The sequence below is a fragment of the Haematobia irritans genome, chromosome 2 (genome assembly GCF_050003625.1).
Source record: "Haematobia irritans isolate KBUSLIRL chromosome 2, ASM5000362v1, whole genome shotgun sequence".
NCBI classification, from domain to species: Eukaryota; Metazoa; Arthropoda; class Insecta; order Diptera; family Muscidae; genus Haematobia; species Haematobia irritans.
The window spans coordinates 164005903-164077991 of record NC_134398.1 but is presented as its reverse complement, the minus strand read 5'-3'; the positions used below and the strand labels follow the sequence as shown (position 1 = coordinate 164077991).

The 72089-nt window shown below is 34.1% G+C and overlaps 1 protein-coding gene across 1 annotated transcript; it reads right to left on the bottom strand.

Annotated features, from left to right (window-relative positions):
• Positions 1-14064: 14064 nt before the first annotated feature.
• LOC142225146 (uncharacterized) lies at positions 14065-69056 on the bottom strand. Its single transcript, XM_075294924.1, has 5 exons — positions 69015-69056; positions 64154-64295; positions 61395-61527; positions 43896-45071; positions 14065-14188 (listed from the first exon to the last, which is right to left on the bottom strand). Exons 1-5 carry the CDS (start codon positions 69054-69056, stop codon positions 14065-14067), a joined length of 1617 nt encoding a protein of 538 aa, XP_075151039.1.
• Between the last annotated feature and the right edge of the window lie 3033 nt (positions 69057-72089).

Genomic DNA, 72089 nt, shown 5'->3' with positions numbered 1-72089 from the left:
ATATGGACCAATTTTTGCATAGTTAGTAGAGACCGTAGAATAACACCACGTACCAAATTTCAACCGGATCGGAAGAAATTTGCTTCTCTAAGAGGCTCCGCAAGTCAAATCTGGGGGAAGGTTTATTTGGGGGCTATACGTAAAAGTTGTCCAATATGGCCCATTTGCTATACTGTCCGACCTACATCAATAACAACTACACTGAAAAAAATATTGTCGTGAGGTCAAAGATTTCATGTCTTTAAAATACGAATACAAATTTTGCTTAGCATCCCAGCAAAAACTCTCATTACCCGGTAATCTTGTAGGTAAGCCTATATAAAAATTAATAACCACTTATTAATTGGCATCGCTTCGGATTACATTTACATACGCATGTCCTAGGAGGAAAGTACTTCTCCCCAGGCATACTTTCGGCCATAAAATAAGTAGTGCATTTAAAGCATATAATCACCTAATATGTAATGACTTATTCGTAGATACACCAAAGCTTGCAAAATAGCCACTTATTGTCTCAGGCAACCAAATCTCGAAAATATTGATTTCTATCGCCGATTACAATGGATCAAAATATGGCGAGTGGTGCTGTAATAGGAGAACTACTTGAATAGAAACGAATATTGTATAAATAAAGAAAAAGTCTAATAAATAATCTAAATAAGATTACACTCAAATTAATTTCACACTTAAAATAGAAATAAATGTACGTTGTGTAAGGGAGTTGGATTCGTGAATTACGTTATAATATATCCAATAGCCAATTCACATAAGGTTCGAAATCTACTAAAACTGGATTTTAAGTCTCTTTTTTATAAGGCAAATGGCATTTGAAATTTAGTTTATGCGCATTTTGGAAGTGTAATGTCAATGAGGTATAAGAAAGCATTTATTTAAAACATAATATGATAATGTCATTAAACACAATTATTATGAAATCTTTGTGATAAAAAATTCTTAACGGAAAAATCTTCAGAATTACCGTTACATTACATATTCTTTTTGATTTTTTTATGTAAGTGCTCGATTATGTGAATAATTATATAAACTACAACTGCCTAAAAATTTGAGAATAACAATTCGAAAATTACCGAGAAGTATTTATTTTTGTCATTACAAGTTAGTCATTATAACTCGCCGCAATGTAATGCAACGTGTAATGACAGCTTTACTCCTGGTAATGTCAATTGTAATGAGATGTGGTTACCTAGTTTTTGCTGGGATAGAAGACACATTTCTCTAAAATAAACTTATTTTCCTTGTCCAAAAGTCGATAAAATTTTCAATTAAATCGTATTGTCCTTATAATTAAGTGATTTGCCTTAAAAATGGGTATCTTAACATGAAAGAAAACATTTATAGGCTAAGGTCAACTTGACTTTAATAATTCAGAAAAATTCTTTAAATTTAATGAAATTGTCTTTAAATTTGTTGTCTTTTTGCATCTTGACTACAAAGCAAAAAATCGTTCAAATATACACTAATAGAAAAAGTTTCGTTATATTAACGAAATGTGTCATTAAAAGTGAGCCAATGAAACAAATTCGTTAATATAACGAAATTTTTCGTTATTATGACGATTTTTTTGTTAATTAACGTTTCATTTCGTACTATTAACGAATATTTTCATTATATTAATGAAAATGTTTCGTTATATCAATGAAAAATTCTCGTTGGCTCAATTTTAATGAAATTTTCTTTGTGTGTAGGATATGTTTTTCAAAATTCTATTTTAAAGAAGTTTTTTACTTCAAACATAGAATAATTTCTATTGGAAGTCGAGTCCTAATTTGGAAAATAAAGTTGCCGTTAGCTCGCTTTTAAAGGACTTTGATAGCATATGAAGAAAAAAAGCTGAGAAAGCGAAAAATTAAAATTTGCTTCCTAGAAGCAAGTACACAAAACCTAAATTTAAAAGAGAATAGTGTCTTAAAAGTATCCTTACTTGTATTCTCTGCTTCTTTGGCTCGGAATCAATACCAAATTTTTTAAAGTAAAGACAAAATCTTTGGAACCGAGTATGCTTTTTTTTAGTGTACTTATGCCAAGTTTCAAGTCGATAGATCGACTCAGAATTTCACCACGACCCAAAATATATATACTTGATGGGGTTTTAGAACAATATTTCGATGTGTTACAAAAGGAATGACAAAATCCTATTGTGGAGGTTATAATTAACCCAAATTAATTTTTAGGATTGTTTTTCGTTTTCAGGTGGGGTCTTTTTTCGCTGTCTGTGATTTGGCAATGGGGACAATTATACACACGTTTGTTCCAATTAGTATTGAATCGCATCGGAATTATATTGTGCGTGTTGGGCTTTAGGTCGGAATTTAGACTTTCTCCTATGGGCAGAGTCCAAACTGGGCTAATGAGATTTCCAAAACAATCAAATTCAGTAACACATATTTACTTTTTTCCATAAAGCTTCTTTTTGTTTCCATAATTTTCCTTTTTACACGGTCCTTTAGTTAAAAAGTGAAAATGAGCCCTAATTTTAGTGTGGGGTCGATTTTCAGGCTTCTGTTACTTTTTGTTGGGGCTCATTTTCATGGAACTAATATTCATTATGAAACGTCGACCCTTCTTTGTGGTCCTGTTTCATTTGGGATTTGAGACTCAGTTTCCCGGGGCCCATTTTAATACTGTCCAGTAACACATATTTAAAGTTTTCTTAAAACTTCATATACTTTTCCATCAGTTCGGGTTCATTTTCATTATACTTTGAAGGTGAAAATGAGCCCTAATTTTAATGTAGGGTCGATGCTTCAGGCTTCAATTACTTTTTGTTGGGTCTCATAGCGTCGTCCCACATTTATGGCCCTGATTCATTTGGGTTTAGAGGCCCATTTCCATACCGCCGCTAACATCACGTACCAAATTTCACACATATCGGACGAAATTTACTTCTCCATGAGGATCCGCAAGTCAAATCTAGGGGTCGGTTTATATGAGGACTACATCTGAAAGTGGTCCGATTTGGACCGTTTGTAATATCATTGAACATTGGAGAGAAGTTCACCAATGTGGTATCACAATGGACTGAATAGTCTAAGTGAGCCTGATACATCGGGCTGCTACCTAACCTAACCTAACCTAATATCACACTGGATAGTTTATTTCGTTGGGAAGTTAGCGCGATTTCAACAGTCGGACGGACAGACATCGATAGATCGGTTCCGGAAGTCAAATCTATGTATCGGTTTATATGGGGGCTATATCTGAAAGTGGTCCGATGTTAGCGCAATTTCAACAAATGGACATTGATGGATCGACTCAGAATTTCAGAATTTTTTTGTTTGTAAAATTTTTGAATTTTTGTCGAAATCTTTGCTCCTTTTTGTGATTCATCAACAACAAAAAAGCTCTCTCTGAATTTTTATTTTTACTTCCGGTGAAACAGTATTTTTTATTTCTTTGAATAATCCTAGGAAATTAACTAATTTACTCTGGCCTCCGCCAGTTGTCATTGTAATGCAAAAATATAGGGAATATTTATTTAAAGACTTTTTTCACAATTTACATTAAATTCAAAAAGAGTGACAATTGAGACGAATTCCGTGCTAATACAAAGAAAAAACACACATCTCATTTTATTGTCGCTCGCGTCCTTATGCCGTCCCTAGAAAGTGTGATTTCTGTCAGTTTGGCTAAGCATCGTTGAACATATGGTGTTGCAAATGAAATGACAGAACAAAATAAATTTGCAATTTGTTAATGTCACACTGAACATCATACACAATGATTGCGACGCAGCGGCAGCGATAATGCGAACACTTACATAGCCGAGCATGATGAGGAGGATGGGTGTGAAAAAATATTTTTTGCCTACCCTACATTGGCGACAATAAAATTATACTCGAAATCGAGGAGTATTTGTCCCTAAAGAAGAAAAACAAAAACGAGACACCAGAGTTAATGGAATTAAATAAAACAAAAATACACAAAATTTTTGGGAACACAAAATGGGAAAATGACACCACAAAAAAAAATAAAAATAATAATAACAAAAGCGGAATATCGTACACAAATCTCGACAAATTGAATTACATAGGATTTTTTTACTCATATTTTTTCCTGTTGCATTGGGAAACTTATGCAGACAGCTTTACCAGCACCATGATGTGGTTTATTTAACATTTTTGTTGGGCCGCTATATTTCTTTACTCTCCAGTGTTTTCCTTATTGCTATGCGACTCATTTTCATTTTTATGAAAATATTTTCTTATATTTCTGTCCGTCCGTGCGTCTATCTCTTATTCAACTTTGGATATTATTTTTGGCCACAGAGATCTTGTTAAACTTAAAGGCTGGGCAAATTCCAAAAACAAAAATTTTTTTTTTGCCAACAAAAAGATTTTCGTGTTCCTTTTAATAGCGTTGACAACGCGGGCGACATTAAACACATGTTCTGCTTAAGGCGAATTTTCGCCTTTTCAACGTTAGTGACAATGATTGAAGTAAAGCTTGATGGTCGGGAGGCGGGAGGGTTGTGATTGGGGTAGGAATTTGCAAATTAGCCGGGCAACAATATGCTAGTGTTCTGGCTCTGCCTTTGGATTCCTCGAAGAATCTTGATGAACCTCTTAATAACTTTCGAAATGTGGGGGGCATAAAGTTTCTGCTAATTATTGCAGCAAATGTTGCATGAAACAGTGACGCCGCTGCCACAATCAGATTCGGAATATTTATGGTGTGAACTATGAATGACACTTTTTGTTTAAAATCCAGTCTCGCCATCAGTGAAACAACACTTTCAATATGTGTTGATGATGGTGGAACGACATTTGTGGAACATTTAGATTTTCCCTTGAAAGGAAGACAGTAGTATTAAATTTAATGAGAAATATTGAAGTTTTATATTTCGCATGGTTGAAGTTAGTTGGTGGTGTTGTTTCTACAATATTTAAATTTCCTCTTGCTTTAAAAGGCACATACATTAATGTTGGTTTGTCTAATAAGTTTACAAAGATATATTTGAATAAAAACAAGTATATACAGCAGTAAGTTCGGCCGGGCCGAATCTTAAATACCCACCACCATGAATTAAATATAATAGTTTACTTCGAAAACTCTTCGTCGTAGCGGGTTTCTTGATAATATATAGAATTTTAGGGGGTTTGATGACAAATTGTCTCCCAAGCAAATCAGTTCAACCAGATTCTGATGAAGTCTAGATCAGATTCTGGATTTATGAGAACCAATTTTGTTTGAGTTTTAGAGCAGTCATGAACATATCGTGCAATTAGTTTGCTCTAAACGAAAATACTTTCTACGAAAGGGAATTTCGTTTGTCTAAAATTTCATTCCGGCGGAAAATATTTTTCCTTTGGGTGTAGTTAAGTTAAGTTAAGAAGTTAAATCAGTCTATTTCGATGACTCACCAAACGGACCGGTAAAAATAAATGCGATACAGATTTTTGAGGGTCTAAAATTCCAGTATATTTAAATTTTTGTGCAAATCGGATAAAAACTACGGTTTCTAGAAGCCCAAAGAGTTAAATCTGGAGATCGGCCTATGTGGAGGCTATACTAAAACATGGGTCGACACACACCATATTCGGATTCCAGAAGTCCTAGAAATAAATACGCGATTTAGATCTATATGGGGGCTATACCAAAACATGGACCAATACTCACCACCTCTTAATGTTCTTCAAATACCTCTAGAATTCCATTTTCAGACGAATTGGGTGAAAACTTCGAATTCTAGAAGCCCAAGAAGTAAAATCGGGAGATCAGTCTATATAAGGGCTATACCAAAACATGAACTGATACGGACCATTATCGACACACCTCTTTATAGTCCTAAAAAAAACTCTATGTTATATACATTCTTGGTCGTAGTAAAATTCTGAGTCGATCTAAGCATGTCCGTCCGTACGTCTGTTGAAATCACGCTAACTTCCGAACGAAACAAGCTATCGACTTGAAACTTGGCACAAGTAGTTGTTATTGATGTAGGTTGGATGGTATTGCAAATGGGCCATATTGGACCACTTTTACGTATGCCCCCATATAAAGCAAACTTCATCCGATCCGGTTCAAATTTGGTGCATAGTGTTAGTATATGGTCTCTAACAATCATGGAAAAATTGATCCAAATCGGGTCATAATTATATATAGCCCCCATATAAACCGATCCCCAGATTTAGCTTGCCTAGCCTCTAAGAGAAGCAAATTTCATCCGATTCGGCTGAAATTGGGTACATGGTGTAAGTATATGGTCTCTAACAACCACGCAAAAATTGGTGCACATCGGTCCATAATTAAATACAGCCCCCATATAAACCGATCCCCAGATTTGACCTCCGGAGCCTCGTAGATGAGAAAAATTCATCCGATTCGGTTGGAATTTGGTACATGGTGTTAGTATATGGTCCCTAACAACCATGCAGGAATTTGTCCATATCGGTCCATAATTATATATAGCCCCCATATAAACCGATCCACAAATTTGACCTCCGGAGCCCCTTGGAAGAGCAAAATTCTCCCGATCCGGTTGAAATTTGGTACGTGGTGTTAGTATATGGTCTCTAACACCCATGCAAAAATTGTTCCATATTGGTCAATAATTCTATGTAGCCCCCAATTAAACCGATCATCAGATTTCACCTGCGGAGCTCTTGGAGGAGCAAAATTCATCCGATCCGGTTGAAATTTTGCTACGTTGTGAAATTTGGTATATTGCGCTAGTATATTGCCGCTAACAACCATGCCAAACTTGGTCCATATCGGTGTATAGTTATATATAGCCGATTCCCAAATAAAATCTACCAACATGGAGCCACCGTGGTGCAATGGTTAGAATGCCCGCCTTGCATACACAAGGTCGTGGGTTCGATTCCTGCTACGACCGAACACCAAAAAGTTTTTCAGCGGTGGATTATCCCACCTCAGTAATGCTGGTGACATTTCTGAGGGTTTCAAAGCTTCTCTAAGTGGTTTCACTGCAATGTGGAACGCCGTTCGGACTCGGCTATAAAAAGGAGGTCCCTTGTCATTGAGCTTAACATGGAATCGGGCAGCACTCAGTGATAAGAGAGAAGTTCACCAATGTGGTATCACAATGGATTGAATAGTCTAAGTGAGCCTGAAACATCGGGCTGCCACATAACCTAACCTAACATGGATTAACTTACAATTGTGAAGACGGTGTTAAGAAGTTTTAAGATACCTTGTGACGGTCTAATGGGTGTGACCATATGGTCACTCTAGTACAGCCCTGGTAAAAGACGTTTTCTTTAAATCAAAATAGTTCTTCTTTACTTGAACGAAAATTTTCCTTATTACAAAGACATACAACTTTAACGGAGGGACGCAAATTTCCAAGATTTGTGTCTTTATTGAAAAAAAGAAAAATTAAAGCAAAGATTATAAACTTTCTTCTAATTAAAACTTCATTACTTTAAAGTAATTAGTCCTTAATATTGTGAAAATTTCGTAACTTAAATTTAAGTTGCATAATCTTTTAATTTAGGTCAATAAAATTTAAAGCAAAGATTATAAACTTTCTTCTAATTAAAACTTCATTACTTTAAAGTAATTAGTCCTTAATATTGTGAAAATTTCGTAACTTAAATTTAATTTGCATAATCTTTTAATTTAGGTCAATATTTTTTCAGTGTATGTGTGACGTATTTTTTCTTTAATCTAAAGTCCCAATATCTCAATTGAATATTATTATTTCGTTAAATCAAAAGTTTTTTTCTTTACTTAAAGGGCAATTTGCCTTACTTAAGAAGAAATGCGACTTAATTGGAGGAAGGCAAAAGAAAAAAATTGTGAAACAAAGATTATAAACTTTCTTTTGTTTAAAAATGTATTCAGTACTGACCTTGACTTCCCGGCCAGTGTCTTCTCAGATCCCGTGTAACGAAGATCCTGAAGATCTTGCTTGGTTTAATTTGGGGCTATCCACTCACAGTTTTTTTGCCCACGTGTTGCTCAGTGTCGTGTGAGATGTTGAGCAGTATTTTGAAGGCGTTTTCCTTATTTTCATCTTGGAGCTCGTGAGGCACAAATGTCCGAGTTTTTGAGTAGAATCAATTCGTTGAACTAACATACAATGTAAAATATAACATGCCGTTGGCCACTTTTACCACAACCGAAGTTATTCGATTGTGAATGACAGTCTTTAGTATCAGTCCAGGTGGAGGGTACATAAGATTGAGCGTGGCCGAACTTTCGATCCTCCTTTTTATTTCATATTTTTATGTTTCACCTCAAAAGATCTTCTTGGGAAGTGAATATTAAATATATCTTTAGAAGAGAATTAAAAGAAATGACTAAGGATTTTTTATAGCCCCTGTGTATTCTATTATTTAAATATGTCACTTACTGAAGTTATGATCGATAATTATTATGTCATCCCCAGACGGTGAATTGCTTAATTTTTAGAAGAAATTATATCAAGAAATTATCTATTGCAGCTGAGTACATAATACTATAATTTACCAAAAAGATATCCTTTATAGATTATAAATTCGTCCCATTTCATGAAATGGGCACGGTGTAAAAAAACAATTAGAGACAAATAGTACAACCATTAAATTTAATTTCCAACTCATCCCAAAATGAGGACAACCCCTAATGAAAGGAAATTTTACTTGCATTGCGGTATTTGAACATATGCTCCATATTCTTTTTGCATAAATTTCAAAACTAACATGTCACACTAAGCCATTATCGTTGTTTTCAATTGCCATACCCATATATGTTACGTGGACACATTTGAATTTTTATGACAGTTTCGACACACTACGTCACCTTTGAGGTAACAAAAGCCGGCTAAGACAAAATGCTTGATACCGATATGAATCATGAAATAAATGTTACGCTAGTATCATTCTGACACTTTTGATGATGATGACGGTTTTCCTATGAAAACTCATAATTTGTTGACACTTGAACTACAGCGGGACAGAAATTATGAAATAGGCGCGTAAAGGCAATATAGGCGACGAAAATGCAAGGACGTAACATAAATATGAAATTTTAAAGCCTAGGATAATGCAAAATGGTTTTTATAAAATGAAATAAACACAGTATACCGTTCACCACTACTGCGGTATAGGGTATAATAAGTTTGTGCTGTTGTATGTAACGCAAAGAAGGAAAAGTCAGAGACCCATCGTTTAGTATACCGATCGTCATAGAATTGAATTCTGAGTCGATTTGGCTATGTCTGTCTGTCTGTCTGTCTGTCCGTCTGTCTGTTTATGTATTTTTGGGTGCAAAGTACAGATCGCAGTTTTAATCCGATCATCCTCAAATTTGGGATAGGGTAATTTTTCGGGACAAAGACAATCGCTATTGATTTTGGGAAAAATCGGTTCAGATTTAGATATAGCTGCCATATGTATTTATCACCGAACTTGTCATAATTGCCGTGTTTATCAACCGATTTCTTTCAAATTCCATACATTCGAATATTTTAAGAGTCTCGAAAAACTTCCAAAATAGCAACCAAATCGGTTCAGATATAGATATAGCTCCCCTATATAGGTTAGGTGGCAGCCCGATGTATCAGGCTCACTTAGACTATTTAGTCCATTGTGATACCACATTGGTGAACTTCCCTCTTATCACTGTGTGCTGCCCGATTCCATATTAAGCTCAATGACAAGGGACCTCCTTTTTATAGCCGAGTCCGAACGGCGTTCGACATTGCAGTGAAACCACATAGAGAAGCTTTGAAACCCTCAGAAATGTCACCAGCATTACTGAGGTAGGGTAATCCACCGCTGAAAAACTTTTGGTGTTCGGTCGAAGCAGGTATCGAACCCACGACCTTGTGTATGCAAGGCGGGCATGGTAACCATTGCGGTGACTCCCAAGAGACCATATACTTACACCACGTACTAAATTTCAGCCGTATCGGATGAAATTTGCTTCTCTTGGAGGTTCCGTATGCCAAATCTGGGGGATCGGTTTATATGTGGGCTATATATAATTATGGACCGATATGGACCAATTTTTGCATGGTTGCAGTGAGCCGGATCGGATGAAATTTGCTTCTCTTAGAGGCTCCGTAAGCCAAATCTGGGGATCGGTTTATATGGGGGCAATATATAATTATTGGCCAATATGGACCAATTTTTGCATGTCTGTTAGAGACCATATACTAACGCTATGTACCAAATTTCAGCAGGATCGGATGAAATTTGCTTCTCTTAGAGGCTCCGCAAGCCAAATCTGAGCGTGGTGGCTATACGTAAAAGTGGTCCGATATGACCCATTTGCAATACCATCCGATCTACATCAATAACAACTACTTGTGCCAAGTTTCAAGTCGATAGCTTATTTTGTTCGGAAGTTAGCGTGATTTCAACAGACGGACGGACATGCTTAGATCGACTCAGAATTTCACCACGACCCATAATATATATACTTTAGAGCAATATTTCGATGTGTTACAAATGGAATGACAAAGTTAATATACCCCCCATCCTATGGTGGAAGGTATAAAAAGATGCCTTTACTTTAAAGAAGCCGCATTTTTAGCTCCGAGGCAATACAAAAAGTCCTTACGGGAAGGTCAAAATCTTTGGATCCAAGTAAACTCTTTTTGAGCGTAGATATTTAATCTTTCTGTCTTTTATTTAACTTTCTTTTTATTTAACGACTACTCCAAATCGAGTAATTAGGAAATTTTAAGAAGGCTTAACATGCCTTAACATCGGCAGCTGTTACCACAACCAAAGTTATTCAATTGTGCACTGAAAAACATATATACGTAATATTAAAGATTATACAACCTAAATTTTAGGATGCGCAATTTACAAATTACTAAGGACAAATTTCTTTAAAATAATGAAATTTTAATTAAGATAAAATTTATAATCTATGCTTAAAAATATTTTTTTATTAAACTTAGGACACAAATTTTGGAAATTTGCATCGCTCGGTTAAAGTCGTATATCTTTGAACTAAAGTCAATTTTTCTTAAAATAAAGAAACAAATTTTTTATACCTTTCACCACTACAGGATATAATAAGTTTGTGCATTTGTATGCAACGCCAACAAATAGTGGTCGTAGACCCATCTTTTAGTATACCGATCGGCTTAGAATTAAATTCTGAGTCGATTTAGCGATGTCCGTCTGTCTGTCTGTCCGTCCGTCTGTCTGTATATGTAATTTTGTGCACAAAGTACAGCTCGCAATTTAAGTCCGATCGTCCTCAAATTTAGCACAGGGCCGTTTCGTAGGACAGAGACAATCGCTATTGGTTTTGGAAAAAATCGGTTCAGATTTGGATATAGCTGCTATATATATTTATCCCCGATTTGGCCATAGTTAGCGTGTTTATCAACCGATTTTCTTGAAATACCGTACATCCAAATATTTTATGAATCTCGAAAATCTTGCATAATATCAGCCAAATCGGTTCAGATTTAGATATAGCTCCCATATATATCTTTCGTCCGATTTAGACTCCTATGACCACAGAGGCCAAAGTTTACTACCGATCTTCGTGAAATTTTGCACAGAGGGTAGAATTGACATTCTACCAATGCTTGGTAAATTTGATTGAAATCGGTTCAAATTTAGATATAGCTCCCATATATATCTTTCGTCCAATTTGAACTTATATGGCCATAAAAGCCAGAGTTTTGCCATGATTTGCTTCAAATTTAGCACAAGGGGTATGTTTAATAGTATCGTTAAGTGTGTCAAATTTTGTTAAAAATCGGTTCAGATTTAGATATAGCTCATATATTTATCTTTCGCCCGATTTGAATTTATATGGTCTCAAAAGCCAAAAATTTTGCCCTGACTTACTTCAAATTTTGCACAAGCGGTACTTTTAACGATACTATTGTATGTGTCAAATATGGTCAAAATCAATTCAGATTTAGATATAGCTCCCATATATATATATATTTCGTCCGATTTGAACTAATATGGCCTCAAAATCCAGGGTTTTGTCGTGATTTGCTTCAAATTTCGCACAAGGAGTACGTTTAGTAGTATCGGTAATTTTGCCAATTTTGGTTGAAATCGGTTCAGATTTAGATATGGCTCCCATATATATCTTCCGTCCGATTTGCACTCATATGACCAGGGGGACCAAAGTTATACTCCCATTTACGTGAAATTTCGCATAGATAGCAGAATTATTATTCTAACTATACATGCCAAATTTAGTCAAAATCGGTTCAGATTATATATAGCTCCCATATATACGTACACCAGAGTTGGGGAAATATGGTAGACTGTTACACATTTTAGACCCATGGAAGTTTCCTCCAATTAGCTGGATAGCGTTAGCCGATTTAAATTTTAATTCTAGAGATTTTGTAGAAGTAAAAAACTTGTCTCCTTTATATAGCTTCCAGCAAATGTGAAGTAGTTGAGATGGTAACACAAATTTTGGCCTACATAGGGGTGAAGGGTATAATATAGTCGGCCCCGCCCGACTTTAGGCTTTACTTACTTGTTATGTAAAGAAGTCGTCCTTAATTAACTGAAATATTGAATCTTTAAATTCAAGATAAAAGCGCTTCAAATATAGGCTAGGACTTATTTTGAGGATTTAGCATCTTTGGTATAAAGTTTTTTGGAATTAAGAAAACATTTTGTACGTTGATATATCCGTTATAATTTGGATTTTTATAGTGTCATTTGTTTGTACGTGAATTGCAAAACATGAATAGTCGGATTCGGCTTCGTCAGAACATCAACATTTTGCTAAAAAGGTCCGTTCGATAGGGCTCTAGTGTGAACCCCTAAAGCATTATCCCTCTATTCTTAAGACATTCCAAACCACCAATTGTGCATCATTTAATAATAAATTATTCGTTAAATATCTCCAAATTCAAATGCAAACCGCATGCCAGAAAATACATATGTCCTCTGTCACATAGCCCTTAGATCCTCTCAAAAATATACGTTTATAGAATTATTTTCTATAAAAAACACCGGCACATAATTTTTCCTGACACTCAGCATGGTATCCTTCCATTTGATGACATTAATCCACAAACGAAACCACCTTTTTTAACAAATCTTCAAGAACAACGAAAATACTCACAGAATGCAACAAAAGTACAAAGCTGACATTCAGATGCACTGCACCTACTTAAGTAGAACACAAGGCTCAGCCACAAAATCCATAAGTGGTGGAAATTGAAATTAGTAACACCTTATGTTTCCGCAAGACGTCATGGTGGTTTGTCACACTGTCCCATCCTACCTATTCTCCTTGGCAATGAGTGAGTGAGTGACATCAAACGGCGAAACGTGTGCAATAGGATGCATCAACTAAAATGGCTTAAGAACCAGCGGCAAATACCACCGCCACGATTTGGAAGAAAGGCTAAGGCAGTCAAAGACATCGTTGACTGCAATTAAAACCGCAAGAACCAGAGAGAGAGAGAGAGGGAGAGAGAGAGAGAGAGAGTGCGTGTTTTACAAAATAATTAACCATGAAATTGGAAATGTTTAAAATGTGATGAAATTACCTAAGTGCAATGGGAAATAAGGATGTTCGTGTTTGGAATTAGAAGTTAAACATCTGCTAAGTTATTTTCCATGGTTGTAGGTTTATTGTTGAGAAAATTTTTTATTCTCTAAGAAGCTGATTATTTCCATAAGTTTTAGGGAAATATAAAAAAAATTAATGCACTAGTATACTATACGCGAAGGAATATGATCACCTCAAATATGTTTTAAGAGCAAATTGTTATTTTCCCACGATGAAGATGTAATATGTTTGGGACAATCATGTAATGTTCTCGAAAATTATGCATTTGATTTCGGGAACCATGTATAAGGTTGCCGTGAAAACAACATTTTTGCGACAAAAATGTTCCATGTCCAACGTCCAAAAATAACATTTTGCTCTCGCAACATGTTTTGGGTGATCGTATTCTTTTCTGTGTGTAGAGTATTAATTAGGTAAAATTGATCCAACTCGCTTAAAAATAATTTGCAAACATTTGCAAAAACATATCATGGTTACCCTATTTGCTACACGCAAAGGTTCATGGTCTCAAGCCGAGTTACAGCTGAACGCTATAAAAGTTTTTCGGCGCTGGTGTTTTCCCCCACTTTAGCCTTATTAACATTTCCCTATAGGAAGAGTGAGTTCTAGTGTCTCAAAGTCACCACTTTCGTCAACTATTATGGTGACATAGTCAACAAATGGTCTACACTGGCGTATAATGGGTAGATATTTTTGACAGCTGTAAAAAAAAATGTGAAAAAAAGAAATTTTAAAAGACTAGTGGAAAACCAATCGAATTTATATAAAACAAGCGAGGAAAGTCTAAAGTCGGGTGGGGCCGACTATATTATACCCTGCATCACTTTGTAGATCTAAATTTTCGATACCATATCATATCAGTCAAATGTGTTGGGAGCTATATATAAATGTTTGTCCCAAATACATACAATTAAATATAACTCGATCTGGACAGAATTTGATAGACTTCTACAAAATCTATAGACTCAAAATTTAAGTCGGCTAATGCACTAGGGTGGAACACAATATTAGTAAAAAAATATGGGAAACATTTAAATCTGAAGCAATTTTAAGGAAACTTCGCAAAATTTTATTTATGATTTATCGCTCGATATATATGTATTAGAAGTTTAGGAAAATTAGAGTAATTTTTACAACTTTTCGACTAAGCAGTGGCGAGTTTACAAGGAAAATGTTGGTATTTTGACCATTTTTGTTGAAATCAGAAAAACATATATATGGGAGCTATATCTAAATCTGAACCGATTTCAACAAAATTTGGCACGAATAGCAACAATGCTAACTCTACTCCGTCTGCAAAATTTCAACTAAATCGGTGTTAAAAATTGGCCTCTGTGGTCATACGAGTGTAAATCGGGCGAAAGCTATATATGGGAGATATATCTAAATATGAACCGATTTCAACCAAATTTGGCACGCATAGCTATAATGCTAATTCTATTCCCTGTGCAAAATTTCAACCCAATTGGGGTAAAACTCTGGCTTCTGGGACCGTATTTTTCCATATCGGGCGAAAGATATATATGGGAGCTATATCTAAATCTGAACCGATTTCAATAAAATTTGGCACACCTGACTATAGTACGAATTGTTCTTCTTGTGCAAAATTTTAAGAAAATAAGGGTAAAACTCTGGCTTCTGGGGCCATATAAGTCCATATCGGGCGAAATATATACATATATGAGAGCTATATCTAAATCTGAACAGAGTTCTTCCAAAATCAATAGGGATCTATTCTGAGCCAAAACACATACTTGTGCCAAATTTGAAGTCGATTGGACTAAAACTGCGACCTAGACTTTGATTACAAAAATGTGTTCACGGACAGACGGAGCCCACCCTGAGCATTTTTGCCAAAGACACCATGTGTCTATCTCGTCTCCTTCTGGGTGTTGCAAACATATGCACTAACTTATAATACCCTGTTCCACAGTGTTACACAGGGTATAAATAGAAAACATTTCTAAGAGAGGACAGATATAAAAAAAACCTCCCGATTTGGGTTCTTGGGCTTATAGAAATCGTAGTTTTTATCCAATTTGCCTGAACTGAAGGTATTTCAGGACCATAAAAAGGTATTCATAAAATTTTGAGTATCGGTCCACTTTTTATATAGCCCCCATATAAATCGATCTGTCGATTTTACTTCTTGGTCTTCTAGAAACCGTAGTTTTTATCCAATTAGCCTTAAATTGGAAATTTAGACGTATTTTATGACAATAAAAAGATGTGCCGAAAATGACGTGTATCGATCCATGTTTTGGTATAGCCCCCATATAGACCGATATCCCGATTTAACTCCTTGTGCTTCGAAACTGTAGTCTTTAACCGATTTGCTTGAAAATGTAAATATACAACAACCTGTGTTGGATTTAGTTTTTTCGGTCCATTTCGTAAGGCTCCATATAGACCGATTTTGCTTCTTGTGGGTATAGAAGGCACATTGATCATGAAAATTGTTTGAAACTGAATGTAAAATTTTCAGATTTTACTCTTCGTGATCATTTCAATAATGGGGGTACAATTTTCCGATTTTAAATTTCAAATCAAGACGTTATTTCACAAATTTCTTGCACACTTACAAGAGATGTTTATGATTCCTCTAAAACGCAAACAAAATGGTTCTTATAAATCCAGAATCTGATCTAGTCTTCTTTAAATTTCTCTTCGGGAAGCATACTGGTTGAACTCATCTGCATGGGAGAATATCTGTCATCAAACCCAATTAATTATATATATTATCAAGTAATCCGCTACGACGAAGAGTTTTTGAAGGAAACGACCCGGGTGAACTTACTTTTCTATATACCTGTTCAACATGTGTTACACCCATCTTTATACCCTCCACCATAGGATGGCGGTATATTAACTTTGTCATTGTTTGTAACACATCGAAATATTGCTCTAAGACCCCATAAAGTATATATATTCTGGGTCGTGGTGAAATTCTGAGTCGTTAGATCGATCATGTCCGTCCGTCCGTCTGTTGAAATCACGCTATCTTCCGAACGAAACAAGCTATCGACTTGAAACTTGGCACAAGTAGTTGTTATTGATGTAGGTCGGATGGTATTGCAAATGGGCCATATCGGTCTACTTTTATGTATAGTCCCCATATAAACGGACCCTCAAATTTGGCTTGCGGATCCTCATCCTCCGATCCAAATGAAATTTATTTCATGGCGTTAGTATATGTTCTCTAACAACCAGGCAAACATTGGTCCACATCGGTCCATAATTATATATAGCCCCCATATAAACCGATCCCCCTATTTGGCTTGCGGAGCCTCTAAGAGAAGCAAATTTCATCCGATCCGGCTGAAATTTGGTACACGGTGTAAGCATATGGTCTCTAACAACTACGCAAAAAGTAGTCCACATCGGTCAATAATTATATATAGCCCCCATATAAATCGATCCCCCGATTTGGCTTGCGGAGAAGCAAATTTCATCCCAACCGGCTGAAATTTGGTACATGGTGTTAGTATATGGTCCATAATTATACCACATCGGTCCATAATTATATATAGCCCCCATATAAACCGTTCACCAGATTTGACCTCCGGAGCCTCTTGGAAGACCAAAATTCATCTGACTCAGTTGAAATTTGGTACGCTGTGTTAATATATGACCTCAAACACCCATGCAAAAATTGGTCGAAATCGGTCCATAATTATATGGAGCCCCCATATAAACCGATCCCCAGATTTGAGCTCCGGAGCCCCTTGGAAGAGCAAAATGCATCCGATTCGGTTGAAATTTGGTACGTGATGTTAGTATATGGTATCCAACAACCATGCAGGAGTTGGTTGATATCAGTCCATAATTATATATGGCCCCCATATAAACCGATCCCGAGATTTGGTTTTGGAGCCTCTTGGAGGAGCAAATTTCGTCCGAGTCAGTTGAAATTTGGTACATTGTACTAGTATATGGCCGTTAACAACCATGCCTAACTAGGTCCATATCGGTCTATAGTTAGATAACATATAGCCCTCAGATAAATCGATCCCCAATCACACAAAAATTGGTCCATATCAAGTTCATAAGTGTATTTCAATTCTGGCTCTCTACGTACCGTGCAAAAATCCATATCGATTCGTAATTATTTGTAGACTTACCTATACATACCTTTTTTTGTCTAGTATATACCACGTATGGACTAACTCACAATTTAGAAAACGATGTTAAGAACTTTTAAGATACCACAACCCAAGTAATCCGATTGTGAATGACAGTCTTTCGTTGAAGTTTCTACGTAGTCCATGATGGAGGGTACATAAGATTCGGCCTGGCCGAACTTACGGCCGTATATACTTGTTGGAATTTATTCAGCTCAAGAGCACGTTTCGAAAATCCTGCCGCATTGGTAGAGACAGGATTTTCGATCAAATTTGGCTTTCAATTTTTGGATCACTTAATTGCTGGAGGGATCTAATGATTTCCAGCCAAATATAAAGACATAACGCTTAACTCCATTACGGTTAATTTTATTTCTGATTGTAATAAATAAAAATGCTTTTGTCTGCTTCTAAACGATAAAATTAACTGTCACTGGAATAAATCAATCAGTTATCAGACGAACGATTTAGAATTGATTGCAACTTCAAGTTTACTGAAATACATAACAGCCACCTCGTATAGCCAGCCACCGTAGTGCAATGGTCAGCATGATCGCCTTGTATTCACAGGGTCGTGGGTTCAAACCCAGTTTCGACCAAACACCAAAAAAGTTTTTCAACGATGGATTATCCCACCTCAGTAATGCATATGACATTTCTTAGTGTTTCAAAGCTTCTCTAAGTGGTTTCACTGCAATGTGGAATTCCGTTCGGACTCGGAGGTCCTATTTCTTTGAGCTTAACATGAAATCGGGCAGCACTCAGTGATCAGAGAAAAGTTCACCACTGTGGTATCACAATGGACTGAATAGTCTCAGTGAGCCTGATACATCGGGCTGCCACCTAACCTAACCTTACCTAACCCCGTATAGCCGCCATATAAATCGATTGCCAAATTTCACTTAATCCGAACCGGATGCAATATGTTGGGTTATGTCAATATATGCTCCATAACTACCGTGAAAAAAATTGTTCATGTCGGTCAATAATGTATATAGCCCCCATATAATCCGGTTCCTTCAAATCTGTTAGATTTTTGGTACTTGATGTCAGTATGAAATAAGTATATACGGCCGTAAGTTCGGCCAGGCTGAATCTGATGTACCCTCCACCATGGATGGCATAGAAACTTGTACTAAAGACTGTCGTCCCCAATCGAATTGCTTGGGTTGTGGTAACACTTGCCGATGGCAAGGTATCTTAAAACTTCTTAACACCGTCTTCTCAATTGTAAGATAGTCCATACGGGGTATATATTAAACAAAAAAAATAAAAAAGACCGACTTAAGACATATATAATTCAGTTTGACAAAATTTTCTATAGAAATAAAATTTTGCCAAAATTTTGTATAGTTATAACAATTTGACAAAATTTTCTATAGAAACAAAATTTTGACAAAATTTTCTATAGAAATAAAATTTTGACAAAAATTTGGATATTAATAACATTTTGACAAATTTTTCTATAGAAATAAAATTTTGGTAGATTATTTTTGGGGATCGGCTATATATAACTATAGACCGATATGGACTAATTTTGGCATGGTTCACTGAAAAAACAGTGAACCCTTTTCCATTGCAAAATGAACTAAACTGTAGTAATATTGACCATGATTTAGCCCTTAAGATTTTTTTCAACTTGTCTAGTTTATAATTCTCTCAAATTTTAGTTCATCTATAACATTGTAGTTTAGTTCATTTTTACAACACCATAAGATTTATATACCCCTACCAAGTTAAAAAGTCAGTATTATTTTGTTTTACTTGCTTATTTTGTGGGAAACCCGATAATAAAAATTGGTTAACAGTCTCTTTAAAATGTCGACAACTAAACTATTTTTAAATCAATCCCTACACAGTACAGAGAAATTAAATAATTAAAGGAACAACAAATCGTTTTACTATTATGAAAATGTGCATACATTAAAATTAAACTTTCTTTAAGCAAAAGTACTTTATTATAAAAACTTATGATGAAAGTTCTTAATACAATGTTTTTGTGAATAAAAATTATGACCACGTGGAACAGAGAGTAGTTCATTTGAACCCGCTGTTTGGAAATTTTGACTTATCCTGTTTTATTCATCGTAGATAATTTTTTCACATATCTTGCTGGAAAAAATGGAAACAATAATGAAAATTGTTAAAAATTAACACCATGTAATGAAATATAATTTTATTTCTTCATTTTAGCTTGTAACTTACCATATTTGGGGGCATTTTATCGAATGGTGTAAGGAATTCAAGTTTTCTTTGGAAAACGTATCTCATAAAATTGGTACCTGAAACAATTAGAGAAATAATGAAGTATTCTATATAAACTCATAAAACTGTGTTGTTATCGATGTGAAGGATATAATAAAATAAATATTCTAGTTGAAAGAAAGCCAGAGTTTTAATATAAAACTTACCAATTACCTATTAAATTGTACGCTGAGGGGAAATATAAAAAGTTGTCCAAATTTATTTGGGCTATTCTGAAATTAAATATTTATTTTTTACATTAAATAAAATTATTAAATAGGTTTCCAAAAAATCTAATGAGAAAAATAATATTATGCATAAAAAAACAAATATTTTGGTTAAAAGAAAGTTAAAGAATCCTTACCAATTCACTATTAAATTACAAGCAAAGGAGTACTAACATTTTTTTCAAAATTTTAAGGGGTTATTCTGAAATTAAATATTTGTTTTTTTACATTAAAATATTACATTGGTTTCAAAAAAAATTAATTAAAGAAATACTAAAATAAGGTATTAAAAACCTATAATTTTGATGATAAAAAGGTCATAAAAACGTAAATATTCTAGTTGAAAGAAAGCAAATTTAAAAAAAAAGCTTACCAATTCTCTACTTTCGAACCCATCTGGAGTTGCTCTGAAATTAAATATTGCTTTTACAACAAAGAAAAACATTAAATTGGTTTCCAAAAAAAAAAAAATAATTAACAAATAATAATATACATCAAAAATATTATTTTTAAAAGAAAGCCATATTAAAAAAACAATACTTACCAATTTATGGCTAAACTATAAGCTGAGATATAACAAAAATTTTCCTTACCCAATTTCAACCGGATAGGATGAATTTGCTTCTGTTAGAGGCGCCGCAAGCCAAATCTTAGCGTCGGTTTATATGGGGGTTATACGTAAAAATGGTCCGATATGGCCCATTTGCAATACCATCCGACCTACATCAATAGCAACTACTTGTGCCAAGTTTCAAGTCGATAGCTTGTTTTGTTCGGAAGTTAGCGTGATTTCAACAGACGGACGGACATTCTCAGATCGACTCAGAATTTCACCACGACCCAGAATATATATACTTTATGGCGTCTTAGAGCAATATTTCGATGTGTTACAAACGGAAAGACAAAGTTAATATACCCCCATCCTATGGTGGATCGGATGAATTTGCTTCTCTTAGAGGCGCCGCAAGCCAAATCTGTGCGTCGGTTTATATGGGGGTTATACGTAAAAGTAGTCCGATATGGCCCATTTGCAATACCATCCGACCTAAATCAATAACAACTACTTGTGCCAAGTTTCAAGTCGATAGCTTGTTTCGTTCGGAAGTTAGCGTGATTTCAACAGACGGACGGATATGCTCAGATCGACTCAGAATTTCACCATGACACAGAATATAGATATTTTATGGGGGTCTTAGAGCAATATTTCGATGTGTTACAAACGGAATGACAAAGTTAATATACCCCCATCCTATGGTGGAGGGTATAAAAACCGGTCAACATAAATTCATAATTATATATAGCTCCCATATAAACCGATTTTTAATCTTCTGGAATAGCAACTTTTTTCATATTGGTCCATAATTGAATGAAGCCGCTATGTAACCCGATTCCCAGATTTGATTATCGAAACATCTTGGAGGGGCAAATTTCATCCGATCTGGTTGAAATTTGGTATTTGATGTCAGTACTAATAATTGTAAAAAATTGGTCCATATTTATACATCGCCATGTAAGCCGATCCCCAGATTTCTGAGACCTCCTAGAGGACTATATGGTATTTCATCCATCCCCAATCTATTCCCAAATTAGACTTCTTCAGTATCATAGAGGAACAAATTTCATCCGAACATGTTTACATTTGTTTTACGATATCAGTACATGTCCTCTAGCGGCAATGCAAAAATTGCAGCTATATTAACCGATCAAAAACAAGATGTGGCTTATATAGATATTTACCTGCGTTTGTACCTAATGTTGGTTCCATATGAACTAACCTAATTGTTACCACAACCCAAGTAATTCGATTCTGGATGGTAGTCTTAAGAAGAACTTTGTATGCAATCCGTGGTGAAGGATATATAAGATTCGACCTGACCGAACGTTCGGTTCTACATAATTGTTTTGTGTAAGTGCTTTCAGGGCCATTTTCATGTGATGTTCCAAAATATTTAAGAGCCACCCTGAAAATGACTTCCTTTCTCTTAATTGAGGAACTATAAATTATGACCTCAACCTGGTCATTGCCATTAACGCTTTCCTGTGACTAAGGTAACTTCAATCCTTGTTCTTTTATCCCCCAAATATTTCATGCCCGATATCTTGGATCACTTTAGGGTCGCGTGTGCATATGTCCGCCTCAAATTTAGTTTCCTCCATCCAGCCATCCGCCGCTTGAAAATCACAGCCACATACAGAAATTATTGCTAAAAGCCTTTTACACGTCTTTGGGATAATCGATGCGTGGTGTACTCATTTCTGACTCATGTGGGGCAGGAAAGTGTAAACTTGGTACGCATATCACACTTTTCAATTCACTAAACGTCTTGCAGCCATGAAGTCATAAATTTTGTGTTCATACCTACGACGACGATGACACTCGAATAAAATGAAAGCCTGTCTTATTATGGTGGGAAACGGGGGGCTGTTTGGGTTTCTTCCTTATATTTGACTTCGCTTCCATTTAGGTAGCTGTTAGCCATCCACTCAATTTTCAAATTTTGGGAGGGGATTATCGTAACGTCTAATTGTGTATCGGAGTAAGTAGCAAATGTCAGATGTACTTCATATGCTGGGATGTACATGTACGTGAGTGCCACCAAACAATTTTCGGTTATTGGATACATGAAGAATATTTTTGGATAGACATTTGCTACAATCTTAATATGTTTCAACCATGAAACACGTCCCACTGTCAGTGTTTGGGGAACTTGGATATATGCGTTTTCGAAAATTATATGAGCCATGCACTGTGACTTGTGCATTTAATGCACGAATTTCATTGAAGCCATAAATTAATTTGGTTAAATACCTTTTTTAATGGATGAATAATAAATAAGCTTGGTTCTAAGTTTGATTCTATTTGATTCTATTTTGAATTGCTAAGATTGATGTGAATTTTTTCTATGAGTCACAAATGATTACAATATCAGATCAGAATATCAGATGCGGCAAAAAGGCTGGACCGAATCTTAAAATACCTCTAGATTTCAATTTTCAAGCAAATATGATGTTGTCAGATATGTAGGACTCAGGAAGTCAAATCAACTACATGGGAACTACGATATTTAAAAATATGACTCGATAGATACCACATCCAATAAATTTCAACTACTTATCGCTCGCGTATCGCGCGTAAATAATTCGAACCATTAGTCACGGTCGAAACTTGAGACAAAAATAATTATTTTCTCAGAAAGTTTTGTCAAAGTTTTATTTCTTCAGAAAATGTTGTCAAAATATTATTTCTATAGAAAAACTTGTCAAAATTTTGTTTCTATAGAAAATGTTGTCAAAATTTTATTTCAAAAGAAAAATTTGTCAAAATTTTATTTCTTCAGAAAATTTTGTCAAAATTTGATTTCTATAGAACAATTTGTCAAAATTTTATTTCTTCAGAAAATTTTGTCAAAATTTTATTTTTAAATAAAAGTTTGTCAAAATTTTATTTCTATAGAAAATTTTGTCAAAGTTTTATTTCTATAGAAAATTTTGTCAACATTTTATTTTTATAGAAAATTTTATCTAAAATTTATTTTTATAGAAAATTTTATCTAAAATTTATTTTTATAGAAAATTTTATCTAAAATTTATTTTCATTTATCGACAGAAAATTTATGAAGTACCATGAATTCTACCAATTTACCAAACAGTAGAATTCTAAAACAAAACAAGTATATACGGCTGTAAGTTCGGCTAGGAGGAATCTTATGTACCCTCCACCATGGATTGCGTAGAAACTTCTACGAAAGACTGTCATTCACAATCGAATTAATTGGGTGGCGGTAACACTTGCCGATGGCAAGGTATCTTAAAACGCCGTGTTCTCAATTGTAAGTAAGTCCATACGGGGTATATATTAAACAAAAAAAGGCCGATTAAATACGTAAATAATTCAGTTTGACAAAATTTTCTATAGAAATAAAATAAAATGTTGACAAATATAAATAAAATTTGACAAAATTTTCTATAGAAATTAAATTTTGACAAAATTTTCTATAGAAATAAAATCTTGTCAAAATTTTGTACAGTAATAAAATTTGGACAAAATTTTTTATGTTTGTACGAATTTATTTCGGCATAAGCCGGCCATCATGTAAAACCTTTTTTCGGAAGGTTCAAGTGTGGTTTACTTTTGGGTTTAGTGAACTGCCTGAATTTATTCTGATAATTGGTTGATAGTTTTGCTGCAAGTAGATGATGCTGATGAGGAATGTGGTAATTCCGAAACGTGCGTCCATCCAACCATCCTGCAGTCTATCGGGCTTTGCCCAAATAACAAAATTTTGTATAGTAATAAAATTTTGACAAAATTTTTTATAGAAATAAAATTTTGACAAAATTTTCTATAAAAATAAAATTTTGACAAAATTTTCTATAGAAATAAAATTTTGGTAGTTATTTTTGAAGATCGGTTATATATAACTATAGACCGATATGGACCAATTTTGGCATGGTTGTTAGCGGCCATATACTAGCACAATGTACCAAATTTCACCACGTAAAACTTTCAACCGGGTCGGATGAATTTTGCTCTCCAGTAGTTCCGGAGGTCAAATCTGGGGATCGGTTTAAATGGGTGTTATATATAATTAAGACCAGTATAGACCACTTTTTACATGATTGTCAGGGACCATATACTAACACCACGTACCAAATTTCAACCGAATCGGATGAATTTTGTCATCCATGAGGCTCCGGAGGTCAAATCTGGGGATCGGTTTATATGAGGGCTATATATAATTATGGACCGATGTAAACCAAAGTTTGCATGGTTGTTGGAGACCATATACTCACACCATGTACCAAATTTCAGCCGGATCGGATGAAATTTGCTTCTCTTAGAGTCTCCGCAAGCCAAATCTGGGGATCGGTTTATATGGGGGCCACATATAATTATTGACCGATATAGACCAATGACAATGGTTGTCAGAGACCATATACTAACACCATGTATTAAATTTCAGCCGGATCGGATGAATTTTGCTCTTCCAAGGGGCTCCGGAGATCAAATCTGCGGATCGGTTTATATGGGTGCTACATATAATTATGGACCGATATGGACCAATTCCTGCATGGTTGTCAGAGACCATATACTAATACCACGTACCAAATTTCAACCGAATCGGATGAATTTTGCTCATCCATGAGGCTCCGGAGGTCAAATCTGGGGCTGGGTTTATATGAGGCCAATATATAATTATGGAACGATGTAAACCAAAGTTTGCATGGTTGTTGGAGACCATATACTAACACCATGTACCAAATTTCAGCCGGATCGGATGAAATTTGCTTCTCTTAGAGGCTCCGCAAGCCAAATCTGGGGATCGGTTTATATGGGGGTTACATATCATTATGGACCGATATGGACCAATTCCTGCATGGTTGTCAGAGACCATATACTAACACCACGTACCAAATTTCAGCCGGATCGGATTAATTTTGCTCTGCCAAGGGGCTCCGGAGATCAAATCTGCGGATCGGTTTATATGGGGGCTACATATAATTATGGACCGATATGGACCAATTCCTGCATGGTTGTCAGAGACCATATACTAATACCACGTACCAAATTTCAACCGAATCGGATGAATTTTGCTCATCCATGAGGCTCCGGTGGTCAAATCTGGGGCTGGGTTTATATGAGGGCTATATATAATTATGGACCGATGTAAACCATAGTTTGCATGGTTGTTGGAGACCATATACTAACACCATGTACCAAATTTCAGCCGGATCGGATGCAATTTGCTTCTCTTAGAGGCTCCGCAAGCCAAATCTGGAGATCGGTTTATATGGGGGCTACATATGATTATGGACCGATATGGACCAATTCCTGCATGGTTGTCAGAGACCATATACTAACACCACGTACCAAATTTCAACCGAATCGAATGAATTTGACCGATGTGAACCAAAGTTTGCATGATTGTTAGAGACCATGTACCAAATTTCAACCGGATCGGATGAATTTTGCTCCTCCAAGAGGCTCCGCAAGCCAAATCTGAGCGTCGATTTATATGGGGGCTATACGTAAAAGTGTTCCGATGTGGCCCATTTGCAATACCATCCGATCTACATCAATAACAACTACTTGTGAAAAGTTTCAAGTCGATAGCTTGTTTCGTTCGGAAGTTAGCGTGATTTCAACAGACGGACGGACGGAGATCGACTCAGAATTTCACCACGACCCAGAATATATATACTTTATGGGGTCTTAGAGCAATATTTCGATATGTTACAAACGGAATGACAAAGTTAATATACCACCCCATCCAATGGTGGAGGGTATAAAAATATTTAAAATTCGGGAGTTGACAAACAAAATGATATTTTCTTTAAAATGCATTCTAAAGGAGCTCTTGTCAATAATCTTCCAATGGATTTTTTGTTGAAATTTAGTGAAAAGTACTTTTTCGCTCAAAAAATAGCTTTTTTCTACATTCTTAAAAATTGTATTTTCAATCCCTTATATGGATATAAAAATGTGTCAATATGTTGGCTGAAGAGATATGTCAATGTGAGTCCAGTGAAAATTACACTCCCTGTTTGGCCAACACGGAGCAATAGTAAAGTTAAGTAATAAACTAAGGTTATGGTCACACTAGGCAAATATTTGACCAAAATGATTGTCAAACATTTTTTCAGAACCATTTTCCAAATATCTTAATACGGTGTTTGGAAAATAATCCTACCATGATGTTACATATCCAATATGAGCTAAATATATTTTCTTGTGTGGCTCTAGCGACGGATTCTTTTTTGATTTCTGTCAAATATTTTCCCAGTGTGACCATAGCAAAAGTGCAGCGAAGCTGACCTTAACAACATTCTTACTTCATTTCTATTAATGCTCGCGAGTGACTGGTTACCTTAGAAAATATATTCCAATATTCCATATATTCCAAAAAAAAACATCCTGAAGTCTCATGAAATTCTAATCTATATGGATTCTACTCTTTAAATGAATCCACAAAAAAAAACTAACATTCTGATTACTTAGATACAAATCGAAAAGGGAAATTCCATTAAAGAATACATGACCAACTTAACCAAAAATAATTTTTATAAATAAGATTGAGTGGAACACAAGATTAATTGCAGACAACCCTTTTTCGTCAACGCTCAAGATTTTGGGACAATTTTAAAAGATGCCCAAAATGAGATATGTCTGGGACTCCACCACAGGGTATATGAGAATGAAGGTAGGAACGCGCGCGTGTGTTTGTGTGTATTGTCTTACCCATGATATATTGACACTTAAAGTGTTAGGTAAACTTCTGGTTTTAAGAACATGAACATGGCGCACAGGGCTGGCAGCAATCATACTCCTCTGCCATAGATTCAGAAGAAGATCAGTAATTGCCCTTTTGAGGGATATATGTATGAGGAATGTCACCTTCGTTTATCATTTTCGAAAAAATTACCTAGGAAAGCAAAGAACAATCACACCAATAGCATCTGAAATCCATGGAGTAAGCTGATGATGCTAAAACGGCTGCCATTACCAATACCAATATTCGAGGTCTATGTTTTCTTGTTGATGTTTGTAGTGGAGCTATCTTAAAGATTTAATTGATCGATATACAATCTTCAGGTATGATAATTAATCATTATTTTTTTTTCTTCAAATTTTATTCATTCTATCTATCGAGAAGTGGAAATTCTTATTCACATTCGTTATGGGACATCTGGTGTATTGTGTTGATTTCGGGAGCTGTCATTCAATGTTGAATTAATGCCTTGTAAATTTGAGTTATTGTTGTTAGTTTTTCAAGCAGAGTAGTTGGGTTGAAGTGTTATAGCCAATTAGCTTTTTACCTTTCTCGATCTATCGTTCACCATAAAATTAAATAATTCCACTTATGAACAAAAAATGCTCTAAGATATATTTTTCATGGTTAATTCTATAGCTAACGTGATTGTTTGATTTAGTAAATTATGCTTTTATTTATTGTTGTTATTGTTTTTTTTTTTTTTCTCTTATAAATATTTAAATATATAACAACTTTGCCAGAGGTTGCATACTCATATCAATTTTGAAAATCGTGACCTTTTTTGTTTAAATGGTAGACAGTTGGATACCCATTTGTGGTAATAAATCAATTAGTAGTTTAAAAATTTTATTTTTTGGAGAAGCATTGAGAATTGAATTGAAGTGCGTCTGACATTAAACTTCATTCATATAACTACCATGCTATAATTTTCAATGTAAGCTTTTATATCTATTTGACATGTGTACGAGCAGAGAAAGTGCATATCATAATTAAGATTTCGTGTTTCTTTCTTACGATTGTATTCATTTTTCAAAAGTGAATAATAGAAAAATATGTTTAAACGTTAGACAAGGCTAAAATTGTCATGGAGATTATGAACCCATATATGTATACACTACATTATAAATTTCAGTCAAATTTGAGACTTTGTTGTACAATGTAAATAAAACTCGCATATGCAAAAAAGCGTAGCCAAAAAGCAATGCATCCTTTATGGACCCGTAAGTGGTTTAGAAGCAATGAATTTTACATGGGCCATCTTTTCCATCTAATGCATTGATTTCACATTATTTCTTCAGATGTGATGTTCTTTCAGTATTTTGGATTTCATTAGAAGAAAAACTGGAAAAATCAAATTTTTCTTAACTTTTTCGATTTTAACAAAATTTGAAATGCCTAGTTAGAATAATAATTCTGTTATGCCCGCAAAATTTCACGTTAATGGGAGAATAACTTTGGCCTCCGTGGTAAATCGGGCGAAGGACATATGCACGCAAAAAAATAATTCTTTCCTCCCAAACGAAATTTTAGACAAACAAAGTTCGTTTCTCATTTGGTTTTCGTTGAAAGGAAGTGTATTTGGAAGAAAAGTAAAGGGTGATTCTTTTGAGGTTAGGATTTTCATGCATTAGTATTTGACAGATCACGTGGGATTTCAGACATGGTGTCAAAGAGAAAGATGCTCAGTATGCTTTGACATTTCATCATGAATAGACTTACTAACGAGCCACAACGTCGAATTTTCAGTGAATGGGCCCTAGAAAAGTTGGCAGGAAATCCGCTTTTTTATCGACAAATTTTGTTCAGCGATGAGGCTCATTTCTGGTTGAATGGCTACGTAAATAAGCAAAATTGCCGCATTTGGAGTGAAGAGCAACCAGAAGCCGTTCAAGAACTGCCCATGCATCCCGAAAAATGCACTGTTTGGTGTGGTTTGTACGCTGGTGGAATCATTGGACCGTATTTTTTCAAAGATGCTGTTGGACGCAACGTTACGGTAAATGGCGATCGCTATCGTTCGATGCTAACAAACTGTTTGTTGCCAAAAATGGAAGAACTGAACTTGGTTGACATGTGGTTTCAACAAGATGGCGCTACATGCCACACAGCTCGCGATTCTATGGCCATTTTGAGGGAAAACTTCGGAGAACAATTCATCTCAAGAAATGGACCGGTAAGTTGGCCACCAAGATCATGCGATTTGACGCCTTTAGACTATTTTTTGTGGGGCTACGTCAAGTCTAAAGTCTACAGAAATAAGCCAGCAACTATTCCAGCTTTGGAAGACAACATTTCCGAAGAAATTCGGGCTATTCCGGCCGAAATGCTCGAAAAAGTTGCCCAAAATTGGACTTTCCGAATGGACCACCTAAGACGCAGCCGCGGTCAACATTTAAATGAAATTATCTTCAAAAAGTAAATGTCATGGACCAATCTAACGTTTCAAATAAAGAACCGATGAGATTTTGCAAATTTTATGCGTTTTTTTTAAAAAAAAAGTTATCAAGCTCTTAACAAATCACCCTTTATATACTTTTTGTGATAAACGTTTATTCTTTTCCAAGATGTAAACGCAATTTCATAATGACTAACTCAAAAAATTTTTTTCTGGCTAATTGCATTTTCCCTCACATCTTTCTCACTTCCACGAAGTTTTTTAGGTCTTAGCACCTTTTCCTGTAATACAAACAATGTAGAGACAAATATGAGAAATGTGCAAGATATCGAACACGCAGTGGAGCGGATTACTAAGGCCTTCAACATCTCACTGAAAGCTGCATGCCCTAGAGGAAAGCCAAGGGGGAAACATCGACCACCATGGTGGTCTACCGAATTAAGAAATATGAGGAAATCCTGCAGGAAGCTCTTTAACAAGGCAAAGTCCACCAGAGCCCCTGAGGACTGGGACGCTTACAAGAAGAATCTGAGAGGATACAAGCGAGAACTGAGAAAGGCTCAGCATAACTCTTGGAATGCTTACTGCAGCAGTATTCAGAATACGTCCGAGGCTTCCAGACTATGGAAGGTTCTAGCATCCACCAACTCCGCTCCAGGTTTCATTAAAACATCGGAGGGCAATTGGACAACGTCCAGTGAGGAGACGCTGGAGGTACTATTGGACACACATTTTCCTGGAAATCAGATGGTTGAACCATGTACTGGCGGTGCCACAGTTGCTCAGCGGTCGTTTCCTGTCGAGGAAATTGTATCGGAAACTAGAATAAGATGGGCGGTAAATAGCTTTGGACCATTCAAATCCGCTGGACCTGATGGAATTACTCCCGCGGAGTTACAAGCTGTAACTGACAAAATTATCCCCTGGTTGTCGGTGATATATAAAGGATGTATCAACTTATCATATATCCCAGGAAAGTGGAGGGAAACAAAAGCCGTTTTCATACCTAAAGCGGGAAAAGCCTCTCACTCGAGGGCGAAGGATTTCCGACCAATCAGCTTATCCTCATTCCTACTTAAGACTCTGGAGAGGATGATAGATATTTATCTTAGAACTAGCATCGATTCAAGTTTGTTCTCGAAACGACAGCATGCATACTCGAAGGGCAGGTCTACTGAGACCGCACTACATGAACTAGTCAGCTTTATTGAAAGCTCACTATCTGTCAAAGAATACACAATCGTGGCGTTTCTAGACATCGAAGGGGCATTCAATAATGTCCATCCGAGCTCGATATTAAATGGACTGACAACTCTGAATGTTGATCCATGTATACTCAGGCTGTTAGACGAACTGCTAATGAAGAGGCGTATTTCAGCCACACTAGGACAAGCAAACATACAAAAGTATGTGAACAGAGGCACTCCCCAAGGAGGAGTTATATCACCTCTTCTTTGGAATGTTGCTATAAATAGCCTTCTGGTTACTCTAGAAAAAGAAAGGATAAAAGTGGTGGCATACGCAGATGATGTAGCTCTGGCAGTCAGGGGAAAATTCCCATCCACAATCAGAGATATTATTCAGAGGGCCCTCCGGATGACTGAACAATGGGCGAAAGACAATGGTCTTGGGGTAAATCCTGCAAAGACAGAATTAGTCATGTACTGCAAAGATCGCAAAACTCCCACGGTTAGGCCTATTTCCTTAGGGGGTATTGAAATTCCCTTTGGTGATTGTGCAAAATACCTTGGCGTTATTTTGGACAGGAAGCTGAACTTTAAGCTTAATATTGAAGAAAGGGCGAGGAAGGCAACTGTAGCTTTGTACTCGTGCAAAAAGGCAATAGGAAAAAAGTGGGGACTAAAACCAAAAATTGTGCATTGGCTATACACGGCAGTGGTTAGACCTATAATGCTATATGGTGTTGTAGTCTGGTGGCCGGCACTTCAGAAACCGACTGGTTTAGATAAAGTTCAGCGTATGGCGTGTTTGTGTATTTCAGGCGCATTCAGCAAGACAGGAACAAATTCCCTTACTGTCATGCTGCATCTATTGCCTTTAGACATTTTGGCCAAACAGTCAGCTGCAACAACGGCTGTGCGGTTGCGCGAACTATCACTGTGGTCGGAAAAAGGTTACGGTCACAGTTCTGTCCTCAAAATAATGTCAGATGTGCCTAACGTAGTGGATTACACTTTGGCGAGTCCACTTTTCGACAAAAAGTTTGAGACTCTAATCCCCAACAGTGAGGCGTGGTGCACACAGACCCCGGGGTATAAAGAATATATAGATTTCTACACTGATGGCTCCAAATTGGATGGACAAGTGGGTTTCGGAGTATATTCTAATGATCTGGAACTTCAAATAGCGAAAAGATTACCTAATCACTGTAGTGTTTTTCAGGCTGAAATATTAGCAATAAGAGAGGTGGCGAATTGGCTGAGAAGTAATGTTCCAAAAAATGTGGGCATTAATATATACTCAGACAGACAACCTGCAATAAAATCCTTGGACTCTGTGTTCCTCAACTCGAAAACGGCCATCGACTGCCGCAAATCTCTCAATGAGATGGCTGAGCAGTACAATATTCACCTAATATGGGTGCCTGGCCATAGGAACATACCGGGGAACTGCGAAGCGGATGAGTTGGCAAGGCTAGGGACTACCTTACAAATTCCAGAGGAACTAGAATTTGTTGGTATGCCCCTAGCTACCTGCAAGCTCATGCTGCGTGAGAAGGCTTTTATGATGGCAAATGTTCGATGGGAGAATTGCAAGGGTTGTAACGACACCAAGCAAATATGGCCCCATTTCAACTTAAACCGCACATTAGATATGCTATATCTGCTATAACGGGTCGCTGCCTGATAGGAGATTTTGCAAAAACTATTGGTGCGAAGTATAATGACTATCGTATGAGCTGTCATGATGCGGAGGAAAAAGAATCAATTAAACACCTCTTTTGTGAGTGTCCTGCATTTTGTGTAAAGCGCAAGCAACTTTTAGGAGCATATAGCTTCAGATTACTGGCGGATCTGGAAAACGTTAACTTAAGCAGTCTGCTAATGTTTTTGGAACAATCTGGTTGGTTCAACAAAGAAAAATAATCAAGAAGGTTCAGCGGTTAAAACTAGAAGTGCCCATATGTAATAGGTACTTTTAGTTAATGTGGTATCACAATGGACTGAATAGTCTAAGTGAGCCTGAATCTTAATCGGGCTGCCACTTTAACCTAACCTAACCTAATCTAACAATGTAGAAGAAATTATACAATTTTATAAATTTTTAAAATTTTTTTTACCTTTCGCCTGGACTGAGAATCGAACCGCGGACCATGCAATTTGTAAGGCAGCACACTATCCACTGAGCTACGTAGCTCTTATTGTCATCAATAGCTAATTATCCATATAAGTTATATTAATATAGCATAGCTTGCGGCGCCCACGAGCCGATTAAACAAAGTTTATTTAACAGAAAAATACATTTAGTTTGGCACCGTGGAGCAGTGGTTGCTACGTCGGTCTTGCATGCCAAGGGTCGTGGGTTCAATCCCTGCTTCGACCAAAGTTTTTTGTTTAATATATTCCAGATATGGTCGGAAGATTCCGAAAAAATGTTCAACATTACATTCTACTATATTAAATTTTTACTATGAACTGTAAAATGTGTCTCATTAAAGAGCTAAAGTCAGAAAAGAACAGTGTTTGTTATAAACGAAACGGACTGTGTTGTTGGTTCAAAAATAACTTTTTTTTTATTGAAAAAATAAAAATTTTGTAACAAACGAATTTTTTTGGTGATAAAAGTGTATACTTTTCGAAGCAATTCAAAAAACTCTAACAAAAGAAAAACGTTTTCGGTACACGTTTTCCAAACGTTTTTTTTTTTTTCTTTCCGTGTATATAAAATTGTTCTATAAAAAATAAATCACCTTCTTCATAGGAACTGATTTTGTATTGGACGTCTGATTTCCACATATTGAACAGAACATTGGCTTTCATGGCAGAAGTTGTCGCTAAATAAATAAGTAAAATTATTATTATAATGTAATTCAATATAGTATAATATTCGTCACAAAAATATATACTTACCGCATATTTGACACTTCAGCTACTTAAAAAAAAAAAACACCGCGACTTTCTCCAACGTAATCACAAACCCGAATGAAGAAACGCGTGTTACTTTAAATTGTGCAAAATTATTTTTATACCCTCCACCATAGGATGGGGGGTATATTAACTTTGTCATTCCGTTTGTAACACATCGAAATATTGCTCTAAGACCCCATAAAGTATATATATTCCAGGTCGTGGTGAAATTCTGAGTCGATCTAGGCATATCCGTCCGTCCGTTTTTTGAAATCACGCTAACTTCCGAACGAAACAAGCTAACGACTTCAAACGTGGCACAAGTAGTTGTTATTGATGTAGGTCAGATAGTCTTGCAAATGGGCCATATCGGATCACTTTTAGGTATAACCCATATATAAACCTACGCTCAGATTTGGCTTGCGGAGCCTCTAAAGAAGCAAATTCCACCCAACCCGCCGAAATTTGGTACATGGTGTAAGTATATGGTCTCTAACAACTATGCAAAAATTAGTCTACATCGGTCCATAATTATATATAGCCCCCATATAAACTGATCCCCAGATTTGGCTTGCGGAGCCTCTAAAGAAGCAAATATCATCCGGTCCGACTGAAACTTGGTACATGGTGTAAGTATATGGTCTCTAACAACTATGCAAAAATTAGTCCACATCGGTGCATAATTATATATAGCCGCCATATAAACCGATCTCCATATTTGAACTCCGGAGCCTTGTGGATGAGCAAAATTCATCCTACTCGGTTGAAACTTGGTACATGGTGTTAGTATATGGTATCTAACAACCATGCAGGAATTGGTCCATATCGGTGCATAATTATATGTAACCCCCATATATACCGATCCTCAAATTTGTCTTCCGGACCCTCTCGGAAGAGCAAAATTCACCCGATCCGGTTGGAATTTGATACGTGGTGTTAGTATATGGTCTCTTACAACCATGCAAAAATTGGTCCATACCGGTCTATAATTATATATAACCGCTAATTTAAACCGATCCCCAGATTTGACTTCCGGAGCTCTTGAAGGAGCAAAATTCATCCGTGGTTGGTGGTGAAATGTGATACATTGCGATAGTATATGGTCGCTAACAACCATGCCAAAATTGGTCCATATCGGTATATAGTTATATATAGCCGATCCCCAAAAATAATCTACCAAAATTTTATTTCTGTAGAAATTTTTGTCAAAATTTATTGCTATAGAAAATTTTGTCAAAATTTTGTTATTATAAAAAATTTTTCAAGATTTTATTTCTATAAGAAATTTTGCCAAAATTTTATTTCTATAGAAAATTTTTTCAAAATTTTGTTGCTACACTGAAAAAAATATTGACCTAATATGGAAGATTATGCAACTTAAATTTTAGGACTCAAAATTTACGCAATGCTAAGGACAAAATTCTTTAAAACAATGACATTTTAATTAAAAGAAAGTTTATAATCCTTGCTTCAAAAATTTTTTTCATTAAGTTTAGGACACAAATCTTGAAATTTTGCGTCTCTCTGCTGAAGTTGTAGATCTTTGAAGTAAGGCAAATTTTCCTTAAAATAAAGAAAAAACATTTTAATTTAAAGAAATCGTCTTTAACTCAACTGACGTATTGAACTTTTAAATTTAAGATAAAAACGCTTCAAACATAGGCCTAGACTTATTTTAAGTTTGAAGTACCTGGCATTATTTGGATTTTGATATTGGAATGTGTTTGTACATAAATACCTGTATAAATATATCGCAAAAAGAAAATAAAAACTCGATGAATGAGATCTGCGTCCAATTTTAATTAATTTGATCCTAGATTTAAAGCCAGGGAGGCCCGTAAAAACTGTCTTTATTTTAAAGAAGCCGCTTCTTTGGTTCGGAATCAATACCAAAATCCTTAAGGGAAGGTCAAAATCTTTGGATCCAAGTAAACTTTTTTTGAGTATATAGAAAATTTGTCAAGATTTTATTTCTATAGAAAATTTTCACAAAAAATCAAAACGGAATGTTCACAATTTCGTCCACGTGCGTTCACGATTTCATGAACGGCATTCGTTTTTCTTTGACCATGAAAAGTCTTAAAATAATCGCTAGACGTTATTATGGCAACTGCCTCGGTGGTGCAATATGCTAAGGCGACTGTTAACGCGTATGGTGCAGAAAACACAGGTTCGAGTCACTGTAGCGGAAATCTTTTTTTAATTCTGTTTATAAATTTGTAACCATAACGTTTTCAGATCGTGAACGCTGGTTGTTATTTCGACAACGCATGGTGTCATTTTATTGTTGTCAGATTGACTCCGCCTGTTCTCCGTTCGGCACCACATGTGTGTTGATTCACTTTGATGAACGAATCGTTTTGAAATGAACACGCCGTGCATGATTTTTTCTATAAGTGTATAACGGAATAATTGTTTCAAAGACATTTCTAAAACAACTCATGTTTACACAACCGGCCACTTCAAATTTAAATAACCCAATCAATACTCTGAATACCTTTACGTAGGAGGTATAGGTAGTTATGTCACCAAAACTGATTCTGTTATCGTTTCCTCAAATTCTAATGCAAAGTTGTTGATTTGAAGTCAAAGTCCAAAATTCACTCTTGACATCATTCTTGTCCTCTAATAGAAAAGTCATTAAATTATCTAAGTAAGTGGTTATCAAACTGGTTTTGATGGTTTTATTAATGCACTACAATATTCTCCAAAACCCTTCCTAATCTTCAAACTATGGAGCTCCTTATATGCTATCGATTCGTTACACTTGTATAGCCATACATAAGCACACTTCTTCATATGGGGAACTCAAAGGAGTTCCATAAGATTATAAGAAATATTTGTATGGTGTGAAAATTTTATTGAATTTTCCAAAAGCCTTATTCTCCTACTATACTCTGACTAATGCATTTTGTTTTGCTCTCTTAGCTAAACAGACTTCAAAAGTCACTCAATGGATGTTTACATTGACTATGGAAGATGCAACCAATAACGTAGAGGAAAACTGGATATTTGTTCAACAGAAATCATGACTTCAGATGCCAGTAATGACCAGCCTGCCAAGTCACACCTCTGATTGTGTGCCACTCATTCACTTGTGTATTGCATTTCATTTACGTGGCATGAATGCATTCTCTGGATGCTGTGCCCCATTACGACTTTTCAGATATGGAGAATGTCTAGCAATGCAACGAGTCTCTTACCATCTGAGAGTTCATTGCATTAATAAAGTGTACGACGATATTTAATTACTTAATGCTAATTGCTATCGACATCATTAAATAATTTATTGAATACGTACAAATATTTGGTGTGGAAAATATGTAACTAACAATGATCAAATTCATTGAGGTTTAAATTAATGACTGGCTGGGAAATGTGTGTGTGTGCATTTATACACTGGGAAAAATATTTACTAGTTATTGAGGATTCAAAAAATTTTCGTTTTTGATTTTTCGACAAAAATGTTTAATGTACAACGAGTAATCCTTGCTCATGCAAAAAAAAAAAATTGCCTCAGATCCACAAAATTTGACATTGTGAAAAATATTTACGTAGTATTAAAGATTACGCAAATTAAATTTTAGCACAATTTACACAACATTATAGCCAAATTTCTTTAAACTAATGATAAAGTTTGTAATTATTGTTTTAAAATTTTACTTTATTAAATTTAAAACAAAAATTTGCGTCCTTCGTTAAAGACGAATTAAGTCAAAATTTCCTTATTTATTTGAATTGGCACATATAGCCAAAGTACTAATTCTGCTTTCATTGCAAAATTTCACGTAAATCGGAATTAAATTCTGGCTTCCGGTGGTCATTTGACTTATGTTCCTTGTGTTCCGCCTTGTGCAAAATTTGAAGAAACTCAAATTCTGGCCTCTGGGGCCTATAAATGCATATCGGACGAAATATATATGTATGGAAGCTATATAGAAATCTTAACCGATTAAGGTGATATTTTGCAAGGTTTACTTGACTCACAAACGCAGATGTAAAAATTAGAAAAAAATTATATAGAGCCCTAAATTCGGCCAGGCCAAATCTTAAATACCCTCCACCATGGATTGCGTAGACTGTCATCCACAATCGAAGTACTTGGGTTACGGTAACACTTGCCGAAATCAAGGTATCTTAAAACTTCTAAATTGTAAGTTAGTCCATATGGGGTATATATTAAACAAAAGAAGTATATACAGTAGTAAGTTCGGCCGGGCCGAATCTTAAATACCCACCACCATGAATCAAATATAATAGTTTCCATCGAAAAATTCAGGGGGGTTTGATAACAGATATTTTCCCAAGCAGATCAGTTCAACCAGTACGCTTCCCACAGATAAATGTAAAGATTTTACCCATGAGGACTAGATCAGATTCTGAATTTATAAGAACCATTTTTATACCCTGCTCCACACTGTGGAACAGGGTATTATAAGTTAGTGCATATGTTTGCAACACCCAGAAGGAGACGAGATAGACACATGGTGTCTTTGGCAAAAATGCTCAGGGTGGGCTCTTGAGTCGATATAGCGATGTCCGTCTGTCCGTGAACACATTTTTGTAATCAAAGTCTAGGTCGCAGTTTTAGTCCAATCGACTTCAAATTTGGCACAAGTATGTGTTTTGGCTCAGAATAGATTCTTATTGATTTTGGAAGAAATCGGTTCAGATTTAGATATAGCTCCCATATATATATATTTCACCCGATATGGACTTATATGGCCCCAGAAGCCAGAGTTTTACCCTAATTTACTTAAAATTTTGTACAAGAAGAATAATTAGTACTATAGTCAAGTGTGCCAAATTTTATTGAAATCGGTTCAGATTTAGATATAGCTCCCATATATATATTTCGCCCGATATGGACTAATACGGTCCCAGAAGCCAGAGTTTTGCCCCAATTTGGTTGAAATTTTGCACAGGTAGTAGAATTAGCATTGTAGCTATGCGTGGTAGAAATCGGTTCAGATTTAGATATAGCTCCCATATATAGCTTTCATCCGATTTACACTCATATGACCACAGAGGCCACTTTTTTGGTCCGATTTAGTTGAAGTTTTGCACAGGGAGTAGAATTAGCATTGTAGCTATGCGTGCCAAATTTGGTTGAAATCGGTTCAAATTTAGATATATCTCCCATATATAGCTTTCGCCCGATTTACACTCATATGACCACAGAGGCCAATTTTTAACTCCGATTTAGTTGAAATTTTGCACAGGGAGTAGAATAAGCATTGTTGCTATGCGTGCCAAATTTGAAATCGGTTCAGAGTTAGATATAACTCCCATATATATGTTTTTCTGATTTCGACAAAAATGGTCAAAATACCAACATTTTCCTTGTAAAATCGCCACTGCTTAGTCGAAAAGTTGTAAAAATGTCTCTAATTTTCCTAAACTTCTAATACATATATATCGAGCGATAAATCATAAATAAACTTTTTCGAAGTTTCCTTAAAATTGCTTCAGATTTAAACGTTTCCCATATTTTTTTACTAACATTGTGTTCCACCCTAGTGCATTAGCCGACTTAAATTTGAGTCTATAGATTTTGTAGAAGTCTATCAAATTCTTCCAGATCGAGTGATATTTAAATGTATGTATTTGGGACAAACCTTTATATATAGCCCCCAACACATTTGACGGATGTGATATGGTATCGAAAATTTAGATCTTCAAAGTGGTGCAGGGTATAATATAGTCGGCACCGCCCGACTTTAGACTTTCCTTACTTGTTTTTTTTTTAAGTTTTAGAGGAATCGTAAACATCTCTTGTACGTGTGCAAGAAAATGATGAAATACCGCCTTGATTTGAAATCTAAAATCTGTAGATTTTCATCCCAATTATTTAAATAATTACGAGAAGTAAAATCTGGAAATTTTGCATTCAGTTTCAAGCAATTTTCATGATCAGTGTGCCTTCTATACCCTCAATAAGTGAAATCGGTCTATATGGAGGCCACATTGTTATGGGTCTAAAATTCCAGTAGGTTAGGTTATGTGGCAGCCCGATGTATCAGGCTCACTTAGACTATTCAGTCCATTGTGATACCACATTGGTGAACTTCTCTCCAGTATATTTTCAATTTGTGGCAAATCGGATAAAAACTACGGATTCTAGAAGCCTAAGACGTAAAATAGGGAGTTTGGTGTAACGGGGCTATACCAAAACATGGAAGGATACACACAGTATTCAGCACATTTATTGTAGTTCTAGAATCTAGATCCCAACTCGGAGGGCCGGTTTATAAGGGGGCTATATCAAAAACTGTACCGATACTCAATATATTCGGCACACCACTTTATGGTCTTAGAATACCTCTAAATTTCCAATTTCAGGCAAATTGGGTAAAAACTACGAATTCTAGCAAAATCGTGAGATCGGTCTATATGGGGGCTATATCAAAACATGGACCGATAATCACAATTTTCGGCACATCTCTTTATTTTCCTAGAATACCTATAGATTTTCCATTTCAGGCAAATTGAATAAAAACTACGGATTCTAGAAGCCTAAGAAGTAAAATCGAGAGATCGGTCTATATGGGGTCTATACCAAAACATGCACCGATAGGCACCATTTTCGGTATACTCCTCTAGATTTCCAATTTTAGGCAAATTGCATAAAAAGTACAGTTTTTATAAGCCTAAGACCCCAAATCGGGAGGTCGGTTTATATGGGGACTATATCAAAACTTGGACCGATATAGCCCATCTTCGAACTTGACTTGCCCGCAAACAAAGGACGAATCTGTGCCAAATTTCAGGACGATAGCACCATTATTGAAGGTTGTAGCGTGATTACAACAGACGGACATACTTATATCGTCTTAGAATTTCTCCCTGGTCAAGAATATATATACTTTATTTAGTCGGAAATCGATATTTCGATGAGTTACAAACGGAATGACAAATGTATTATACCCCCATCACCATTCTATGGTGGTGGGTATAAAAAGGCCGATTATATAGAAAATTTTGTCAAACTGAATTAACATATATACGTATTAAGTATATAATGCAGTTTGGCAAAATTTTCTATAGAAATTAAACTTTAACAAAATTTTCTATAAAAATACAATTTTTACAAAATTTTCTACAGAAATAAAAGTTTGACAAAAACTTCTATAGAAATACAATTTTGACAAAATTTTCTATAGAAACACAATTTTGACAAAATTTTCTATAGAAATAAAATTTTGACACAATTTTCTATAGAAATAAAATTTTGAAAAAATTTTCTATAGCAATAAAATTTTGACAAAATTTTCTATAGAAATAAAATTTTAATAAAATTTTCTATAGAAATAAAATTATGACATAATTTTCTATATAAATAAAATTAATACAAAATTTTCTACAGAAATAAAATTTAGACAAAATTTTCTATAGAAATAAAATTTTGACAAAAAAATTTATAGAAATAAAATTTTGACAACATTTTCTATAGAAATAAAATTTTGACAAAAATTTTTATAGAAATAAAAGTATGACAAAAAAATTGTATAGCAATAAAATTATGACAAAATTTTCTATAGAAATAAAATTTTGCTAGATTATTTTTGGCTCGAGTGACAACCATAATTATGAAACAATAAGGACCAATTTTTGTGTGATTGGGGATCGGTTATATATAACTATAGACCGATATGGATCCATTTTGGCATGGTATAGTATAGCGGCCATATACTAGCGTAATGTACCAAATTTCAACAGAATCGGATGAATTTTGCTCCTCCAAGAGGTTCCGGAGGTCAAATCTTTTAAACTGAAGCTAATAGCTGAGACAAATTATAAAATCAAACATTGAACTAAAACCCTTGAAAATAATTTAAATGTTATAATAAAGATAATATCATTTTATACCCGCCTTTAAACTTCGTGAATAATAAATATATTTTTTGTGGAACCTCTTAAAGTTACAACCACATTAAATCGCTATTTAAATATTCATATCACTTCAATTCGTACTTAATTGAAAGATTTATAACTCATTTTTCTGGGGAAAATACACCCACAGGTTGAATAAAATTCCTTATGGAAATATAACTCATACAGATTTCCTTAATTGCTACAAGTGTCGAGGCTAACAACCATCACCCCAACCTCCAATAACAATAGCCAAGAAAAGAAAACAAAAAGAAAAACCTCCAAATTACCCCAATAAAATAAGCATTCACTTTCCATGAAGAACTTAAGCCACATGTAACGATACACCACTCACAGGTGTCAACAACCCGCAGGCATTTTCGAAACATATACACCAAAAAAGTTCTAACCTCTACTCCAAGAAGATATCCAAGATGGAAAAAAGGTGTGAACATACAGTGGCGGCACAAAAGGCTCTCTTGTGAATTTGATATGGCTTGTGAGGATGAAGGTTAAGATAGGGATATACTTTCGTATTATGCCTTAACATTTATACCGAAACGTGTTGGGATTATAAAAATTTTATTCGAATGTTTATGGCTAAGAATTTCCGAGCAACAAATGCAGGATAGACGATTGCCAGTGGCCTGGTGGTGGGGTATATGCGATGGGAAACATATTTTTATATGTTAATACAAATGTCATTACCCCTCAAAAAAAAAGAGAAAAAACAACATAACGTCAAAACAATCCTGTTGGTGACATTTCAACTCACACGTCCATTTTTTTTTTTGTTTTCTTCAACTTCAGTTACGTACACTTCAAAAGCAAACTTAAGACAAATATTTTTGTCAAAAGTTTTTCCTTCATTTATGAATTGTCGAACAAAATTTTTCCTTGTTTGATATGATTGAATATGGAAGGAATATTAATTAGGCTAAACATGACAAGGCAAACGAGACATGGTGGAAAGTCACCAAGTGTTGGTGTTTCACATTGAACCTTTTGAAAAGAAATATTACCCTCATAGTCGACCATAAGTCTTAACTAACGTGACAGGTGTTAAAATGCTTATCAGAACATATTGCATAAATCACTCAAATCGTTACATTTCTATGCAATGGGATCTACACGCATATCAGAGTGGCATTGGTGCACCTTTAAGTGGTTTCAAACAAAGTTTGATATGCTGCTCGGATTCCATAAATTTCTTTCTATAAAATTTTTACAAAGTTTTCTATAAAAATTAAATTTTCTACAGAAATAAAATTCCGACAAAATTTTTCTATAGAAATAAAATTTGACAAATTTTCGATGAATTTCATTCTATAAATTTTTTCCAAAGTTTTCAAAAAAAATAAAAGTTTTTATAGAAATAAAATTTTGACAAAATTTTCTATAGGAAAAAAAAATTGAACAAAATTTCTATAAATCATAGAAAGAACTCTATAACATTTTGACAAAATTTTCTATAGAAATAAATTTTTGACAAAATTTTCTATAGAAACAAAATTTTGGTTAAATTTTCTGTAAAAATAAAATTTTGACAAAATTTTCTATAAAAATAATTTTTTTACAAAATTTTCTTTGGAAATAAAATTTATACAAAATTTTCTAAATAAATAAAATTTTGGCAAAATTTTCTATAGAAATAAAATCGTGACAAAATTTTCTATAGAAACAAAATTTTGGCAAAATTTTCTATAGAAATAAAATTTTTACAAAATTTTCTATAAATAAAATTTTGACAAAATTCTCTATAGAAATAAAATTTTGACAAAATATTCTACAGAAATAAAATTTTGGCAAAATTTTCTATAGAAATAAAATTGTGACAAAATTTTCTATAGAATGTCCTTCGTTTTTGTTGACCTGTTGTTCTAATTTATTTTATTATTATTTTGGCTTGAGGTCTTTTTAATAAAAAATCCTTTTTACGATTTTTGATTACTTGTTAACTTTATTCTCCAATATTTCGACTAACATCGTTAGTCTTCGACGGGGATCTACATAAATAACAAATATTAGTACACAATGTACGAGTAACACAAACAATTTATATTTACATTAAAGTATTTTTAGGAAATAATCAAAAAATTGTAGAGAGTGATTACGTCTGTTTTTTAGAAAATTTGATTGCCAACTAAATATGTCTGCGTCCGTGTTTTTTTATGATGTATCTATACATTTGAGAACATTTATCTGTGTCTGTTTTGAAGTTTAATCTCTTCTCGCTGGGAACGTCGGTGATATAAAGCATCTCTAAGGTATATCGTCGGAAAGGATTACTCTCTTGCACTAATACATCTACATCGTCAAAATTCGGACTGTGTCCAGTTTGTGTACAGTGGTTTGCGAGTGCCGTCTTTTGATCCAATGGCTTATCTCTAGCCTTGTGGTCAGATTTGTGGGAAATTCTCGTCTTTAATTTAGTTCCTGTATTACCAACATATACCTTTTGGCATATGTCGGACCCGTCTCCATTACATTTTATTTGGTATACTAAATTTGATTTGTCCTCCTTTTTAACTTTTGATTTTGTTTTCCCATAGAATTGGTCCATTGAATTGTGCGTTCTGAAAGCGAGTTGAATCTTGTCCTTGTCATAAATTTCAGAGTTTTTGAATCTTTCGGAGAAACCAGGTATAAAAGTGACAGATTTGTATATTTTTGGCTCCTTATTGATATTGTCCTTTTTTGGCTTCTGTGCACGTTTTAATAAATCTTTTATAGTCTTCTTTGGGAAGTCATTCATTAATAAAATGTCTCGTATCTTTTGCTTATTTTGATGATGATATATCTCGTCACTTATTGTCAAAACTCTATTTATGAAATTGTTCGCGGTGTTTATTATCATTGATTTTGGATGTTTGGAATGAAAATTGACCAATCGTCTAGAAGCTGTGTCTTTTTGGTACCAATCAAGAAGAATCCTATTTTCTTTCCTTATTACTATCGTGTCCAAGTATGCCAGTTTGTTGTCATTTTCCTCTTCCATCGTAAATTGAATTAGCTTATTGTATGAATTTAGAACGTTGATAGTGTTGATCGTTTCTGTTTTCTTTATGATTCCAAACAAGTCGTCCACATATTTCGTCAATATTTTGGGCTTATTTGGCATTTTTCCAATCGAGTCATCCAATAAATCTTCCATTACTATATAAGCAATTGCTGGTGAAGCTGGAGATCCCATGGGTAATCCTTTTTGTTGACTGTAAAACTTTTCCTCATATTTAAAATACCTTGTGTCCTTAATGAAAAATTTTAATATTTCAATGAATAGTCCTCGGGGTATATTAGTGTATTGCTCCAAAATATTCCACTTTTTCTCAATTGTCTTAATGGCTAGTTCAATTGGTACACTTGGAAATAAGGAAATTACGTCAAAAGATATTAATGTTTCGTTAGATTCTATTTTAACATTGGTCAATCTTTAAAATGGTCAAATGTTTTAAAATGTCGACTAAATATCGGGAAAGGTCATATCCTGGAGAATTGATTGAAGAGCAGATTGGTCTTAGAGGCGTACCTTCCTTGTGAATCTTTGGGAGTCCATATATCCTAGGTGGCAAAGATATTTTATTTGCCCATTTTTTCTTTTCATTAAAGGTAATTGCATTAACCTTAAACAGTTTTTCCACTAAGCTGTTATTTTTATTTTGGAGGCTCGTAGTCGGATCCTTCTTGAGTCGTCTGTAGGTACAAAAATCCATTAAGATATTTCCCATTTTTGTTTTGTAGTCCGCTTTTGTCATCGCTACTGTTTTTCCACCTTTATCTGCACAAAGTATCAATATTTCGTCATCCTCCTTTAAAAACTTTTTGCTTTGAGCCACCGTGTCAAGTATCATTCTATCTCTATGTGTATGTTGTTTGTTGTTGTTTATTATTAAATTCCATATCTAGTATAACAAGATTTCAAATCTTATAAATGACTATACTAGTACTTCTAATTATGCATTAATAATCTTTGCAACAGATAATAATGTTTAAAGTAAATGATAAAAAAAAGAGAAAAAAAAAATGTGTATGTTCTAGTTTGTGTAGGTGGTTGTCTATGAGTGATGTAAATTGTGCTCTCACTGTCTCTTGTTGTTCTCTGCTCTCGATTGCCTGGATGCACTCTTTTCCATAGAATTAAAATTTTGACAAAATTTTATGTAGAAATAAAATTTTGACAAAATTTTCTGTAGAAATAAAATTTTGACAAAATTTTCTATAGAAATAACATTTTGACAAAAATTTTTATAGAAATAAAATTTTGACAAAATTTTTTATAGAAATAAAATTTTGAAAAAATTTTCTATAGTAATAATATTTTGAAAAAATTTTCTATAGTAATAAAATTTTTGCAAAATTTTCTATATAAATAAAATTTTGACAAAATTCTCTATAGAAATAAAATTTTGACAAAGTTCTCTATAGAAATAAAATTTTGTCAAAATGTTCTATAGAAATAAAATTTTGACAAAATGTTCTATAGAAATAAAATTTTGACAAAATTTTCTATAGAATTAAAATTTTGGCAAGCTTTTCTGTAGAAATAAAATTTTGACAAAATTTTCTATAGTAATAAAATTTTGACAAAAATTTTTATAGAAATAAAATTTTGAAAAAATTTTCTATAGAAATTTAATTTTGAAAAAATTTTCTATAGTAATAACATTTTGAAAAAATTTTCTATAGAAATAAAATGTTGAAAACATTTTCTATAGAAATAAAATATTGACAAACTTTCTATAGAAATAAAATTTTGACAAACTTTTCTTTAAATTCAATATCTTCTAAGTGTCCCTTTTTGTAGATGTAGTAATTGTGCCTTGTTCAAAAAAAAAAAAAAAACCTTTAAAATTTCGGTAAAGAACTTCTAAAATAAAATAATAAATCATATATTTTTTAAAGAAAACGTTTTTCATACTATAATAACTACAAAATTTGATCGGAAACATCAAAATAATTTTTTTTTTTTTTAAATTTGGTAGGGTTTTGGTAAAATTTTCTTAAAATGTTGGTAGATAAATTTTGACTTAGTGACAACCATGATTACAAAACGCCTTTATTTTATCAGATACTGGTGTCGTTGTGCGTAAAATACTCGTCTCGATATATTGGGCAATTATGTCATTATGCCTCAGTATCGTTTCTATCTTCCTGCAAAATGTCACCACCGATCCCCCTTTACACGAGCCTTCTACTTATATATCACGCGTTCCATTGTCTTCAGCAAGAATGATGTTAGAGTTATGGTGTGTATGACTTTGGATTTGCATAAATCGCTTTCCCGGATTTCGGCATGAAGACTAACATTGCCTCCTGCCAAGATTTTGAAATCGAAGGTATTCCGTATATATTTCGGCTAAGTGGGGCGAAATGTAGTCCACCTCCGTTTGAAGTAGTGTCGGAAACATCCCATCAGGTCCAGGCGACTAATATGCTAAGAAGCTTATTATAGCCCCTTTGACCATATCATTAGTTATGATAATGTCCTGGCTGTCCTCTCCTTCTCGGGGAAAATGAGTGTCCATCAGGAGTCTTAACCTATCCACTATTGATGTCATTCAATTTCCCTATCGTCTTCCACCGTTTCGATTTTTAGACATGCATTCAATCATTCCCGAATTCTCGATAACGCTTTATTATCTGAGCCTGCTATGATAAGTATTCCTAGCAAAAAAAATTGGAAGTTCTTCCAAAGGGCACAACTTTAAAATCAGTTCCATAAGATGCACTCCCAATGATGTTCCCTATCTTAACTACCCAGGAAATTCTTTTAATTCAATTTTTTTATACCCTCCACCGTGGTGCAATGGTTAGCATGCCCGTCTTGCAAACACAAGGTCGTGGGTTCTATTCCTGCTTCGACCGAACACCAAAAATTTTTTCAGCGGTGGATTATCCCACCTCAGTAAAGCTGGTGACATTTTTGAGGCTTCTCCAGGTGGTTTCACTGCAATGTGGAAAGCCGTTCGGACTCGTCTATAAAAAGGAGGTCCCTTGTCATTGAGCTTAACGTGGAATCGGGCAGTACTCAGTGATTAGAGAGAAGTTCACCAATGTGGTATCACAATGGACTGAATAGTCTAAGTGAGCCTGATACATCGGGCTGTCACCTAACCTAACCTACGCTACCCTCCACCATAGGATGGGGGTATATTAACTTTGTCATTCCAATTGTAACACATCGAAATATTGCTCTAAGACCCCATAAAGTATATATATTCTGGGTTGTGGTGAAATTCTGAGTCGATCTAAGCATCTCCGTCCGACTGTCTGTTGAAATCACGCTAACTTCCGAACGAAACCCGCTATCGACTTGAAACTTGGCACAAGTAGTTGCTATTGCTGTAGGTCGGATGGTATTGCAAACGGACCACTTTTACGTATAGCCCCCATATAAACCGACGCTCAGATTTGGCTTGCAGAGCCTCTTGAAGGAGCAAAATTCATCCGATCCGGTTAAAATTTGGTACATGCTATTAGTATACGTAACACCCATGCAAAAATTGGTCCACATGACGTTTACGACGTTTACAACCTTGCGACAGTCGCAAACTTAAAAAAGTTTGATACAGACCATCTCTGCATATAAACCGATCCCCAGATTTGGCTTGCGGAGCCTCTAAGAGAAGCAAATTTCATCCGATCCGGCTGAAATTTGGTACATGGTGTTAGAATATGGTATCTAACAACCATGCTAAAATTGGTCCACATCGGTCCATAAGTATATATAGCCCCCATATAAACCGATAGCCAGATTTGACCTCCGGAGCCCCTTGGAAAAGCAAAATTCACCGGATCCGGTTGAAATTTGGTACGTGGTGCTAGTATATGGTTTCTAAGAACCAGGAATTGTAGCCCCCATATAAACTGATCCCCAGATTTGACCTCCGGAGCCCCTTGGAAGAGCAAAATTCACCCGATCCGGTTGAAATTTGGTACGTGGTGCTAGTATATGGTCTCTAACAACCAGGCAAAAAATGGTTCATACCGGTCTTAATTATGTATAATCCCCATTAAAACCGATCCCCAGATTTGACCTCCGGAGCTCTTGGAGGAGCAAAATTCATCCGATCCGGTTGAAATTTGATACGTGGTGAAATTTGATACATTCCGCTAGTATACGGCCGCTAACAGCCATGCCAAAATTAGTGCGTATCGGTTTATAGTTATATATAGCCGATTCCCAAAAATAATCTACCAAAATTTTATTTCTATAGAAAATTTTGTCAACATTTTATTTCTATAGAAAATTTTGTCAAAATTTTATTACTATACAAAATTTTGTCAAAATTTTATTACTATACAAAATTTTGTCAAAATTTTATTACTGTAAAAAATTTTGTCAACATTTTATTTCTATAGAAAATTTTGTAAAAATTTTATTTCTATAGAAAAATTTGTCAAAATTTTATTGCTATAGAAAAATTTGTCAAAATTTTATTGCTATAGAAAGTTTTGTCAAAATTTTATTTCTATAGGAAATTTTGTCAAACTGAATTATATACGTATTTAATCGGACTTTTTTTGTTTAATATATACCCCGTATGGACTAACTTACAGTTGAGAAGACGGTGTTTCAATAAGTTTTAAGATACCTTGCCATCGGCAAGTGTTATCGCAACCAAATTAATTCGATTGTGGATGACAGTCTTTAGTACAAGTTTCTATGCAATCCATGGTGGAGGGTACATAAGATTCGGCCTGGTCGTATATACTTGTTATAACTTTTTTTTTAATATTTTATAGTTTTTTTTTCATACTTTTAATGGATAAATTTAACTTTTTTTGTTTCAAATAAGATAAAAATAGAGTAAGAATTCATAAAATGGTACAAATCATTTCAATTTTGTCGAAAAAAATGCTAAATCCAATTTGAAAAAATTGTGAATTTTTGAAAATATTTGAGGTCAAACGTTTCCGACAAGCGTTAGAAGCCCTTAAAAATTATAAAAAGTTATAAAAATTATTTATTTGACAAAATATCACAGAATTTTTTAATTTACATCCAAAACATTGAATTCGGATCACACCTAAAGAAGTGATGCAAATTCAGTGCAACGGCTGCTGAAATGGAGGACTTCCGTCCTATGACAAGCCCATGTTAAATTCATCGCTTCTGCGTCAATATTGCACCACTTCTGGATCCAAAAAGAACATTTTCGTTACTTTTTTTGGCGACGCTTTTTTTTGCTGGGTTGTAGTATACCTCGCCCTTTTTACGGCGTACACAATTACAATTGTAAAGTTTTCGGACCTCTTTCCCAATATTACGGAGCTTCCCTGTCATCCACGATTTTAGTGGGCAGGTTTCCTTACGCGAAGTGGACAACTCTCCCCGAAGCACCTTACTAGAGCTGCCGAGAGTGTCTGAATATTGTTTTCAATGTCCTCTGCATTTTGAACTAAATTGCTGCACTTGGAGTTTTATTTTTGTTCCTAATTTTTGTTTTTTTCGGGCCTTATTATTCTAAACCTAATGTAACGATGGTCTTTACATCATATCTGGTACACCAGACATGCAACAATCGCAGTATACGTCTTTGCTTATATTTAAAAATTTTTCCAAAGATTCAATCCATTTAAAGATTTTTTCTTTAAATCAAAAATATTTTTCTTTACTTTAAGAAAACAATTGTCTTAAAATTGTGCTTGTCCAATGTCCATATTGGTAGATTTTTTAGAGTTCTTATAAAAAAAAAAAATATTAATTACGAATTTCCAGCTAAACTGTCCTATGATGAAGGCTATATATAAATCCCCTTTGAGTTGTATATTGACTATATATATGTTATCCGTCAACCCTTTGATATGAGTTATTTTTCTATCGAACTTTTCAACATAATCATATATTACCAAAACGGCTGCCTTCTTACTCCTTATTCTACAGTGTATATTATGTATTATTTTCATTACGAAATCAAAACACTTCTAAAAGCTTTACCATTTTTTGGTTGGAAAAATAAACAATTATTTATTACGTCCGCTTTCAATTAATCACTGCAATGTAAATTTGAAAATTTGGATTAAGAATTATTTTCCATTTACCTTACAGGGGTTAGGACCTTCTTGTGGGGCTATTTCTATTTTTCTATTTTAGCCATTTTCACCATTAATCTTATGTCGCGTGTCAATTGGGTCCATCGTTTCGTTTTTTTTTTTTAAAGGTGTAAATTGATTTACACTCAATGCGGTAGCATAGTATTTATTAAATCGACAAGTTTTCGTTTCTTTTCGGCTTTTCGAATGGAATGCACTTAAAAATTTCCATAAATCTTTTTCACCTCATTGAGTTTTTAGTGTGCTTCACAGGAAAAGGGAAACCATTAATTTAAATTTTCTTTTATTTTGTTGTGGAAATGTACAATGAATTGAAATTTCATTCTTAAAACCAAATATACCACTACTGTCGTATGCTGATTAAGTGGAAATTATTCAAAATGAAATGAAATATTGAAGTTTAATGTAGATTTTCAATAAGACTACAAAAATATTCTATAGCCATAAATTTAAGTCTTCACCTTACCGAAAAGAGTTCATATATGAAATGGACAATCATTATTGTTAAAGAATTTTCTTTTCATAAAAAAAAATAATAACTTACATATACAAGGATTTCAATGCGTATTGTAGAAATCTATAGAAGCCTTCCTTCCGTCATCCTTCTCTGAATATTCCAAACCACTGAATAATGCAACCGGAATATTTGTCAATTGAGTGGCAGTAATTTAAAATTTATAAAATTTGTATCTAATAGTATTTAGGTTTTTACACTCAGAAAAAATAAATTTTATCTAATAAAACCTTATGTGTTTGGCAGTGCTGTGGAGACGAGCCAATTTTGCTCGACTCCGACTCCAGCATTTTTCATCAGCCTCGACTCCGACTTCGGGTAATAACATGTAACTAAATCTCATTTTAATACCACTAATTTATAGTTCTATTGTGGGGGTGTACCGTAAATAGATCAATATAAATTATCGTATTTATTTATGTGTGCAAAAAAGATCTTAATTTCACATTTAATGCCAAATGAAATCTATATTTCAAATTTCAGGTAATATCGGTCCTATGTTTAATAAACAAAATAATGATATAAATACCCATCACAATTTGAGCCGATACCAACAGCCTTCAATATATGCATTTATAGACAAGTAAAGAAAGTTCAAAGTCGGACGGGGCTCATTGTAGTATACCCTTCAACACATTGTGGACAAAAATTATTGATACCATCTCAAATCCTTTAAATTTGTTGCGAGCTATATACGAGTAAAGGTTTGTATTCCCATATGCACGAATTTGAATCTGAACCGATTTAGACAAAATTGCATACACTTCTAAAAAATTAATGTACTTAAAATTTAATTCTAACTTTATAGGACGAAACACAATTTTAGTAAAAACCAAATAAGGAAAGTCTGAAGTCGTGCGGGGCCGACTATAATATACCCTGCACAACTCTGTATTTAGATCTACATTTCGATCAAATCTCAAATCCTTCAAATTTGTTGAGTTCTTTAAATAAAGGTTTATGTTCCCATTAACCAATATTTAAAACTGACCCGATTTGGACAATATTTTGTCAGACTTCTACGAAATCTTTAGCACAGCTAATGCCTTGGGCACAGTTTGGCGCAGGGTATAAATATGAGAAATAATTATAAATTGTTAGGCAATTTCGCAAAAATGCATTTATCATCAGTCGATATGTATTAGAGGAATAGGAGAATTTGAGTAATTTTTACAAGTGTTCGCATTAGCAGTGAGCATCAGTAAGAAATACAATATTGAGAAAATTTTCAATAAAAATAAAATTTTCTATAGAAGTAAAACGTTGACCAAAATATCTATGGAAATACAATTTTGTCAAAATTTTTTATAGCAATAAAATTTTTCAAAATTTTTTATAGAAATAAATTTTTGAAAAAATTATCAGTAGAAATAAAATTTTGAAAACAATTTATATGGTAAATAAAATTTTGCAAAAAAAAATTTTATTAAATAAAATTTATAAAAAATTTTTTATAGAAATAAAATTTTGACAAAATTTTCTATAGAAATAACATTTTTACAAAATTTTCTATAGAAATATATTTTTGAAAAAATTATCAATAAAAATAAAATGAAAAAAAAAATATATAGTAAATAAAATTTCTATAGACTTAAAATTTTTACAAAATTTTCTATAGAAATACATTTTTGAAAAAAATTATCAATAAAAATAAAATGAAAAAAAATTATATAGTAAATACAATTTTGCAAAATTTTTTATAGAAATAAAATTTTGCAAAGTTTTTTATAGAAATAAAATGTTGACTAAATTTTTTATAGAAATAAAATTTTGACGAAAGTTTCCATAGAAATAAAATTTTTACAAAATTTTCTATAGAAATAAAATTTTATCAAAAATTTCTACTGCAATAAAATTGTGACACAATTTTCTACAAAAATTAAATTTTGCCAAAATTTTCTATAGATATTATATTTCATCAAAAATTCTAGAGCAATACAATTTTGAAAAAAAAAAAGTTTATATAGTAAATAAAATGTTTACAAAATTTTCTATAGAAATAATATTTTTACAAAATTTTATATAAAAATAAAATTTTATCAAAATGTTCTACTGCAATAAAATTTTGACACAAATTTCTATAGAAATAACATTTTGACAAAATTTTCTGCAGAACAAAAATTTTGACAAAATTTTCGACTGAAATAAAATGTTGACAAAATTTTCTATAGAAATAAAATTTTATCAAAAATTTCTACAGTAATAAAATTTTGAAAAAAAAAAATTATATAGTAAATAAAATTTTGCAAAATTTTCTACAGAAATAAAATTTTTACTAAATTTTTTATAGAAATAAAATTTTGACAAAATTTTTATAGAAATAAAGTTTGTGCAAAATTTTCTATAGAAATAACATTTTATCAAAAATTTCTAAGGCAATAAAATTTTGACACAAATTTCTATAGAAATAAAATTTTGACAAAATTTTCTATAGAAATAAAATTTTGACAAAATTTTCTACAGAAATAAAATTTTGACAAAATTTTCTGCAGAAATAAAATTTTGACAAAATTTTGTATAGAAATAATATTTTTACAAAATTTTCTATAGAAATACATTTTTGAAAAAATTATCAATAGATATAAAATGAAAAAAAAAAATTATATAGTAAATAAAATTTTGCAAAATTTTCTATAGAAATAAAATTTTGACAAAATTTTTAAAACAAATTAAATTTTGACTAAATTTTCTATAGAAATAAACGTTTTACAAAATTTTCTATAGAAATATATTTTTGAAAAAATTATCATTAGAAATAAAATTAAAAAAAAAAAATAAATATAAAATTTTGCAAAGTTTTTTATAGAAATAAAATTTTGACTAAATTTTTTATAGAAATAAAATTTTGACTAAATTTTTTATAGAAATAAAATTTTGACAAAAGTTTCTATAGAAATAAAATCTTTACAAAATTTTCTATAGAAATAAAATTTTATCAAAAATTTCTACTGCAATAAAATTTTGACACAATTTTCTACTGCAATAAAATTTTGACACAATTTTCTACAGAAATAAAAAACTTTCTACAGAAAAAACAATTTTTACAAAATTTTCTATTGAAATTATATTTTATCAAAAATTTCTAGAGCAATACAATTTTGAAAAAAAAAGTTTATATAGTAAATAAATTGCTGACAAAATTTTCTATAGAAATAACATTTTTGCAAAATTTTCTATAGAAATAATATTTTTACAAAATTTTCTATAAAATTAAAATTTTATCAAAAATTTCTACTGCAATAAAATTTGACACAAATTTCTATAGAAATAAAATTTTGACAACATTTTCTACAGAAATAATATTTTGACAAAATTTTCTATAGAAATACAATTTTTACAAAATTTTCTATAGAAATAAAATTTTATCAAAAATTTCTACAGTAATAAAATTTTGAAAAAAATTTGTATAATAAATAAAATTTTACAAAATTTTCTATAAAAATAAAATTTTGACTAAATTTTTTATAGAAATAAAATTTTGACAAAATTTTTTATAGAAATGAAATTTTGAAAAAATTTATATAGTAAATAATTTTTTTTCAAAATTTTGCAAAATTTATATAGTAAATAAAATTTTGAAAAATTTTTTATAGAAATACAATTTTGACTAAATTTTTTATAGAAATAAAATTTTGACAAAATTTTCTATAGAAATAAAATTTTTACAAAATTTTGTATAAAATAAAATTTTATCAAAAATTTCTACAGCAATAAAATTTTGACACAAATTTCTATAGAAATAAAATTTTGACAAAATTGTTTATAGAAATAAAATTTTCAATAGAACTAAATTTTTTTACAAAATTTTCTATAGAAATACATTTTTGAAAAAAAATTATCAATAGAAATAAAATTAAAAAAAAAATATATAATAAATAAAAGTTTGCAAAATTTTCTATAGCAATAATATTTTGACAAAATTTTCTGCAGAAATTAAATTTTGACAAAATTTTCTACAGAAATAAAATTTTGACAAAATTTTCTATAGAAATCAAAAATAAAGTAATAAAATAAAGTAATAAAATTTTGAAAAAAATTTATATTGTAAATAAAAATTTGCAAAATTTTCTATAGAAATTAAATTTTGACTAATTTTTTTATAGAAATAAAATTTGTGCAAAATTTTCTATAGAAATAAAATTTTATTAAAAATTTCTAAGTCAATAAAATGTTTACACAAATTTCTATAGAAATAAAATTTTGACAATATTTTCTACGGAAATAAAATTTTGACAAAATTTTCTATATAAGTAAAATTTTGATAAAATTTTCTATAGAAATAAATTTTTGAAAGAATTTTCTGCTTATGGTGCTATGAATGTGGGCCCCATAAAAATGAGCCCCACTTTGTCTAATGAAAATATACTCCAATAATAACTCTTTTGTTTATAATCTTCATTAAAACAATGAAGGTTCAATTTTCGTAAATTTTATAGAGAACTTTGTACTAAAATTGATAATATATCAAATATTCTACATTCACTTTTAATAGTGAAATTTTAAATTTCAAACCTTTAGTTTTCGTGATTTTTATATAAAACGAATTTATGAATATTTCGTTCGTCGATAAATTATATTATTCAATTATGAATTTTCGTTAAAATTCTTTCTGTGTAGGCAAACTTATCATTTGCCCATTGTATGCTTATAATTTATTGTAAAATTTGTCTTTAAATAAAATGTATTGCTTGGAAAATTTAACCTATATTTAAAATCTAACATCTTTCTTTTGCATATGAGATTGAAATAATTTATTACAAATAAAAATTGGCAAAATGCAACATATGCAAAAATTCCAATGAATTTACTTTAAATAAAATGATTTCTCAATTCATTTCCTTTCAATCCTAAGATATGGGCTCTTCAAAGTTAGATTACTGCTTTTGTTTGTTGCTCATAAATTATTTATAAATTGATAGCACATTTGAATGTATCCATTTATTCCAATTTGAATATAAATCACTCTCAAAGTAATTACTATTTGAAATAAACAATGAGATTAAATGCATTTTTATGCTTATCAGATCTTATAATTGTGCACTTTTTTTAATGATTATAAATGGTTTTGTAAATTATTGAGATTTCTTGTATGAATAAAATAATTATGCAAGAGCTAAAGTCGGACGGAGCTGACTTCATAAGAACTTAAACTTATCATACTAAATTTGTATATCTATAACCACAGTTGAAAGATATTAATATGCTAAAATTCATAGGAAAAGTAATAGGTTGCAATAATGGCCCCATCAAAACTCAATGCTCATACAATAGCGTAGTCTGAAAGTAATGAGATTGTTCTTTTTGTATCCGAAATGGAGCTCAGATGTTATATGGGTTTGTCAAAGGACGGATGTAGGATGGGGGTATATTAACTATGTCATTCCGTTTGTAACACATCGATATATTGGTCTAAGACCCCATAAAGTATATATATTCTTGGTCGTGGTAAAATTCTGAGTCGATCTAACGATGTTCTTCTGTGGAAATCACGCTATCTTCCGAACGAAAGAAGCTATCGACTTGAAACTTGGCACAAATAGTTGTTATTGATGTAGGTCGGATCGTATATCAATTGGTCCATAATTGTATATAGCCCACATATAAACCGATCCCCAGATTTTACTTCCGGACCCTCTTGGAGGAGCAAATTGCATCAGAACTATTTGAAATTTGGTGTTAGTCATATCATCTAATTGTCATGTCATAATGTCATATCATCTAATTTATATAATTATATATAGACCCCATATAAACCGATCCCCAGATTTGACCTCCGGAGCCTCTTGGAGAAGCAAATTTCATCCGATTAGGTTGAAATAACATATGGTACGTGGAGTCAATATATGACCTTTAACACCCATGCAAAAATTGGCCCATATGGGTTCATATTTATATATAGCCCCATATATACCGATCTCTAGATATTGTTTGTGGATCCTCTTGGAGGAGCAAATTTCATCAGAACCTGATGAAATTTGGTATATGTTGTTAGTATATGACCTCTAACAATCCTGCAGGAATTTGTTCATATCGGCCCATAATTATTTATAGGCCTCATATAAACCGATACCCTAATTTGATATGCGGGTTGAAATTTTGGGTTGAAGTTGTGTACGTTGTGTAAGTATATGGTCTCTAATAATCATGCAAAAATTTGTCCCTATCGGTCCATAATTATATATAGCCCCGAGATAAACCGATCCCCAGATTTTACTTCTTGAGCGTTCTAGATAATCAAATTTCATCTCAGAATGCTAAAATTTGGTACTAGACACGCAAAAATTTGTCCATATCGGTTCATAATTATATATAGCTCCCATACAAACCGCTCCCCATATTTGACCTCCGGAGCCCATTGGAAGAGCAAAATTCAACAACCATGCAGGAATTGATCAGTCTATAATTATATAAAGCCCCCATATAAACCGATCCCCAGATTTGACCCCGGGTGCCTTTCGGAGAAGCAAAATTCATCCGATCTGGTTGAAATTTGATACGTGGTGGTAGTATATGATATTTAACAACCATGCCAAAAGTGGTCCATATCAGTCCATAATCATATATAGCCCCCATATAAACCGATCCCGAGATTTGGTTTTGGAGCCACTTGGAGGAACAAATTTCATCCGAGTCAGTTGAAATTTGGTACATTGTGCTAGTATATGGCCGTTAACAACCATGCCTAGGTTAGGTTAGGTTAGGTTATGTGGCAGCCCGATATATCAGGCTCACTTAGACTATTCAGTCCATTGTGATACCACAGTGGTGAACTTCTCTCTTATCACTGAGTGCTGCCCGATTCCATGTTAAGCTCAATGACAAGGGACCTCCTTTTTATAGCCGAGTCCGAACGGCGTTCCACATTCTAGTGAAACCACTTAGAGAAGCTTTGAAACCCTCAGAAATGTCACCAGCATTACTGAGGTGGGATAATCCACCGCTGAAAAACTTTTTGGTGTTCGGTCGTAGTAGGAATCGAACCCACGACCTTGTGTATGCAAGGCGGGCATGCTAACCATTGCACCACGGTGGCTCCCTACTCAACCATGCCTAACTAGGTCCATATCGGTCTATAGTTATAGAAAGCCATCAGATAAATCGATCCCCAATCACACAAAAATTGGTCCATATCAAGTACATAATTGTATATAGCCCACATATAAGCGACCCCCATATTTCAATTCTGGCTCTCTACGTACCGTGCAAAAGTCCATATCAATTCGTAATTATTTGTAGACTTACCTATACATGCCTTTTTTGTCTAATATATACCTCGTATGGACCAACTAACAATTTAGAAAACGATGTTAAGAAGTTTTAAGATACCACAACTCAATTAATTCGATTGTAGATGACAGTCTTTCGTAGAAGTTTCTACGCAATCCATGGTGGTCCATGGGTACATAAAAGTCGGCCTAGCCGAACTTACGGCCATTTAAAGGGTGATACGGTCAAAATTTGGTCAAGGGAAAACGCGTGTAAATCGGTGAAATCGTTTATATAAAAAATCAAATTAAATTTCTTTTTCAAGTTCAATTAGTATAAAATTCAGGAAAAATATTCAGTTAGGCTTTCGCTTTTCCAAATCCGAATTGCCGCGCCTCACGCTTGACACCTGCCATCAGATTTTGTACAGCCACCTTGTCCACCTTCTTCGCCGCAGAAAGCCAGTTTGCCTTGAACTGCTGCTCGTCCTTAGCAGTTTTTTTGGTCTTCTTTAGGTTCCGCTTGACTATAGCCCAGTATTTCTCAATTGGGCGGAGCTCTGGCGTGTTGGGAGGGTTCTTGTCCTTGGGAACCACCTGCACGTTGTTGGCGGCATACCACTCCATGGCCTTTTTACCGTAATGGCAAGATGCCAAATCCGGCCAAAACAGTACGGAACAACAGTGTTTCTTCAGGAAAGGCAGCAGACGTTTATTTAAACACTCTTTCACGTAAATTTCTTGGTTGACAGTCCCGGAAGCTATGAAAATGCTGCTTTTCAAGCCACAGGTACAGATGGCTTGCCAAACCAGATATTTCTTTGCGAACGTTGACAGTTTTATGTGCTTGAAAATATCTGCTACTTTTCCCCTTCCTTTTGCCGTATAAAACTCCTGTCCCGGAAGCTGCTTGTAGTCGGCTTTGACGTAGGTTTCGTCGTCCATTACCACGGAGTCAAACTTCGTCAGCATCGTCGTGTTCAGCCTCCGGGATCGCGCTTTGGCCGTCGTATTTTGTTTATCATCGCGATTTGGAGTCACTACCTTCTTGTAAATCGATAGTCCGGCTCGTTTTTTGGCTCGATGCACGGTTGTAGACGATACACCCAGCTTATTTGCGGCATCTCGGAGAGAGAGGTTAGGGTTTCGCTTGAAACTACCGGCAACTCTCTTTGGGGTCTCAGCGGCTTCCCCCCGATCCAGACTTCCTGGCTGTCAAACGTTCTCCAAAAAGTTTAATTACATTTGTAACGATTGATTTGGCAACTTTTAGCGATTTTGCCAGCTTTGCGTGCGAGTAGCTCGGATTTTCGCGATGAGCGAGCAAAATTTTGGTACGCTGCTCTTCTTGCTTGGACGGCATTTTGACAACTGAAGAGTGAATTCCAAAATCAAAATAGGAGCAACATTCTACACACACACCTTCAAAATGAGGGGTGTTCAGGTTTTTTAAATGCAAAATTGAAAGAAATACGTCAAGTTTATATTGACCAAATTTTGACCGTATCACCCTTTATACTTGTTTTAATCTAATATTTGTTACTGGGAGATTATTATTAATTATTTTAATTTTAGTTAGAGTAGAATATTGAACATTATTAGAACTAAATGCTTTAGGTTATATTCGACACAAGGTATAGCTCCTATATAAACCAATTCCCAGATTTGGTTTGTTGAGCCTGTAAGTGGAGCAACTTTCGTCCGATAGGTTGAAATTTTGGTTTGCTAAAAGTGGTCCTTATCGGTCCATAATTATAGCCCCATATAAACCGCCCCATATTAAATCTCCCGCTTTGGCTATTGTATCCCCTTGGATCAGCAAATTCCATTCTGTAGTAATTTGGTTTGCGGTCTTGGTCTATGGCCTCTAACAACCGTGCAAAAATGTGTCCCTATCGGTTTCTAATTATATATAGCCCCCATATAAACCGATCGCCATTGTTTTTTATACCCTTCAGTACTACTGTGGTACAGGGTATCGGGTGTTTAAATGTCAAGGGCCGATGTTGATTTTGAATAAAACACAAACTATTTAGGAAATTATTGTAATTTTATTTTATTATGATATATTGGTATTTCAAAACTTCTCTCTGGTTTCACTGCAATGTGGAACGCCGTTCGGAATCGGCTATAAAAAGCAGGTCCCTTGTCATTGAGCTTAACATGGAATCGGGCAGCACTCAGTGATAAGAGAGAAGTTCACAAATGTGGTATCACAATGGACTGAATAGTCTAAGTGAGCCTGATACATCGGGCTGCCACCTAACCTTGGTATTACTCAATTATGTATGGGACAAAATATCGGCCAAATGGGCGCCGTGACCTCGGTGGCACACCTTCATCCGATAGTCTAAATTTTCGATGACGCTCAGGTATAATTGAGGTTCTATGCCGTTAATGTGCCGAATTATCTCATTCTTTAGCTCTTGAATTGTTGCTGGCTTATCGACGTACACATTTTCTTTCAAATAACCCCAAAGATAACGGCCAATTGACATCGCTATTACGTGAGATAACACGGCCATTGAATTTGTTGCGCAAAAGAGCCATTGTTTCGTTAGCTTTGTGGCAAGTGGCACCGTCCTGCTGAAACCACATATCGTCTACATCCATATCTTCCAATTCGGGCCATAAAAAGTTCGTTATCATCTCACGATAGCGAACACTATTCACAGTAACTGCCTGACCGGCCTCATTTAGGAAAAAATACGGCCCGATGATGCCGCCAGCCCATAAACGGCACCAAACAGTCACTCTTTGTGAGTGCATTGGTTTTTCGACAATCACTCTTGGATTCTCATTCGCGGCAATTCTGTTTATTGACGAATCCACTGAGGTGAAAATGTGCCTTATCACTGAAGATGATTTTCCTCGAAAATTGATCATCCACTGTTGCCATTTCTTGGAACCATTCTGCCCATTCACGACGTTTGGAATGGTCAAGAGGCTTTAGTTGGGCACGACGACGAGTTGAGGTGGACGGCTCTTCAGCCACACTATCGCGTACAGCAGCCTCAAAAGCCAGTGTTTTGCCCTGACTTGCTTCAAATTTTGCACGAGAGGTACATTTAATGGTGTAGTTATGTGTGCCAAATTTAGTTCGATTCAGATTTAGATATAGCTCCCATATATCTTTCGCCCGATTTACACTCATATGACCAAGGGGACCAAAGTTATTCTCCCATTTACGTGAAATTTTGCAGAGATTGCAGAATTATTATTCTAACTATGCATGTCAAATTTAGTAAAAATCGGTTCAGATTATATATAGCTCCCATATATACGTACACTAGAGTTGGGGAAATATGGTGGACTGTTTCATATTTTAGACCAATTCTCAATGGGATTTTCCTCCAATTGACTGGATAGTTTCCACAGAGAATAAAAAATTCTCACACTTTACACAAAATTCTGTGATGATTTCCCCATATCTTAGCCATATCCTACACACTGCAATGCCAAAATTTCCACAGAACGGATGAGTTTTAAATAAGGCTCCAAGTCGCCCGACTAGACAAAATAATATATCACAACCCACACTTGACCACATATCTTGGCGAGAACTAACCAATATCCTTGTAAAATAGCCACTGCTGTGTAGCAAAAATTGTAAATATTACTCTATTTGTCATATATCTCGAATACATATGTATCGCCTGAAAAATCATAAATCTCTTTTGTACAATTTCATTAAAATTTCTCTCGCTTCATATTTCCTATATTTATACCCTTCACCACTACTGTGGTACAGGGTATGATAAGTTTGTGCATTTGTATGTAACGCCAAGAAGGAGTAATCAGATACCAACCTTTTAGTATACGGATCGGCGTAGAATTAAATTCTGAGTCGATTTAGCGATGTCCGTCTGTCTGTCTGTCGATGTATTTTTGTGTGCAAAGTACAGCTCGCAGTTTTAGTCCGATTGTCCTAAAATTTGGTATAGGGTCCTGTTTCGGCTCAAAGACGATCCCTATTGATTTTGGAAAAAATCGGTTTAGATATAGATATAGCTGCCATATATATTTTTCACCGATCTGGTCATAATTGGCGTGTATATCAACGAATCTTCTTCGAATTCCGTACATCCGAATATTTTATGAGTCTCGAATAACTTGCAAAATATCAGCCAAATCGGTTCAGATTTAGATATAGCTCCCATATATAGCTTTCGCCCGATTTACACTCATATGATCACGGCGGCTATAGTTATACTCCATTTACGTGAAATTTTGCAGATATTGCAGAATTATTATTCTAACTATGCATGTCAAATTTAGTCAAAATCGGTTCAGATTATATATAGCTCCCATATATACGTACACAAGAGTTGGGGAAATATGGTAGACTGTTTCATATTTTAAACCCATTTTCAATGGGATTTTCCTCCAATCGACTGAATAATTTCCATAGAGAATATATTTAATATGGTATTTAAGTGTATCAAGTTTGATCTAATTTGGTTCAGATATAGATAAAGCCTTCATATATTCGTTTTTCCGGTTTATATAAATATGGCCAAAATTCCCACAAATTCTGTGATGATTTCCCCATATCATAGTCATATCCTACACACTGTAATGTCAGAATTTCCACAGAACGGTTTTTAAATAAGGCTCCAAGTCGCCCGACTTGACCAAATAATATATCACAATCCATACTTGACCACATATCTTAGCGAGATCTAACCAATATCCTTGTAAAATCGCCGTTTTATTATTTTTTTTTTTTGAGTGTAGACAAAAATTAATACAATATTCAAGAAATCACATATAATAAAATTTCTGGGGAAAAAAATAAGTCACATTGCTAAGCCGTTTTAATTTACGTATTTATGTTTATATAAGTCGACAAAATGTTCCCACAATCTTTCATTGATTGTTGCCGCCACTCATATTTTTCACGCAATTTTAGCAATATGTCACCCGCATATTTCATGCTTGATTTAGAAAGAGCTTGAATTTACTCAAGCCATGGTAGTCAATGGGGTTGTCTTTGGCAAACTGCAAAAGACAATCACAGTGCAAAGCGTAGATAATTCGCAAAAATATTTTTTGGAGTTATAGGATGAGGGTTTTGTTGAGGTTTTCGAAAAACTATTGCCATCTCTAAATGGCAATGACACATTTATGAGTGATATGAATACTGGAGGGATGTCAAATCAAAAACGACTTCTTGTCATCACCGTCAGCAATGATGAATGCCAGTTCGTCAAATAGCTTGATGTGATGGCGTGAAATTAATCAATCATATTCAAAGTTTGTGTGTGTGTGTGTGATCTGTCTTTTCCAAAATAGCATCGAATCCTTCGATCCTTTTAAGTGGGAAATGTTTGGCTGTGGGGATAAAAGTTAATTGAAAACTAAGACCGTAAATAAACTTCAATTGATATGATTCGATGATGTTACTTTACCATATATGCCCATGCGGTGTTATTCCTCCCTTTTACAGAAAAATACAAAAAAAAATAAAGTATGCCAAAAACTTGAAATGGGCTGTATTTCAATTGTTTGCAATGAAACGGAAACGGAAGGAGGGTCGGCTTTTGTTAAATGTTTTCCTTGTAATTAAGCCAAAAGGCACGTAACATACGCACAATCTCAATGACTCTCTGTGTACTGAATCGAACATCGGGCAAGACCAACTGTTATATGTACTTCTCAGACCTACTAAGGATTGCATGCATTTGTTCTGTTTCTACTTTTGACTTTTCTTGACTTTCAAAATTGGCTGCTTGGATGCGGCCACTGATGATGATGTTTTGGGTAATACGATGATTTGTTGCTGCCGTTGAAAGTTGAAAACAATCCTCCTTTTCAAATGTGAGGGAGTTGAAAACCAGAACTAAATTAATTTACAACCCTCAACATGTTAACGAACCTCCTGCTCTCTCTCCCGGCACACAGAAAAATGATGTGTGGAATGTATGTGGAGAATTGTTCCTTTTTATTGCTGCGCCAAGTTAAAATTCATTCAAAATGTTTTCAATACTTTTAGTAAAAACACAGTTCAACTTTGAAATAAAGATAAAATATGTCGGCATATGAAGAACTCCTTTGCACACTTTAAGGTACGATTACAAGTAAATTCATCGAAGCGAATCCTATACCATGTACACAAAGTAACATTTCTATACCCTTCACCATAGGATGGGTATATATTAACTTTGTCATTATGTTTGCAAAACCTCGAAGTATTGGTCTCAGGACCAATATACTGGGTCATGGTGATATTCTGAGTCGACCTAGCCATGTCCGTCCGTCCATTTGTTGAATCTCACTAACATCCGAACGAAATAAGCAATCGATTTGAATCTTCGTACAAGTAGTTGTTATTAAAGTAGTTTGGATGGTATTGCAAATGGGCTATATACGACTATTTTTAGGTATAGCCCCATATAAACCGACCCCCAGATTTGGCTTGTGGGCACGGTTGCCACTCGTGCCAAAAATAATCTACCAAAATTTGAAAACCATTATACCAAAAATCATCCAAATTAAAAAAAAAAAAAAAACAAGTATATACGGCCGTAAGTTCGGCCAGGCCGAAGCTTATATACCCTCCACCATGGATTGTGTAGAAAATTCTTCTAAATACTGCCATCCACAATCGAATTACTTAAGTTGCGGTAACGCTTGGCGATGGCAAGGTATCTTAAAACCTCCTAACACCGTCTTCTAAATTGTATGTAAGTCCATACGTGGAATATATTAAATCGAAAAAATTATAGATATAAAATTTTAACAAAATTTTCTATAGAAATAAAATTTTGACAAAATTTTCTATAGAAATAAAGCTTTGAAAAAATTTTCTATAGAAATGAAATTTTAACAAAATTTTCAATAGAAATAATATTTTAACAAAATTTTCTATAGAAATAACATTTTCACAAAATATCCTATAGAAATAAAATTTTGACAAAATTTTCTATAGAAATAAAGTTATGACAAAATTTTCTATAGAAATAAAATGTTAACAAAATTTTCTATAGAAATAAAATGTTAACAAAATTTTCTATAGAAATAAAATTTTTGAAGATTATTTTTAGCTCGATTGGCAACCATGAATATGAACCGATATGGACCAACTTTTGTGTGATTGGGGATCGGCTATATATAACTATAGACCGATATGGACCAATTTTGGCATGGATATTAGTGGCCTTATACTAACACCACGTTGCAAATTTCAACCGGATCGGATGAATTTTGCTCCTCCAAAAGGCTCCGGAGATCAATTCTAGGGAACGGTTTATATGGGGGCTATATATAATTATGGACCGATATGGACCAATTCTTGCATGTTTGTTAGAGACCATATACTAACACCACGTTCCACATTTGAACCGGCTCGGATGAATTTTGCTCCTCCAAGAGGCTCCGGAGGTAAAATCTGGAGAACGGTTTATATGGGGGCTGTATATAATTATGGACCGATATGGACCAATTCTGGCACGGTTATTAAAGATCATATACTAACACCATGTTCCAAATTTCAACCGGATTGGATGAAATTTGCTTCTCTTAGAGACTCCGATCCCCTCCGATGGGGGGATCGGTTTATATGGGAGCTATATATAATTATGGACCGATGTGGACCAATTTTTGCATGGTTGATAGAGACCATATACCAACACCATGTACCCAATTTCAGCCGGATCGGATGAATTTTGCTTCTCTTTGAGGTTCCGCAAGCCAAATCTGGGGATCGGTTTATATAGAGTCTATATATAATTATGGACCGATGTGGACCAATTTTTGCATGGTTGATAGAGACCATATACCAACACCATGTACCAAATTTCAGCCGGATCGGATGAAATATGCTTCTCTTAGACGCTCCGCAAGCCAAATCTGAGGGTCCCTTTATATGGGGGCTATACGTCAAAGTGGACCGATATGGCCCATTTGCAATACCGTCCGACCTACATTAATAACAGCTACTTGTGCCAAGTTTCAAGTCGATAGCTTGTTTCGTTCGGAAGTTAGCGTGATTTGAACAGACGGACGGACGGACATGTTTAGATCGATTCAGAATTTCACCACGACCCAGAATATATATACTTTATGGGTTCTTAGAGCAATATTTCGATGTGTTACAAACGGAATGACAAAGTTAATATACTCCCCATCCTATGGTGGATGGTATAAAAATATATAATTGAATTGATCAATAAAATAAAAAAATAAAAAATGGACTTTGACCGAAATGTAAAAAAAAATAAAATTTTTAAAGATATTGAATTTATAGAATTTTTGTCAAAATATTATTTCTATAAAAAATTTGTCGAAATTTTATTTCGATTGAAAGCTTTTTTAAAATTTTATTTCTACAGAAAATTTTGACAATTTTTTTTACAGAAAATTTTGTCAAAATTTTATTTCTATAGAAATTTTTGACAAAATCTCATTCCGATAGAAAATTTTGTGAAAAATTCCTTAAAATTTTATTCTATAGAAAATTTTCTCATAATTTTATTGCTATAGAAAATTTTCTCAAGATTTTATTCCTATAGAAAATTTTCTCATAATTTTATTTCTACAGAAAATGTTCTCATAATTTTATTTCTATGGAATATTTTCTCAAAATTTTATTTCTTTAGAAAATTTTATTTATATAGAATATTTTCTCAAAATTTTATTTCTATAGAAAATTTCCTAAAAATTTTATTTCTATAGAATATTTTCGCAAAACTTTATATCTATAGAAAATTTTCTCAAAATTGTATTTCTATGGAAAATTTAAAAAATGTGCCATTGTTTCGTTAGCTGTGTGGCAAGTGGCACCGTCCTGCTTAAATTACATTTATTACGTCCACATCCATATCTTCCAAGTCGGGCCATAAAAAGTTCGTTATCATCTCACGATAGCGAACACCATTCACAGTAACTGCCTGACCGACCTCATTTTGGAAAAAATACGGCCCGATTCTTCCCCCAGCCCATAAACCGCACCACTCTTTCTCACTCTTTGTGAGTGCATTGGGTTTTCGACAGTCACTCTTGGATTCTCATTCGCCCAAATGCGGCAATTTTTTATTGACGAATCCACTGAGGTGAAAATGTGCCTCATCACTGAAGATGATTTTCTTCGAAAATTGATCATCCACTGTTTCCATTTCTTGGAATCATTCTGCCCATTCACTACGTCCATGGTTCAAATTGAGTAAGTCTGAAATAGAGAAATGTCAAATAAAATTCGGAAAAAATTGGCGTTAAGGTGTGGTTCACATTCAACATCGGCTCTTGAAATTTAACCACCCTTTATCTCTTAGTTGGAGAGGAATATTTTGCAAAATCTACCAAAACATCAAGAATTCTACCAATCTACCAAACAGTAAAAAATGTACCATTTTTGGTAGAATTCTGCTAACTGTATTTGCGGGTCCCACTGGAGGAACAAATTTCATTCGATCTGGTTGAAATTTGGTATGCGGTGTTAGTATTATAGATGTGCACGTGAGTAATATTTTACTCACGCACAATAACTACGGGAAAAATCTTACTCACGCACATTCACGCACGATATTGTTTGGTAGGACTCACGGTCACGCACACTCACGAAATGAAAATTTGTACTCACGAACGAAAAGTTCGTGACACGAAAAATACCGCGACTCAGGAAAAATATCGTGACTCACGGAAAATGTCGTGACTCACAAATAATTTTATAAATAATTTACCTTAGGGGCGTGTCTGAAAATATGAGCATGATTAAAATCAAGAACGTTGTTAAACTACGAACATACCAGATGTCACTAAAATTGTAAATGAATTCAACCCGTAAGCGTTTTAGGTCCGAAGGCGGGATTTTTTTCGTAAGCGTATTTTTCCGATATTCGTTGCTCATGCACGCTCACGAAGAAATTATGACTCGTGCCATTTGGTTTGTTAATCACGCACACTCACGATGTTACCATCAGCGTGACTCACGAAAGTGTTCGTGAGTTACGACAATTTCGTGTCACGTGCACACGTCTAGTTAGTATATGACCTCTAACAACTTTGCAAAAATTGGTACCATAATTTTATATATAGCCCTCATATAAGCCGTATCCCTAGAATCGGTTTATAGCGGTTCATAATTATATATAGCCCCCAGTTTCTTGGAAGAAAAAATTTCACCCGAGCCGGTTGAAATTTGGCTTTGGTCTTCTAACTGCCACCGTGGTGCAATGGTTAGCATGCCCGCCTTGCTTCGACCGAACACCAAAAAGTTTTTCAGCGGTGGATTATCCCACCTCAGTAATGCTGGTGACATTTCTGAGGGTTTCAAAGCTTCTCTAAGTGGTTTCACTGCAATGTGGAACGCCGTTCGGACTCGGCTATAAGAAGGAGGTCCCTTGTCATTGAGCTTAACATGGAATCGGGCAGCACTCAGTGATAAGAGAGAAGTTCACCGCTGTGGTATCACAATGGACTGAATAGTCTAAATGAGCCTGATACATCGGGCCGCCGCCTAACCTAACCTCTAACTGCCGTGCGAATCTAGGTAATCCAGTGTCAGCTCATTTTATTGAATACAAACTTACCACAGCATTTGGATCTATTGCATTCAGATGATGATAAGCCATTCAAATTGAGCAGTTTGCGAACAAACAAAATGGTCGGGGTTACTTACCAAAGAGGTCGGTGAAAACTTAAGATTGGATTGTCCACCACTACTCAAACGCCGCTGACGGTATTTATGTGGCCCGATGGTCTCTCTTATCGAAGTGAAGCCCGGGACAGACAAACAGTTGGGCCGTTTGACAACACATGCGTGTTGATTCACTTCATGAACGGATCGTTTTGAATTAGTCACGCCGTTCATGTATATATCTTATGGGATCTGGGGATGGAATCCTTAGTCTATGGTGGAGGGTATAAAATAGGATGGTAAGCATGATCAGCTATCAGTTATTGTACTGAAACCAATTTTCCCATAAAATTTCTTAAATCTCCAATCTCCTCTGTCCTTTCCATTAAATTAGAAACTCTATACCTTCTATAGGGTGCATTACAAATTTAGTATATGTAACCGTGTATGAGAGAGACCATTGTATGCAAGTATGAAATTGAAAGTTTTCAATAAACACACGTTGGATGTTCTGTCTATTGTGTTAAAAGGCTCCAGTGAGGAAGAGTAGCTCATGCAAGTTTGAGATGTTCTACAACCCCCCAAAACGTTACTCGTATTCGATAAACATCTTTGTTTAGTGATTGCACGCAAAATATTTTAATAAAAATTGTTCTTCTCCTTCTTCAATGTTACCTACACCATCATAACTCTCATCAATGGGCCGTTCTGTAAAATATCCTTCAACTGTATCCCCCTATAACAAGGACGACCTTAAGCATTACAATTTGGCTTTATTGTTTTTGAGAGAAAACAGCAAATTCAAGCATCTAAACGTCTCGATACTGACTGCACAACTACTCATACGAGACATAACGCTTGTTCGTCCGTCCGTCCATCCTTCTTTCCTTACATCCATCAGTCCGTCTGTCGTAAGAACATGTAGTTAGTTTTTGCCATAAAAGGCGGTACGATTTGTTTCCGTACACGGAAAAGGTTGAACTCTCTTTTTCTCTGTCTTTGTGGTGAGAAGTAAAGAGCTAGAGCCACAGTAAAGCCTTAGCGGATCCAAGTGTGGTATTTCTACAAGATTCTCGTATCCATAAAGAGGTCTGCTAATTTGCTAAATGTTTGTTATTTGCCCGAATTGGAGTGGCTGATGCCAAGGCTTCTGTATGATGATTACAAGAAAATACGAATGATTGAATGAATGAATTGTGGGATATGGAATTAAGTACCCTCTTTCATTGGAAGTCCTTATGTTTTTAACATCAACAACGCGATACACTGAAGAAAAAATATTGTTTTTATTTAAAAAATATTTACAGCCACTTGGAAATTTATTCTATAGGTACATCCAAAACTGATCTTCTAGATATAGACTCATTTCCACTTCACAAGAAGTTCTTTTTGTTAAATGGAATGAAATCCAAAGCACGCAAAATGCATTAAATCTGAAGAATTTATGCAAAATAAATGCAGAGAATACTTAAAAATATGACTTCCTCCCTATGACAAGCTCAACTACCCTTTTTCTAACGAAATTATTATCCAAAATTGTTTCTCAATGTATTCACTCCAATATTACCTAATTTAGTCTATTGTTTAAAAACATCAACACATTCTGTCTTCGTCTTTCCACCCCTTCTTTGAATTTGAAATAAATTCCTTTTAATTTAGCTCAGCTATTTTTATTGCTATTGTCCTACCCACTTGGCAATGTTGATGTTTTCTTTAAGTTTCTTCAATTGTTATTTGAAGGATTTTTCAAATCATTAAGAGATTCATTTATTTTGAGTTGAAACACTTGGCAGTACCATTGAAAGTCTTTAAGTTCTTCATGTGATCGTAACAAGGGGTTAATTGAAAACAGGTAGTATAGAAATTAATACAGTTTTTATGTGTGATATTCAACTGGTAAGGCCAGAAGTTTGTTTCATTATTCAGAAAGCCTTTAACTCCGGAAGCATTTAATTGTACCTTAGAACTAAAAACGAATGTAGGATAAATCAAAACTATATAATCCCACTGAATTAAATTGGAAATTAGAATGTAAGCACCTGTAAATTAAAATTTTGTAGAATCGCAGTTGGTAGACTTCTACCGTGTTTTGGTAGATTTTGCAAAATGTCCCTCTCCAACTAAGAGGTATTATTTTTATAGCAATACAATTTTGACAAAATTTTTTATTTCTATAGAAAATTTTGTCAAAATTTTATTTCTATAGAAAATTTTGTCAAAATGTTATTTCTATAGAAAATTTTGTCAAAAATTGTATTTCTCTAGAAAATTTTGTCAAAAATTTTATTTCTCTAGAATATTTTCTCAACATTTTACTTCTACAGAAAATTTTCTCAAAATTTTATTTCTATAAAAAGTTTCTCAAAAATTTTTTTCGTTTTGTTTGTTATTGTTGGCTTCTCTTCAATCGTTATTGTTGTTTTTTTGTTTTTTTGATCTCAGCTTAAAGCCATGCATTGACTAAACTACAAGTGTAGCTTAACCAACAGAGGAAAAGTATGCTTGTCAAATTTATTTGGGCAAAGCCCTATAGACTGCAAGATGGTTGGATGTACAGCTGTTTCGGAATTACCACATTCCTCATCAGCATCCTCTACTTGCAGCAAAATATAATAAATTTGACAAGCATACTTTTCCTCTGTTGGTTAAGCTACACTTGTAGTTTAGTCAATGCATGGCTTTAAGCTGAGATCAAAAAACAAAAAAACAACAATAACAAAATTTTTTTTTTATAGAAAATTTTGAGAAATTTTTATTTCTATAGAAAATGTACTTCTTCGTTGGAGAGATAAATTTTGCAAAAAAAAAAAAAAAAAAAAAAATATTGACAACATTTTCTAAAATTTTGAAAAAATTTTCTATAGAAAAAAATTTGACAAAATTTTCTATAGAAATAAAATTTTCCATTCTTTTTGTTTTGTTATTGTTGGTTTTGTTCTTTAAGCATTGTTGTTTTTTATTGCAGCTTAAAACCATACATTGACTAAACTACAAGTGTAGCTTAACCAACAGAGGAAAAGTATGTTTG

Bases quoted from the DNA above. Each gene is read 5' to 3' on its own strand.
- LOC142225146 (XM_075294924.1), bottom strand. From the start codon at position 69,056: ATGGCTTATCATCATCTGAATGCAATAGATCCAAATGCTGTG. The intron at 64,296-69,014 runs GTAAGTTTGTAT...ACATTTGAAAAG, and splicing joins CAATAGATCCAAATGCTGTG to GAGGATTGTTTTCAACTTTC. The intron at 45,072-61,394 runs GTTCCAAGAAAT...CTTATTTCCAAG, and splicing joins CGTCGTGAATGGGCAGAATG to TGTACCAATTGAACTAGCCA.